Source organism: Cervus canadensis, chromosome 25 (genome assembly GCF_019320065.1).
Source record: "Cervus canadensis isolate Bull #8, Minnesota chromosome 25, ASM1932006v1, whole genome shotgun sequence".
Lineage (NCBI taxonomy): Eukaryota > Metazoa > Chordata > Mammalia > Artiodactyla > Cervidae > Cervus > Cervus canadensis.
Window position 1 is genome coordinate 19,221,289 of NC_057410.1, and position 71,668 is coordinate 19,292,956.

The window sequence follows — 71,668 nt, forward strand, 5'->3', positions numbered from 1 at the left end:
CCATCCTAGAGGAAATCAGTCCTGGATGTTCATTGGAAGGACTGATGTTGAAGCTGAAACTCCAATACTTTGGCCACCTGGTGTGAAGAACTGACTCATTGGAAAAGACCCTGATGCTGGGAAAGATTGAAGATGGGAAGAGAAGGAGACAACAGAGGATGAGATGGCTGGATGGCATCACCAACTCAATGGACATGAGTTTGGGTAGGCTCCGGGAGTTGGTGATGGACAGGGAGGTCTGGTGTGCTGCAGTTCATAGGGTCATAAAGAGTCAGGCACGACTGACCAACTGAACTGAACTGAAAGTGCTGCACCCAATATACCAGCAAATTTAGAAAACTCTGAAGTGGCCACATGCTACCAAGGCAATGCTCAAAATTCTTCAAGATAGGCTTCAACAGTACATGAATTGAGAGCTCCCAGATATACAAGTTGGATTTAGAAGAGGCAGAGGAACCAGAGACCAAATTGCCAACATTCATTGGATCATAGAAAAAGCAAGGGTCTTTGAGAAAAAAATCTACTTCTGCTTCATTAACTATGCTAAAGTCATTTACTGTGTGGATTACAAAAACTGTGGAAAATACTTAGAGATGGTAATACTAAACCACCTTACCTGCAGTTCAAGAAGCAACACTTAGAAATGGACGTGGAACAATGAACTGATTCAAAATTGGGAAAGGAGTACCTCAAGGCTGTATATTGTCACCCTGCTTATTTAGCTTATATGCAGAGTACATCATGTGAAATCTCTGGGTAGATGAAGCTCAAGCTGGAATCAGTATACTGGGACAAGTATCAATAACCTCAGATACGCAGATGATACCATCCTAATGAGAGAAAGTGAAGAGGAACTAAAGAGCCTCTTGATGAAGGTGAAAGCAGAAAGGGAAAAAGCTGGCTTAAAACTCAACATTCAGAAAATTAAATAATGGCACTGCACCCATCACTTCATGGCAAATAGATGGGGAAACAATTGAAACTGATAGATTTTATTTTCTTGGTCTCCAAAATCACTGTGAACGGTGACTGCAGCCATGAAGCTAAAAGACGCTTGCTTCTTGGAAGAAAAGCTATGTCAAACCTAGACAGCGTATTAAAAAAACAGAGACACCACTTTGCTGACAAAGGTCCTTCTAGTCAAAGCTATGGTTTTTCCAATAGTCATGTACAAGTTTCTCAGGAGACAGATAATCCCATCTCTTTAAAAATTTTTCACAGTTTGTTGTGATCTACACAATCAAAGGCTTCATTATAGTCAATGAAGCAGAAGTAAATGTTTTTCTGGAACTCCTTGCTTTATCCATGATCCAAAAGATGTTGGCACTTTGATCTCTGGTTCCTCTGCCTCTTCAAAACCCAACTCATACATCTGGAAGATATTGGTTCACATATTGCTAAAGCTTAGCTTGAAGAATTTGGACCATAACCTTGCTAGCATGTGAAATGAGGGCAATTGTTCAGTAGTTTGAACATTCTCTGCATTGTCCTCCTTTGGGATTGGAATGAAAACTGACCTTTTCCAGTCCTGTGGCTGCTGCTAAGTTTTCCAAATTTGCTGACGTATTGAGTGCCACACTTTAACAGCATCATCTTTTAGAACTTTAAATAGGTTTAGCTGGAATTCCATCACCTCCACTAGCTTTGTTTATAATAATGCTTCCTAAGGCCCACTGACTTCACACTCCAGGTTATCTGGCTCTAAGCGAATGAACACACCATCATGATTATCTGGGTAGTGAAGATCTTTTTTGTACAGTTCTGTGTATTCTTACTGCCTGTACTTAACCTCTTCTGTTTCTGTTAGGTCTTTAATATTTCTGTCCTTTATTATGCCCATCCTTGTATGAAATATTTTTTTTCATATCTACAATTTTCTTGGGGAGATTTCTCATCTTCCCATTATACTATTTTCCTCTATTTCATTGCATTGTGTTTTTAAGAAGGCCTTCTTCTCTCTACTTGCTATTCTCTGGAACTCTGCATTGAATTGGGCATATCTTTGCCTTTCCCCCTTGCCTTTTGCTTCTCTTCTTTCCTCAACTATTTGTAAAGTCTTCTGAGACAACCATTTTGCCTTCTTGTGTTTCTTTTTCTTTGGGATGGTTTTGGTCACTGCCTCATGGACAAATTTACCAACCTCCAACCAGAGATATTCAGGCATTCTGTCTACCAGATATTTTTTCATTGTTTCCCCATCTATTTTCCATGAAGTGATGGGAATGGATGCCATGATCTTAGTTTTTTGAATGTTTAATAGTAAGCCAGCTTTTTTACTCTCCTCTTTCACTTTCATCAAGAGGCCTGTATGAAGCAGGCCTCTCTGCTTTCTGCCATAAGTATGGTATCATTTACATATCTGAGGTTATTGATATTTCTTCCAGTAATCTTGATTCCAACTTGTCCTTCCTCCAGCCCAGCGTTTCTCATGACATACTCTGCATATAAGTTAAATAAGCAGGGTGACAGTATACAGCCTCGACGTACTCCTTTCTCAATTTGGAACCAGTCCATTGTTCTGAGAGAGCTAATCCTTCAGTTCAATTCAGTTCAATTGACTGCCCAGTCATATCATTGCGACCCCATGGACTGCAGCACGCCAGGCCTCCTAGCCCATCACCATCTCCCGGAACTTACTCAAACTCATGTCCATTGCAGAGAAGGCAATGGCACCCCACTCCAGGACTCTTGCCTGGAAAATCCCATGCACGTAGGAGCCTGGGAGGCTGCAGTTCATGGGGTCGCAAAGAGTCAGACATGACTGAGCGACTTCACTTTCACTTTTCACTTTCATGCATTGGAGAAGGAAATGGCAACCCACTCCAGTGTTCTTGCCTGGAGAATCCCAGGGACGGCGGAGCCTGGTGGGCTGCCGTCCACACAGAGTTGGACACAACTGAAGCGACTTAGCAGCAGCAGCAGCAGCAGCATGTCCATTGAGTTGGTGATGCCATCCAACCATCTCATCCTCTGTCGTCCCCTTCTCCTCCCATCTTCAATCTTTCCCAGCATCAGGGTTTTTTCTAATGAGTCAGTTCTTTGCAACAGGTGGCCAAAGTATTGGAGTTTCAACTTCAGCATCAGTCCTTCCAATGAGTATTCAAGACTGATTTCCTTTAGGATGGACTGGCTGGATCTCCTTGCAGTCCAAGGGACTCTCAAGAGTCTTCTCCAACACCACAGTTCAAAAGCATCAGTTCTTCAGTGATGAGCTTTCTTTATAATCCAACTCTCACGCACAAACATAACTACTGGAAAAACCATCGTTTTGACTAGACAGGCCTTTTTTGGCAAACTAATGCCTCTGCTTTTGAATATGCTGTCTAGGCTGGTCATAACTTTTCCTCCAAGAAGCAAGCATCTTATAATTTCATGGCTGCAATCACCATCTGCAGTGATTTTGGAGCCCCCCAAAATAAAGTCTGTCACTGTTTCCACTGTTTCCCCATCTATTTGCAATAAAGTGATGGGACCACATGCCATGATCTTAGTTTTCTGAATGTTGAGTTTTAAGCCAACTTTTTCACTCTCCTCTTTCACTTTCATCAAGAGGTACTTTCGTTGTTCTTTGCTTTCTGCCATTAGAGTGATGTCATCTGCATGTCTGAGGTTATTGATATTTCTCCCGGCAATCTTGATTCCAGCTTGTGCTTCATCCAGCCTGGCATTTCTCATGATATACTCTGCCAATAAGTTAAATAAGCAGGGTGACAATATACAGCCTTGATGTACACCTTTCCCAATTTGGAACCAGTCTGTTGTTCCATGTCCAGTTCTAACTGTTGCTTCTTGACCTGCACACAGATTTCTCAAGATGCAGGTTAGGTGGTCTGGTATTCCCATATCTTGAAGAATTTTCCACAGTTTTTTGTGATCCACACAGACAAAGGCTTTGGCAGAGTCAATAAAGCAGAAGCAGATGTTTTACTGGAACTCTCTTGCTTTTTTAAAGATCCAACGGATATTGGCAATTTGATCTCTGGTCCTTCTGCTTTTTCTAAATCCAGCTTGAACATCTGGAAGTTCATGGTTCATGTACTGTTGAAGCCTGGCTTGGAGAATTTTGAGCATTACTTTACTAGCATGTGAGATGAATGCAATTGTACAGTAGTTTGAGCATTTTTTGGCATTGCCTTTCTTAGGGACTGGAATGAAAACTGACCTTTTCCAGCCCTGTGGCTACTGCTGAGTTTTCCAAATTTGCTGGCATATTGAGTGTAGCACTTTCACAGCATCATCTTTTAGGATTTGAAATATCTCAACTGGAATTCCATCACCTCCATCAGCTTAGGTAGGTTGATATTGGCCCTTGAGAAGGAGAAAGGGGCTCTCAAAGAGGAGAAAAGGTCAAGCTTTTTTCCTACATTGCTTTGTCTTAGTCAATATAACAATGTATCTTGCTTGAGGACATGTTTCTCCTTAACAGGAACCTTCTGGCTAATCTTGTCATTTTAAGAGGACATGGACATATGTTGTGAGAGCCAGTCTGGTAAGACCTTTTATTTAGTTCTAATCTTGCTAATTTAAGATGTATGTTGTGGGAGTGGTCTGGTAAAAGCATATAAGGTCTTGATAAGTGTAGTGAGTGGGGGCATTCTTTGCCCCACTTCTGATGTCTATTTCAGAAGTTTTCTCTGTCCCTTTTTCACTTTAATAAAACTCTGGTACACCAAACTCTTGAGTTATCAAGCCTGGTCCCTGGTCCCAAAGCTAACTCTTGTTCTTCAGAGATCATGAATCCAACATCATTCACCCTAAGCTATGAGTTCCATGTCTGGTTTTAACTGTTGCTTCTTGACCTGCATATAGACTTTTCAGGAGGCAGGTAAGGTACTCTGGTAATCCTATCTCTTTAAGAATTTTCCACAGTTTGTTGTAATTCACAGGGAAACAATGGAAACAGTGACAGACTTCATTTTCCTGGGCTCCAAAATCACTGCAGATGGTGACTGCAGCCATGAAATTAAAAGATGCCTGTTCCTTGGAAGAAAAGCTAGCTATGACAAACCTAGACAACATATTAAAGCAGAGACATTACTTTGCTGACAAAGGTTCCTTTAGTCAAAACTATGGTTTTTTCCAGTGGTCATGTATGGATGTGAGAGTTGGACCATAAGGAAAGCTGAGTGCCAAAGAATTGATGCTTTGAACTGTGGTGTTGGAGAAGACTCTTGAGAGTCCCTTGGACTGCAAGAAGATCCAACCAGTCAATTGTAAAGGATATCCATCCTGAATATTCATAGGAAGGAATGATGCTGAAGCCGTAGCTCCAATACTTTGGCCACCTGATGTAAAGACCTGACTCCTTAGAGAACACCCTAATGCTAGGAAAGGTTGAAGGCAGGAGGGGAAGTGGATGACAGAGGATGAGATGGTTGGATGGCATCACTGACTCAATGGACATGAGTTTGAGCAAGCTTGGAAGTTGGTGATGGACAGAGAAACCTAGCGTGCTGCAGTCCATTTGATCATAAATAATCGGACTTGACTGTGGACTGAACTGAATTGAACTACCGGATCTAGCCCCTTGAATACCTCTGTTGTGTAATCATAAGGGATTTGATTGAGCTCATAACTGCATGGCCTAGTGGTTTTCCACACTTTCTTCAATATAATCTTGGATTTTGTAATAAGAAGCTCATGATCTGAGCCATAGCCAACTCCATGTCTTGATTTTCACTGACTGTATAGAGTTTCTCCACTTTGGCTTCAAGGAACATGATCAGATTTCTGTATTGACCATCTGGTGGTATCCAAGTATACAGTCATTTCTTGGGTTGTTGGAAAAGGGTGTTTACTATGACTCACAAGTTCTCTTGAAAAAATTTTGTTAGCCTTTGCCCTGATTCATGTTGTACTTCAAGGGCAAACTTGCCTGTTTTTCCAGGTATCTCTTGACTTCCTCTTTTTGCATTTCATTCTCTTATGATGTAAAGGGGGTGGTAGAGGGTGAGATGGTTAGCTAGCATCACTGACTCAATAGACATGAATCTGAGCAACTTCAGGAAATGTTGGAGGACAGATAAGGTTGGTGTGCTATATGGTCTGTGGAGTTGCAAAGAGTTGGACACAACTTAGGGACTGAGCAACAACATGTTGAAAAGGACATTTTTTTTGGTATTAGTTCTAAAAGATGTTGTATGTCTTCGTAGAACTGGTCAACTTCAGCTTCTTCAACTTCAGTGGCTGCAGCATTGTCTTGGATTACTGAGATGTTGAGTGGTTTGCCTTAAAAACAAACTGAGATCATTCTATCATTTTTGAGATTGCACCCAACTACTGCATCTCTGACTCTTTTGTTGGCATGAGGGATATTCCATTTCTTCTAAGGGATTCTTGCTCATAGTTGTAGATATAATAGTCATTTGAATTAAATTCACCCAGCCCCATTCATTTTAGTTTATTGATTTCTAAGATGTTGATGTTCACTCTTGCTATCTCCTATTTGACCATGTCCAATTTACCTTGATTCATGGACCTAACATTCCAGGATCCTATGCAATATTGTTTTTTACATCATCAGACTTTACTTTCATACCAGACAGATCCATAACTGAACATTGTTTTTGCTTTGGTCCAGCTGCTTCATTCTTTCTGGACATGAAAATCACTCAGTCTTGTCTGAGTCTTTGCAACCCCATGGGCTATACAGTCCATAGAATTCTCCAGGCCAGAATACTGGAGTGGGTGGCTGTTCCCTTCTTTAGGGTATCTTCCCAACCCAGGGATCAAACCCAGGTCTCCCACATTGCAGGCAGATTCTTTAGCAACTGAGTCACCAGGGAAGCTATTAGTAATTATCCTCCACTCTTCCCCAGTAGCATATTAGACACTTTTGGACTTCAGGGTCTCAACTCTGACACCATATCTTTTTACCTTTCCGTACTGTTCATGGGTTCTTCAGATAAGAATACTAGAGTGGGTTGTCACTCTCTTCTCAAGTGGACCATATTTTGCCAGAACTCTTCACTACAACCAGTCCATCTTGGGTGGCCCTACACAGCATGGCTCATAGTTTCACTGAGTTATACCAGACCCTTTGCCAGGAGAAGGCTGTGATCCAAGAAGGGGTTCATGTAATCGAGTACATAAAGATCTAAGAACAGCATATAATTACTGCATCTTGCCTCAAATTTAAATTAAGTTTAATAGTGTATAAGTTTTTTCCTACAAAGAGTGATAATTTCCAAATATTTTGTGCATATTTTAAAAAATCCAACTTTGTTCCATATTTATCCTTCAAACCCAGCAGCATACAGGTTTTCAAATTATTGCTGGGTTCTGTTTTAACACAGAACAAGTTTGGACATTTCTTTTGGATAAATTTGTACTTTGAAATAGTTCTTTCCCTGAAGATAGACTTTTGAGACATCTCTCTTCTAGCTTTCCCCCTATCCTTTTTCTCCTTAAGTGGGGTGGGCTTTATAATTGCTCCGTTGTGGAGTCATATTCATGAGGAACTATCTGTACCATAAATGGTTTCCTCCGGTAACCTCTTTTCTAACAGAAACCTGGGAGTTTCTACAAACTGGATCACATTTTTCATTTTTTTAAAAAAACTGATTATTGTCTCCTGAGAAACATATGTGAGGGTCAGGAAGAACAGTTAGAATTGGACATGGAACAACTGACTGGTTCAAACTTGGGAAAGGAGTACAATAAGACTGTATATTGTCACCCTGCTTATTTAACTTATGTACAGAAAACAACATGAAAAATGTCAGGCTGGATGAATCACAGACTGAAATCAATATTTCCAGGAGAAATATCAACAACCTCAGATATGTAAATGATACCACTCTAATGGCAGAAAGCAAAGAGGAGCTAAATCACCTCTTGATGAAGGTCAAGGAAGAGAGTGAAAATGCTGGCTTGAAACTCACCATTCAAAAAATAATGACCATAACATCCAGTTCCATGACTTCATGGCAAGTAGAAGGGGAAAAAAGTAGAAGTGGCAGATTTTATTTTCTTGGGCTCCACAATCACTGTGGATGGTGACTGCAGCCATGAAACTGAAAGATGCTTGTTCCTTAGAAGGAAAGCTATGAAAAACATAGACAGCATATTAAAAGGCAGAGACATCACTTTGCTGACAAAGGTCTGTATAGTCAAAGCTATCACTTTTTCCAGTAGTCAAGAATATGCATGTGCAAGTTAAACCATAAAGAAGAGTGAGTGCTAAAGTTTGATGCTTTATAATTGTGGTACTGGAGAAGACTCTTGGACAGCAAGGAGATCAAACCAGTCAATCCTAAAGAAATCAGTCCTGAATATTCATTGGAAGGATTGGTGCTGAAGTTCCAGTACTTTGCCCATCTGAGGCAAAGAGCTGGCTCACTGGAAAAGACCCTGATGCTGAGAAAGATTGAAGGCATAAGGAGAAGGGGGTGGCAGAGGATGAGATGCTTAGATAGCATCACTGACTCAATGGACATGATTTGAGCAAACTCTGGGAAGGGGAGCCTGGCATGCTGCAGTTCATGGGGTTCCAGAGTCGGACATGACTTAGTAACTGAACAACAACAAAAACGTTCAAAATTCCTCACACAAGCATTACTTGGAATTTAGGCAACTAAAATCTAAATTCCACCTAAAAAAATGGAAATGATTAGCATTTTGATGATAAAGTCTTCAAATTTCAGAACTTATTCAAACACACCATTAAAGATGAAAAATATTTTCTAACATTCATTATGAGTTTTGTCTTAGTGAGTAGTAACTGAAGAAATTCAACGTTTCTTGAGCTATTTGAGATGTACAGTTTATAAGGATGCTCTTGCTGCTTTGTGTGTGACACATCATCACTACCAGGGAAAGAATGAATTCCAGACCAATTCTAGGTTGGAACCAATGTAACTAGATTTGAGCTCCCCAAGGAACAAATTTTCAGTGCCAAGTAGAGTATTAGTTCATGCACTGTTCTTTCCTCCCATCAGAAAACTTCTTAGGAAAAAAAGTAAATGTTTTGGGGATGAGGGGATTTTGCTTTTTGTTTTTTCTGCAGCAGTTTATAGAATTTACTCAAGAGCCACCACTAGGCATCAAATCTAGGCTTCACCTTGTAAGTTCCACATTTTCTGGACACAACCAGCAACTTGTTTCTTCCCCTCCCTTCTTTTCTCCCTCACACCAGTCAAATATGCACGCCAACATGTATCTGTACATTTTTTCCCCTTTAAATCAAAGGGAGTTTCTCTCTATTCAAAGGCCATTTCATTTCCACGTGAGGGAGGTCCCACTGTCTTTAACTTCTCAAGGTCCTCATTTCATTTCAGATCTCTACTCATGTGTCTTTAACCTCTTTCTCTCTCTAGAGATTCTTTCCCATGAACATTTAAATTAGAATTAGTGTTTCTCGTATTTATTTTTTTAAAAAATCCGTCCTGGTCCTACATTATTCTCATACTATCCCTACTCCTCTTCATATTGAAAAAAAAGTTGTCATTTTTTCATTCACTCAAAAAAGTTTGTATTGATTGTCTGCTTGTTGTTGTTGCTCAGTTGAGTCTGACTCTTTGAGAACCCATGGACTGTAGCACACCAGTCCTTCACCAGTCCTTCCCTGTCCTTCACTATCTCCTGGAATTAGCTCAGACTCATGTCCATGGCATTGATGATACTATCTAACCATCTCATCCTCTGTCAACCCCTTCTCCTTCTGCCCTCAATCTTTCCCAGTATCGAGGTCTTTTCCAGTTAGTTGGCTCTTTGCATCAGGTGGCCAAATATTGGAGCTTCAAATTCAGCATCGGCCCTTCCAATGAATATTCAGGGTTGATTTCCTTTAGGATTAATTGGCTGGGTCTCCTTGCTGTCCAAGGGGCTCTCAAGAGTTTTCTCTAGCACCACAATTTGAAAACATTGATTTTTCGGTGCTCAGTCTTTATTATAGTCTTTATTATAGTCCAATTGTCACATCCATATATGACTACTACTTTGTATTATGTATTATATGTATTATGTATTATATGTATATATATTATATGTATATGTATTATATGACTACTACTTTGTATTATGTATTGTCTACTATGTGCCAGACACTATTCAAGGCAAGACAGAAAGACTCAAACAAAAACATGGAGAAAACCTGGAAAGGAAGTAAAATATTCTAGAAATTTTAGAAATTGTAATGGTAAAAATGCTTACTAAAGAGATAGAGAATTGGAAGTTGTATTGATATTTTCACACTTCCCTTGAATTTCTTTCATATTAAAAATATTTTTCTCTCAGTTTCCATTTTTAATATTTGAAAGTCAGATATGTTTTGCTTTTTTCCAATGCCTTTAATTCAGTGACTTATTTTCCTTTGTTTTGTGATTTTTAAGTGTGAACCATTTATTTTCTTTAGAACTTTTTAAACTTTAGAAACAGTTTTCCTCTAATTTGCTTCTGCAAGTGGCTTTAAGCCAAATCAACATGACTTTAAAGTGAATTGTAATCCTAAGCTTTCACACACCATGCAGGTAGTATTGATTCAAGTTATAAACTCCTTTGAAGGCTGCCTTCTGACTATGAATTCTCAAGGAGGCTTTTTATTATCCTCTTTATAGCATTTAGGCCTAAAAATGTCATTTTCCTCAGTATCTCTTTTGCACAATTGGTTTATTTCTGATGCTCTGCTGTCCTTCTAGGCCCTAGATTTGTGTGGAGGTCTCTAGTTAGAATCTTAACACTGGAAGGGCCTTAATCCTTATCATTTCTTCTCTTCCTTTCCAACTATTAGTATAGAAGTTTAAGATTTCTTGAGCTTAGTTGAAACCCTTAGGGCAAAAGCATTTTTGGTATTTAATTATCTTATGGAGGTTTTACTTTATTTTTGGCTTCTGAAGATTACTCTGCATTCTAATTTGACCAAATATTTAAAGTAAAACATTTTTAAGAATTTTTTTACCTAGAAGATTTTCCCACTGGGACATTTACTCAGAGAGCTTATTCTGTCATTTGCTAAAATCTTAAGGTATTATTTTGATTCTTTCTTTCCTGAGTTAGTCATACATTTTAAAGGTCAATCCATGTTCATATACCTCTCCTAAATGTCTTCTGATGGAATATTTTCTACAGTGGTGCTGGAAGATCTGGAAATTTATATGGGAAAACAATGAATGTCTAATGTTATCTTTCAGTATACACAAAAATTAATTGAAAATTGGCTATATTTCTAGATATAAAATATATTAATATAAAGTTTCAAGAAGAAAATACAGGATATTATCTTTGTTACTTGGGATAAGTAAAGATTTCTTAGGTCACATAAATCATACCATAAAATTGAAAAAAAATATGATAGGTTTAATAAGAATTAATAACTTCTGCTTTTGCATGATGAAAGGAAACTATAAGCAAGGTGAAAAGACAGCCTTCAGAATGGGAGAAAATTATAGCAAATGAAAAACTGACAAAGAATTAATCTCAAAAATATACAAGCAGCTCCTGCAGCTCAATTCCAGAAAAATAAACGACCCAATCAAAAAATGGGCCAAAGAACTAAACAGACATTTCTCCAAAGAAGACACACAGATGGCTAACAGGCACATGAAAAGATGCTCAACATCGCTCATTATAGGAGAAATGCAAATCAAAACCACAATTAGGTACTGTCTCATGCTGGTCAGAATGGCTGCTATCAAAAAGTCTACAAACAATAAATGCTGGAGAGGGTGTGGAGAAAAGAGAACCCTCTTACACTAATGGTGGGAATGCAAACTAGTACAGCCACTACGGAGAACAGTGTGGAGATTCCTTTAAAAACTGGAAATAAAACTGCCATCAATTCAGTCAGTTCAGTCACTCAGTCGTGTCCAACTCTTTGCGACCCCATGAATTGCAGCATGCCAGGCCTCCCTGTCCATCATCAGCTCTTAGAGTTTACCCAAACTCATGTCCATCGAGTCAATGATGCCATCCAGCCATCTCATCCTCTGTTGTCCCCTTCTCCTCCTGCCCCCAATCCCTCCCAGTATCAGGGTCTTTTCCAATGAGTCAACTCTTTGCATGACTGCCATGTGACCCAGCAATCCCACTCCTGGCATGCACACAGAGGAAACAGGTCTGAAAGAGACACGTGCACCCCAATGTTCATCGCAGCACTGTTTACAATAGCCAGGACATGGAAGCAACCTAGATGCCCATGGGCAGATGAATGAATAAGAAAGCTGTGTTACGTATACACAATGGAATATTACTCAGTTATTAAAAAGATTGCATTTGAATCAGTTCTAATGAGGTGGATGAAACTGGAGCCTATTATACAGAGTGAAGTAAATCAGAAAGAAAAACACAAATACAGTATACTAATGCATATATATGGAATTTAGAAAGATGGTAACGATGACCCTATATGTGAGACAGTAAAAGAAACACAGATGTAAAGAACAGACTTATGGACTCTGTGGGAGAAGGCGAGGGTCGGATGATTTGAGAGAATAGCATTGAAACATGTATATTACCATATGTGAAACAGATCACCAGTCCAGGTTCGATGCATGAGACAGGGTGCTCAGGGCTGGTGCACTGGGATGACCCAGAGGGATGTGATGGGGAGGGAGGTGGGAGAGGGGATCAGGATGGGGAACACATGTATACCCATGGTTGATTCATGTGAATGTATGGCAGAAAACACCACAGTATTGTAATTAGTCTCCAATTAAAATAAATTAATTAAGTAAAAAAAAAAAACTAACTCCCTTGCTCAAATCTTTGTAATATTATCCCTCTTCTTCACATAAAGTCTAACATCTCTGCCATGCCCTGAAATCCAACTCTTTGAAACCCCATGGGCTATACAGTCCATGGAATTCCCCAGGCCAGAATACTGGAGTGGGTAGCCATTTCCTTCTCCAGGGGATCTTCTCAACCCAGGGATCAAACCCAGGTCTCACACATTGCAGGCTGATTCTTTACCAGCTGAGCCACCAGGGAAGCCCAAGAATACTGGAGTGGGTAGTCTATCTCTTCTCCAGCAGATCTTCCCAACCCAGGAACTGGACTAGGGTTTCCTGCATTGCATGTGGATTCTTTACCAATTGATCTACCAGGGAAGCCCATTAGGGAGGTAGGCAGCAGCCAAATTATGCAGAGACTTCAGGGCATGTCAGAGGTGTTAGATTTTATGTGAAGAAGAGGGGTGATATCATATAAACTTTGTTTATTTTATAGAAATTGTCAACATTCTGGGTCCTTTTGCAAATATGGTGACTTATGCACCTGCTTTGTTGGAGATTATTTAAACACTGCCCTTGTCTTGGGCTGTATCAAGTAGTATGAAACACAACTCAGCCCAGTAATCATGGGTAGAATACCTACTATGAGCCATAGCAATATGAACTTGCTTGAATAGCAGCAACAACAAGAGGAACAGCAACAAATGATCAAGGAAAATCTTGCCTGTTTAGATATCTAAATATTTTACAGAACTGTGTCAGCTAAATAACCTTAAAAATTCCCTCTGGCTTCTATAGCACTCTTGCAGAGGCCATATCTAACTTCTACTATTGAAGCACACAATATTGATAAAGCTTCAAAGTTTATAAAGACAAGCACTTCTGTTTGCATTCATTCAATAAAAATGTTAATGAAACAGTTTTGCCAGATTATCACACTATTTTTGCAAAAATTCATTACATTTAATTCAGATACCAAACTCTGCTAAAGACTTACCTATCAAGTTAAAATATACAACTTTATGGGGCTTCTTTGGTGGCTCAGTCAGTAAAGAATCACCTGCAATGCATGAGATCACCTGCAGCACTTGTAATTCCTTACCTATCTCAGGTATTAAAGTAGTTAAGATAACTGGTTTTTGCAACCTGATCAAAAAACAGGAAAGAATAGGGTAAAGTAAAAATACTTAACTAGCAAGCTGGTGGTGCAAAGTGTCTTCCCCTTTACTCTGTTTTTTGAAGCAAAGCAAATAATTTCCAGTGGTGTCATCCTCATCATCTGATCACTTAGGGACAAAAAAAACTTCATTTTTTGCCTTGTTATGAAAGGCGTGCATGCATGCTAAGTTGCTTCAGTCATGTCCAACTCTGCATCTCTATGGACTGTAGACTCTCTGGCTTCTCTGTCCATGGGATTCTCCAGGCAAGAATACTGGAGTGGGTTGCCGTGCCCTCCTCCAGGGGATCTTCCCTACCCAGGTATCGAATTCGTGTCTCTCATATCTCCTGCATAGCAGGCTGGTTCTTGACCATTAGCGCCACCTATAAAGCCCTTGTTATGAAAGGCATAACCTCTTAAATGAGTAAAGTTAAAAATGATTAATAGAAACATACATTCACTGTTGAACTGTCTTAAGAGGGTATGTGCTTGTCTGTCTGTCTATATGTATGTTTAATTTTTCTTCTAACCTCCACTATCAAATATTATTCACCATGAGAAAGAAACAATAATGTCTTCATATTGACCTTTGGCACTCTGTCTTGAATCACCAAAGAGTCTGTAAAAAGGCTCTTTTTATTGTCTGGATGGATGACACATGGTCTGAATGGAGGGAGAGCAGGTGTGCACGTGTTATTTTCACGGGCACTTTATCCTTCAGTGGGAAAGTATTTTATCTGTTCTTGTGTCATTGGTGCAAACCCATAAAATTTAAGAGTGGGGGTCCTACACGTTCATGAAAAGTAATTGAAGCCAAGCAATTAAATCTGGAATGATGACCATGGCCTGGATCTCAAAATGATATGCTATAGGCTTTGAGGTCCTCACAAATTTAGTAGTCATTAATATCAAAGATAGGTTTATGTTGACAACTTCCTCCCCTGCAATGACAACAAACTAGTTAAGGCCTCAATGAAAACAACAAAATAACCCTGAAAACAAGGGCATTAAAGCATATGACAGGAAGAACTACTGTGTATTTCTAAGCAATATTCAAAGAAAAGCTCTGCCAGGAAATTTTCAGAAATGAATAACTTGTTTTGCTTAATCTCAGACCACCTACTGAAACAATGCAGGTTTTTTTTATTGCTAATTGTAGAATTAATGTAGTCTTGCTCATTTTTATTCCTCTTTTAATGAGGAATCCAAGATTTTCAGAAACCAGAAGAAATGGCTAATGACACAATAATTTCCAAATATAACTTGATAATTACTGTTCATTCAAATGGATTTATGTTTTATCAGATACACTAAATTATTCAACTTCAAAATTTATATTTCTTGTTTGTGACACAGGAAGGCTAAGCTGAAGTATATAAATCCCTTCCTCTTTGAAGAATTGTTTACTGTGAAGCAAAATGGAACTTGAAGAGAAATGTTAACATTGAGTACATCAGTAGAGCTGGGCAGAAAATTTAAAAAGTCTACCTAGAAAACTAGAGAATAAACCAAATACATTTTGTTGTGATTTCATTTTTATGATATAACTTTTGAGAAAAATCCTTTTGTAGAAAAAGTTGGTATGCCCACCAAGGTCCTAAGGCAACTATCAGGAATTGATTCAGACCTGTTAAAGCAATAAAAACAATTTATTTAAATAATTTTGAGACATGCTGATAATCATATGGAAGGCTAGAGAACTGGGCCCCAAAATCAGACTGCTGGGTCGCTAAAACCCCAGGCAAATCCCTCTATACCACCAGCCAGTGGGGTAACAGAGCTGTACCACTGAGAGTTGGATGTCCAGCTTGTCTAACTTGTATAGCTGATGCCACACATGGATATCATCCTTGTAACTCAGGACATTCTTATCACTTCATCTCTAGAAATTGAAGGCTACTACTAGCATCTGTGGGCTTCCCTAGTAGCTCAGCTTGGCAAAGAATCCGCCGGCAATGCAGGAGACCCCGGTTCAATTCCTGGGCCTGGAAGATCCCCTGGAGAAGGAATAGGCTACGCCCTCCAGTATTCTTGGGCTTCCCTGGTGGCTCAGCAGGTAGAGAATCCGCATGCAATGTGGGAGACCTGGGTTCAGTCGCTGGTTTGGGAGGATGCCCTGAAGAGGGCATGGCAACCCACTTTAGTATTCTTGTCTGGAGAATCCCCATAGACAGAGGAGCCTGGCGGGCTGCAGTCCATGGGGTTGCAAAGAGTAGGACACGACTAAGCACAGCATAGCTCTAACATCTGTGCATCCAAAGGAATTTATTTGCCACTCTCTCTGCACAGGAGTCTGGGAAAGTGCATATGTAGCAATTTTAGATTCTAGAGTAGGAGACAATTAACTTCTCTCTCCTCATTAAAAGCCAGCAAATATCCACCTCAGTCCATACTAGTACAATATTAAGATCATCCTTTTTTCATACTTCAAATTTTAAAAATTATGCCTTTCTAACAAAATGTGACTACTGCTCATACAAATCACTCTCACTCTGTCAACAAATGGAGTACTTCAGTTTGTCATTAGGGGATGCACTCAAATCCACATTCAGAATTTGAGAGTATATCTATTCCCATAAAGATGCTGATCCAATCATATCAACTAACTAATAACTATCCCATAATGTATTTAACAATTAAATGTACATATAAACTTATGTACACACTCACATGGATATATACATACACCTGCGTGTATATGTATGTTTGTAAACATATGTACAGGTGTGTGTATATGTATGTGTGTGTTTATGCATATATATATTTATACACATAAAAGGTGACTACAATTATCATTTCGATAGTTTGTCATGGGTATCAGCTGAATACTTGACTTCCCTTTTCTACTTTATATCTTAGGTTCCTTTATCCTTTATATATATTTCAGTTGGTTAGGGATCTAACCATCTTATAGCAGTCTTTAACTTTTACTACCAGACACGGCAGCAAAAAGAAGTGGCCCCAGAAGTTACCTGTGTTTCATCCATAGTCCTTTTAGCACTCAATGAATAGCAGCAATTTCATCTCTCCCCAATAGTAAGGATAAATTAAATCTGCTTTTGTCTATTCAGTGATGTGAAATGGTGTGAAAATTTCCAAATAATAAAGTGGCAGTTTTATTTTCCAATTCAATAGAGCCATTAGGTTATGTCACTTGGTGGGAAAATTAAACAAAAGACCCAAGAATCTTGGGAATAGAAAGCAAAAACAAACATTTTGTGAGTAGATTGTTTGATATGATATGAGAAGTCCCCACATAAATATTTTAGTTCTGACTGCTGTGTTACTGTTAAAGAAGAAACAGAACCATTGGTTTAGAACATATACCCTTTCCTGCAAGGACAGCATCTCAATCTCGTAGAGCATTATACCCAGATGGTGAGATAAATGAGTCTTTTCAAAGCACTCAAGCATTCTGTAAGGCCAGCTGCTTATGGGAAATGGAGTCTTCATAAGGACAGTGAATTTACGGGCAATAGCTCAGGGTCTGGAATCTTTCATTGTAAAGCAAGGAGAACGTATTTGGTCTGGGACATGATGATGGCATACAAAGCATTAATAAGTCCACTGATCATGGTTCTGCAAGAACTATGGTAGACAGGAAGAGAAATTCATTTAGAATAAATACCTTTTAATGGGAACAAATTGGAATAGGTACTTCCATCCATGAAGAAAGCATTCCATTACTGTCAACCAGCCACCAGGTAACTTGACATAATGGAAATTCATGGCAGGTTACTGCCACTTGCAAAATGAGAAGTCATTGATGGCAGTAGCTGAGTCAACATTAGTGAAACCAAGTTCTTTCTCTTTAACCCATGCCAGTCATTTATCCTTGAGAATATGACTCTTTTCATCAAGTTTCTCTGCTTCTAAAAGGTGTAATAATGGATTTATTTGCATTTAAGGACAACGTATAGTACATAAAATATAATACTTTGCTTTTGAGCAGAAAGTAATAATTTTTGATTGGGTCCAGGGCAAGAGGAGTTCTATATAGTCCAGACTGCAATGAGTGAACTTCTGCTACCATAAACCCACCAGCGATGACTGAGAAGTGAGACTCAACAACTTCAACTGAATTTGTCAACAAGTGTGAGCTTTCTGGTGGGCATTTGCATGGGACATATTCTAAGATGATTCTAAGGGTTTTATCTCCATATGTCTTCTGAAAAATTCATGAGTCACAGGCGTAAGATTTTTTTTTTATGTATCCTCAATTTATACACCATCGTGTCTCCTTCCACCATAAAATAAAAATTAGATACTTCAGTTGATTTTTATTCTGGTGAAATATCACTTCTCCATTATTTGCTATGATCATAATTTAATTGGGCTCTAATATATCCACAGACCATTTCCAGATTGGTGCCAGAATATCACAAAAATATATTTGCAAAATAAGTCAAAATGAATTATTGCTTCTTAGTGATCTCATCTGCAGATGAGATTTAATATCCATGATATTAAAAGATGCTTGCTCATTGGAAGAAAAGCTATGACCAACCTAGGCAGCGTGTTAAAAAGCAGAGACATTACTTTGCCAACAAAAGTCTGTCTAGTCAAAGCTATGATTTTTCCAGTAGTCATGTATGGAAGTGAGAGTTGGACTATAAAGAAAACTGAGCGCTAAAGAATTGATGCATTTGAACTGTGATGTTGAAGAAGATTCTTGAGAGTCCTTTGAACTGCAAGGAGATCCAACCAGTCCATCCTAAAGAAAATCAGTCTTGAATATTCATTGGAAGGACTGATGTTGAAGCTGAAGCTCCAATACTTTGGCCACCTTATGCAAAGAACCAACTCACTGGAAAAGACCCTGATGCTGGGAAAGATTGAAGGTGGGAGGAGAAGGGGACAACAGAGGATGAAGATGGTTGGATGGCATCACTGACTCGATGGACATGAGTTTGAGTAAGCTCTGGGAGTTTGTGATGGACTACAAAGCCTGGCGTGCTGCACTCCATGGGGTCACAAAGAGTCGGACACGACTGAGTGACTGAACTGAACTGAATTGAGTGATCTCATCATAGAGAATGCCCCTTGAGACCATAAAATGTGTTCAACACATACTGGCAAAGCAGATATGAAAAGACAAGAAGTTTAAGCAACTGGTTCATGCATGTATTTGGTTCTACAGAATCAGTTCAAAGCCAATCCCATTTTATTTTACTTCTACTTGTTGATGAAGTACTGTTTGGAATGTTTAACTTTGTGTCTATGTAGATTATAGAGCCTCTAATTGTGATGAGCATCTAAATTATAGAGCATTGAGTACTCTAGATGTGCTCTAGATGTAATCCGAAGTGTTTTGGATTACATGATTTAGTTAATATTCCATGTATGCCAGGTTAAAGTTTTTCCGAAGTAGATACTTGCCAAAGAATGTGAGGCTGTGCTCTGAAATCCCAGGATGCTCCACTGTGAATTATGCTAGAAACACTCTGAGAACCACTGAAATCACTGTGTCAGGAGAGTAGCAGAATTGCATTCATTGTTGTCTGATTGAACTGGAGCACTCTTTCTTTCTATGGACCCAGGCAAAACTGGCCTTTAAGGCTAAAAGTAAAAATATTATATTTTACCTCAATGTAATACAACTTGCCTCCAAAATGCAAAGAAGCTCATGGATTGCCATATCTTTTAACAGCATAGGGCACAAGAGCAACTTCTTAACTTTAAAAGGGATATCTTTACATATTTCATAAAGACTAGGAGTTGGCAAACTACAGCCTATAGGTCAAATTTAGCATGCCAACTATTATTTTTAAGAGCCTGCCAGAAATGCTTGAAGGGATAGCACTGTAAGCCATGGGTACTTATACAATCTTTTGGGTCATGCATTTTTACCTATTCTACCATTCTCTGTCTTTTGATTACAGAGTTTAATTCATTTACATTTAAAGCAACTACTGATAGGAAGAAATTCTATTCACATTTCCTTTTGTGTATGACTGCCTTCCTTTTTGTCAGCACCTCTATGATCAGAAGCACCAATCAGAGCACAAATTCGCAATATTTGGAGGACAGGGTCCTTTTGCCCTAATTGGATCCCATAAGCTGTGTGCAAGTTATTCCAGAAACATATGCACAGCTGATTGCCATGTGACCTGGCGGGGGTGGTTGTGGTGAAGGGTAGCTGCTACTGTGCTAAGAACTAAAATTGACTGAAATTAATCACAATTTACCATCTAAGTCTTTTCCTGGAAGCTGCAAACCTTCAACAAACTACAGTTCTGAAATAGTTATATCTGACAGATTCTGCCAGTGCAATTTTTTTTCCATGTAGAGAGACAGATTTCTGGTGCATCATACTTCATCTTCAGCTAGTATCCGTCTTGAATCAAGGTTTTAGTCGACAGACTAAGTAAATTAGAACTACTTTTACCTGTTTAAAATAGTGCATGGAATCTCTGATAAGTTCCCACATCTATTAATTCACCCTAAGTTTAATGTGTATTCCTCATTTCTCTAGCATCCTTTTAAGCCATTTTCACAAATATGCCCCAGATATTTACTGATGTAAATTAGCAAGCTTTAAAAGTCTCCTTCAGCTTAATTTTAAGAAGTCATGATAAAAAGACATTCTACAATCTCAAGGAGATTATATCTGATGTAATTCCTTGTTATTATTTCAATCCACATAAATAAAATTCATACCTAAATATTGCAAACTGTTAGCCTAAAATTGTGGTTTTTAAATGGGAAAGCTTTTGAGTCCCAAGAGGCATTGAATAAAGCCTGGAGATATTCTTGGTTGTCACAATTGGAGGGTGCTAATAATATCTAGTGGAGAGAAACCAGGGATGCAGCTTAACATTCTAAAATGCAAAGGACAGCTCTTCTACCCCCAACAATATAGAATTACCAAGCCACAAAGTCTACTCTTCTGAGGTTGAGAAACCTTGATTTTAAAATTGTGAATGGCTGTCTTCACTCCCCTTATCAAGAATATTTTACTAATTGCTTTTTAATTATTATATAAAGTGTGTCTGAGGGAGTCTGATTTCTCTGATTCTTAATGACAAAAACACAAATGAAATTTTAGAATTTTATATAATTCTACACTTTATGTAGTCCTTCAGGAACTTCCTCTCTTTAGATTCTATTGGATAGGATGGGTTTTCAAATAATCTATTCCACTATAACAATGTGCTTTGACTTCAAGACAGATACATATATCTTAAACTCATAAGGGCAGATCACTAAATAGCCTAACAATTAGTCTTCTGTTGAAGCAAAATTTCTCTTAAAAAGTTATTAGGTTGGTGCAAACATAATTCCTATCTTGGACTGTGGATTTTAAATCATTATAACTAGGCTCAAACACCTCTTTATTAATCAAAATAGGAACCATTACAGTCAAGACAGTTTTGCCAATGAGAAATAACTTTGTTTGTACCTGTAGTGTAAAAATGCATGCTTTGGGATTCAAAGAACTCTGAATATCCTGCTGGTTGTGGAAGCATTTTGTCTGCAAAAAGTTGTCGAGATGCTTAAAGAAGTGGTAGTTGGTTGGCGAGAGGTCAGGTGAATATGATGGATGAGACAAAACCTCATTGCCCAATTCCTTCAACTTTTGAAGCATTAGTTGTATAACTTGTGGTGGGGTGTTGTCATGGAGAAGAATTGAGCCCTTTTTGTTGGCCAATGTTGTCTGCAGGCACTGCAGTTTATGGTGCATCTCATGGATATCCTGAGCATCCTTCTCGCGTGTAATGGCTTCTCCAGGATTCAGAAAGCTGTAGTGGATCAGACCGACCGCAGACCAGCAAATAGTGACCATGTCCTTTTTTTTTTGGTGCAGATTTGGCTTTGGGAAGTGCTTTGGAGCTTCTACTCAGTTCAACCACTGAGCTGGTCATTGCCAGTTGTATAAAAATCTACTTTTAATCACACTTCACAATCTGATTGAGAAATGGTTCATTGTTGTTGCATAGAATAAGAGAACAGCACTTAAAAATGATGATTTTTTTTGTTTTGTTTTAGGTCAGCTCATGAGGCACCAAAGTATTGAGTTTTTCACCCTTCCAATTTGCTTCAGACCCTAAATGACTGTAGAATGGTTGATGCTGAGTTCTTCAATTTCTCCTGTGGTTGTAAGAGAATCAGCTTTAATGATCCTCTCAATTGGTCATTGTCAATTTCTGATGGCTGACCGCTGAAGAACTCATGCTTTTGAACTGTGGTGTTGGAGAAGACTCTTGAGAGTCCCTTGGACTGCAAGGAGATCCAACCAGTCCATCCTAAAGGAGATCAGTCCTGAGTGTTCATTGGAAGGACTGATGTTGAAGCTGAGACTCCAATACTTTGGATACCTAATGCGAAGAGCTGACTCATTTGAAAAGACCCTGATGCTGAGAAAGATTGAAGATGGGAAGAGAAGGGGACAACAGAGGATGAGATGGTTGGATGGCATCACCGACTGAATGGAGATGAGTTTGAGTAGACTCCGAGAGTTGGTGATGGACAGGGAGGCCTGATGTGCTGTGGTCCGTAGGGTCACGAAGAGTCGGACACGACTGAGTGACTGAACTGAACTGAACTGATAGCTGACCACTGTGTTCCTCATCTTCAAGGCTCTTGTTTCCTTTTCAAAACTTCTTGAACCTCCATTGCACTGTACACTGTTAGCAGTTCCTGGGCCAAAGGTGTTGTTGGTGTTGTGAAGTGTCTCCACTGCTTTACGATCCATTTTGAACTCGAATAAGAAAATTCCTTGAATTTGCTTTTTATATAACATCATTTCCCTAGTCTGAAATAAATACAAAATAAGCTGGACCCTGACCAGCCTCCCCCGACACAGGCCACCAGATGGGCTCCTGAGACCCACCCCCTGGCAAAAGGCTGCCTGAATGTAGCTCATTCTGCTGGGGGTGGAGAGCAGGAGGGTGTACACTAGACTTTAGACTGGCAAATAGAGGCCTGGGGTGGGGAGTCAGTGTGCCTCAGTTTCCTCCCCAACAACTGAATTTTTATAATATCTGAAAACTGAGGGGACTTCCTTGGTGGCTCAGACAGTAAAGAATCTGCCTGCAATACAGGAAATGTGGGTTCAATCCCTGGATCAGGAAGAGCTCCTGGAGAAGGAAATGGCAACCCACTCCAGTACTCTTGCCTGGAGAATCCCTTGGACAGAGGAGCCTGGTGGGTTACAGTCCATGGGGTCACAGAGTCTGACACAACTGAACGACTGACAAACACACAAACAGCAAGTAATGTCATGAGAAAAAAATATATAAAGCAAGAAATGCACATTAAAATGATGTATAACATAACCACATTTATTTAAGAATGCATTCCATTATCAAAAAGCAAAGTTCAACAGTGCAAAACCACAATTACTTTTGCACCAACCTAATAAAAGCATCCACCTAACATTACTTTGAAAGCTTAGGATTTTACATTCTTTATTTTCTAACAATCATATAAAATACTTTATATAGTTTATATAATTGTGTAAAGTATATAAATTTATATAATTTATATGATGTAAGTGTGCTATTTTACCCACTTAAATGAAAAAAATAAATCCTTGCTACTATTATTCCATCTTCTTACAGGTGTTTATTAACACTTTAATTATCTAAAATTCATTATCATCTCTGTCTTCAGATTCTCTGACTTTCTCACTCATAACCTGTTTAATATTTTTGTGGGGATGCACAAATCAGATGTATAAGTTCATCAGACTTTTGGATTTAAGTTACATATTTCAAACCCTATTGTAAACCAGGCTTCAAGTCCTCATATTCTTCACAAAATCTTTTAAATCTTATAATAAAAAAGAAAATATTATTTCAACTTAGAGAATTTCAAAATTAACTTCTAGGCAAATCCTCATTAAGAGATTTATTTCCTCAAACAAATAAAGACAGAGGTTAAAATAAAAATATGATGTTCTCTGAGAAAGTTTAGTGGTGAAAATGTATCAATGGATTAATGCTTGCTCCAGGGGAAGGTGTAATTCACATTCTGAGAGGAGCAGCTGTCCCATGATAAATGTACTAAGGGTTACACTTCTGGTTTTTGATACCAGACATAACACGTGACTGACAGCTAGCAAGAGTTGATCAGATTTATTTTTGTTTTCGTTAATATTTGTTTCTTACTATAACCCTAGGATGAGGCTAGTTATATTAGACTGAAGAGTCTGATCATTATTCTCTTCACATAGCAGTGATATTTTGGGTGGTATTAATTTTGTTGTCAAAGATACAGCTGTTGTGGAAAATATTTTGAATTTTTAGTCCCATCTGGTGTGCTGAAGGAAGAAGTAATGCTCTGAGCATTGGCATCAATCCACTTTCTAAGTGGGTAATACTAGTGCTTTGAAAAAGTGTCTGTCAAAATGGGAGATGAAAGAGTCATTAATCTGAACTGTTTTCATCTTTGTATTGCACTACAAATACTGCAGTATACCAAGTAAAATAAACATAATGCATGTGTGCATGTTAAAAATCCTTCAGAGTAGTTTATCAGTACGTGTAATGTTGGCATTACTAACAGTTTATGTCCAGGAATGTAAATGTCAAAATAAAGTAATAAAATTTGAAATGGCAACCATCAGTAAGGGGAGGAAGATGTGTCCGATTGGACTAAAATTGTTTAGGGAGGCAATAAATTGGTACTCAGAGTTAAATTTGCTTTCCCCTCCATCACTTGCTGTCATCAAATATTTTCTGCAAATGCCCATTGAACTTACCTTTCTTCCAAAAAAATAGGTGTTGACTGAGTTAGTATGAACTAAAACCATGCAGTTATTTATGACATAATTTATTTTGCTTCAAAGAGTTGAGATCTTTTTTACAATGATTGTTTCAATACCCAAAGTTCCCCAGAGATCAAAATAAGCATAAATAAGATAGGTAGCTAATTTGCCTGGGATATAAGTCTACGTAGAGTACTAAAACTTCATTGGGGCATAATACATAAAATAAAATAAAGACAATGTGTATGCCAGAAATCCTTACAAGTGGTAGAAGAAACCCTAGATAAGACAGTTTGAATGTAGGGTAAGGAATATTCTTAAGGAACTTATTTAAATAATAGATTACTATTAAAGTTAATTTTAAAACAAGTGTATTGGATTTTGCTTTTGCTTTGAAATAAGATTTGGGTACCAAGGTTGAATTTTTAGAGAGAACAGTTTAAATGAAGATGGTGAACTTCTGTTCCTTCACCACACAACATTCATGCTCTTCTCCAAATATTGTAAAAACATGCCTAGAATGTATCTTTTTTGAAAAAGCACAAAATGATTCGCTTCCCAGGATTCTTACAGGTTTCATAATAACTCCTGCAAATCCTTATATGACAAGGAGTACATGTGTGGTCTAAAGCACTTTGGCATTTCAGAGAAGTCAGACTTCTTTAGAGTTGGCCAAATGGGCTGAATTAAGGGAAAAGTATACTGGAAAAAATAAGCATTTTAGCTAAACCTTAAGTAAAAAAGAGGGTTTCAATCATTGATTTTAATTAGATGTACAGGCAGAAGGAAAATGTGAATTTTCAAACAAAAGAAAATTCAGAGTGTTTGTAAAGCAGCAGGTGGTCTAAGGTTGTTGAGCTATGAAGATCTTGTAGAGGAATAATGGGACATCAGATTGTAAGATTTGAATGTAAACAGGATGTGGAAGAGCTTAAATGGTGAGTTTGAATATTTATTGGGAAACTTCCAAATTTTTTTTGAGACAGTACACAGCAACATGGCCACAGGCAGAAGGACAGATGCTGGTAGGGGATAATGAGAGGACAGAAGTGGGTAACACATTCTAGGTGGCTACTATAGTAATTTAAGGTTGCAGATGGTTAAGAGTTGATGGCAATGTGAATGGAAATAAACGAAAATGGAAAGACAGAGACAAATATAACCAAATTTTGGAAATAGAGACAGTAAGACTGAGCAATGGAGAATATGTTAGAATCCTAGCTAGATGAGTGAAATCAAAGAATGATGGAACATCTGCCACATGAATTGGGATATAATGAGGAAATAAAGGTGTCATGAAAAAAATGTGGAGGTGAAGATGTGATGAGTAGAGCTTGGTGCATATTAAGCTGATTTTAGTATTATTTAATGTTGTTCCCTTCCTTGTAGCATATCTTGAAAGAGGAACACTTCAATGAAATAATATAATAACTTATTGACTATTTATAATTCATCAGTTATAAGTAAGATGTTTCACAAATGCATCCCTCTTAAACCAAAATAATGCTGGAATATAAGTGTTCACTCATCCTCATTTTAAGATGATAAAACTAAAATTCTGATAGGTTAAATTATCTCATCAAAGTGACATAACTAATAAGGAGGAAATGTGGAATTTGAATATATGTCTGTCTGATTATTAAACAGAAGAATAAAAATACATGGAAATAAGATGGTTTTGGAAGAGTAACAGAGGAACATTTGAATTTAGAAGGAGGATTTTATCTCTCTAAGATATTAATAGAAAAGAACATAAGAGAGAAGTGAGATTTTTAGACAAGTGCTCGGGCCTTGTGCACTGGGAAGACCCAGAGGGATCGGGTAGAGAGGGAGGTGGGAGGGGGGATCGGGATGGGGAATACATGTAAATCCATGGCTGATTCATATCAATGTATGACAAAAACCACTACAATATTGTAAAGTAATTACCCTCCAACTAATAAAAATAAATGGAAAAAAAAAAAAAGAGAGAGAAGTGAGAGACTGAGCAATTCTATACAGTATAGCTGGCATGTGACATAGTCGTCTGGTTGATGGCTACTAACTGGTTAAAGTTGTAATTGTAGGGCACACTTGATTTCAGAAACATTAAATCCTGAAATAGTAAACATTTTAGAATTGAAACTATATTGTATAAAACTATGTTTTATGAAACTGCATTATATGAATTTGTCTATCATTTTGACTGATCCTGTCTATCTCTAGCAGGAAGCTTCCTTCTATTCCTCGTTTCATAGACTTTTTTGCCCCTATTTTTGTTGTTTTTAAGTAGCAAGAGATGCTGGATTAAATTAAATAAATTTCTTACAGCTAAGCATGTGTTTTTTATTTTCATCTTCTACGTCTCTGGTTCTGCCACGCACTTACAGTCAAATCAGTCTTCAAGGCTTCCCCATTTTGTCAATACCTCCTCCTGGATTACCTCCTAAAACCCTCTATTTGTCCCTGTCTCCAGCGCTACCATCTTTCCCAATCTTGAATACATTCCTGCTGTTTCACAAATGATTCTCTGAACTGTAGCCCTTGTGACTATTTAAAAGTATAAACCTCTCTCCTGTTTAAAACTCTCCAATAGATTCTCGCTGTGCTTTAGATAAAGACCAAATTTTTTAAATGACTTGGACTAAAGTCTGTGTGAGCTGGGCTCTGCCCATATTTTCAGAGCCAGATATAGACAGCTGATATCTCAAAGAGTCATGCTGCTTTGAGGCTGTCTTTCCTATTTAGGATCATGAAGACGGGAATATTCATGGGCTTCAAAACCAATGCAATTACTGTCTTTTTACCCTGGATTTTTGACATGTTCTTTCCTCTTTACTTCTTAGGGGTGACACCAGTTTTGGTCTTTAAACTGTACATTCATGGACGTTTCAACTAGAAGTCAAGGGAAAGAGTTAGCACTGGAAATTGGAGACTTGAACCAGCATTTCTGACTTGTGATATTAAACTAGAAATCCTTATTGTTGTTTCAAAGGTCTGTTGCAGGTTTTTGTCTTTGGTGAGCATATATGAAGCAGAAGTCAAAGAAAAGTTGAGGTAATGGTTCCAGGGGAGTTAACTTTCTTCTCTCACCACACTTCTATTTTGGGAATTTATTTGAGTGTCAGATTCAAGGTACACAGAGTGTAGAAAATCATATTTCAGAAACAAGCCAGCATAAAGGTTTTTCTCAGCTAAGATCTAATTGTATTTCTATATACATCAGACATTAGAGCTCAGTTGTATAAATGAGGGTGTTGTATTAATACATTCATTTTACTGTATCTTATTATACAACTTACCTCTAACTTGAACTCAAAACACAAAAGCATCTCATTTATTACATGGAAATATTTACAGTTGTACAACCCAAGACATTTATACTTTTCCATGTTCAAACTATTTTCTGAGGCTTAAAAATCTTCATAACATAAACTATGTTAGGGGAACATAATTGAAAAACCAAAAGTAAGGCAGCAGAATAGGACTAGAACAGCTGGACTAAAATTTAAACATTTTTGAAGAGAAACACAACACTGAATTGAATTTGCCAGGAGTTAAGAAAAACACTGAAATAATTAATTAGACAACAGTCTCTCAAGAAAGCCACCACCTTCATGCTGTCCAGGTTGGGCAGGGCTTTTCCTTGCAATACCCCTTCCGGTAACATGCAATTTCCCAAGCTCCCTCCTTCTCTTCCGAAATATATGTTCTGTGCTCCCTTCATTCTAGACAACTGCCAACTAATCTTTTAAACTAAATACAAATATTTTAACTGGATCTGAAAGGTGACTGCTATTTCCCCCATTAGGGCTGAACTGTTACAACTCAAAGAAGTTACATTAATGGTGTTATTGTGCCAGAGGGTGACTGGGATTAAATAGCAACTCACTCCAGTACTATTGTCTGGAAAATCCCATGGACAGAGGAGCCTGGTAGGCTACAGTCCATGGGGTCGCAAAGAGTCGGACACAACTGAGCAACTTCACTTCACTTCAAGCAACTGCTTTAGACCAGCTATGGAAAGTCGCCTTTGTTCAAAACCTCTATTGTATACTTGGTATGTGCCTTTGGGTAAGTGCATGTGTTGGAGGCAGAGAGCAATGCTCCAGAGTATTAGCCAGCTAATACGTTGTCCTACCCAGGCCTAGAAGAATCTCCTACTTACTACTAATTTTGCATGATTTAGGGGGAACTATGGAAATTTCCCCTCCCACTGGCTCTAAACATACTGATGCCAACCCACCCTTCTTCCCTGACTTGTTTGTAACTAAACCTTGAATTCTAGAACTGAAGTTTTGTTAAATATGTCTTTTTTGCAATGAGAATTCAAATCCAAAATTTAAATTTGTAAACACCTGGGAAGATAGCACATTAGATTACCAACAACAGAGTAGAACTTCAGGAAAATTAGGTAATGGTAAAGAGGGTTGGAATATGCAAGGTTTGTCTCTGTTTTCATCGCTGGAGTATTTCTCCTCAGCCTAAGTTTTGAGGTCAATAGATCCTTGGAGTTATCATAGATCCTTAGAGAACAAAGAAAGGGTGTGCGTGGTATATGTCCATGTGTGTGTGTGCCTGCCTGTGTGTGTGTGTGGTATGTGTGCACAAGGAGGAAGAGGGTGAAAGGGACAGCCTGCACATATTTGCATTTTGCTATCTACCGAATGACTTTGCCTCTTAATACCAGAGAAACAAGAGCAATCTCTAGAAAGTCCATACAGAAGATCTTGTAACACTGTCTTAAGAAGCCTCAGCCAGAGGCCAGAGACAGAATAATAAACATGAGTTTAAGTGCAGTTAGCTTCATGCAGGATCATCAGTTTAGCAGGGACAAAACATGAAACAGACCTACGGTTCAAACACACCACTGAATACCTAGACTTTTTCCTGAAATGAGTTTCTTGGATATAAATAGCATAGTAATACAAATATGCATACTTTTTACTACCACCATTTTAACTGTTTCTGGACTCGACTTGGCAATAAATCTGAAAATGCAATGCACTTGGTTAAGGAGAATTACTTTTTTGAAGTTTAATGAGCATGATGGCTAATGGGGACCATCCTTTAAAATTCCACGTAGGAACAAAATAATATTGAAAAAGAATTTTTTTAATTAATGATACCACTATCTTTTTAAATTTCACACATAGATAAATTCTTTATCAGTTACTTGTACTAAAAAAAGACAGCCAACAGCTAATAATTTGATAACTATTCTTAACCAGGTTAAACTGGTCTTGTTTAACAAACACATCATTAGTTTAATCATGATAATGGATAGCTGCAATGGTCTTTTTAATATTTACTAAGAAATTTAGATAATTATTAGATGGTGTAAAGAGATAATTTTAAAAGTTTCAACTTTACCACACAGAAAAATATTGTTAGTATTTTGATGTATTTCGTTCTAGAATTTTTCTTGTACTTGAGTGTACAGTTGATATTCTGATTATAGCTGTTACTTTGTTTTTGATTTGCAATCATCCTAATTTTAACAAATAATTTTTTTGGTTTATGAGACAGTTGGAAAATTTAATCACTAAAAAATATTTGATTATATTTAGTAACAATTGTTCATTTTTAACATAATAACATTATTGAAATTATGTATCAGAAATAAAAAGTGAAAGGTAGCCACTGAATGGTGTGATTCCTTTAAAATAAACCAGAGTGAGATGGAATGATAAAGAGTAGGAGTTAATTGTAATTGAAGATGAATGTTGGGTACATGGAGGTTTATGACAGTATTCGTCAATGAAAAATTCAATATATTTAAGTAAGTTTTAGTCTATGATTTGTGATATTATATGTTTTATATACATATTTATTTATAAGCACCTTATTTAACTTCACTAACTATATAACTTAAGATCTCTATACTTATTAATTTTTAAGCCAGTTTAACTTGTTAAAAGCAGAAGTGGGTGTATAATGTCACACAAATCAGTGTGTTTGGTTAATTTTTTTCTAAGGCTTTTTTGGCTTTATCCTGAAATTAGTTTATTTGTTCTATTAATATTAATATATGTTACTGTTCTTTCTTCATTTGTATGTATACATTTTATTGATGCCTCTCTAATCCTGCTTAAGATTTTTACCTTCCATTTTAACTTCTACATCTTTTTTGTTTGTTTGCCCTTGCTTGATAATTCTTGAGCATCCATTGTTGTTCTGATTATTATTTAACATCCTCTGACATTTTGACTTTAGAGTATCTTTTTAGGAAGCATATAGCTGTTTTTTGTAAAAACGAACATGCCTGGTGGCTCATATGGTAAAGACTCCACCTGCAATGCAGGAGACCTGGGTTCAGTCCCTGGGTTGGGAAGATCCCCTGGAGAAGGAAAAGGCAACCTACCCCAGTATTCTTGCCTGGAGAATCCCATGGACAGAGGAGTGTGGTGGGCTCCAGCTGTAGGGCCAAAAAGAGTTAGATATGACTGAGTGACTATCACTTTCACAAAATTTATTTTGTCTAAAATTCCAATTGTAGTTCTCATCTTGAATTTTATTTATTTATTTTTCTCATTGGTAAACATGTGTGGATGCATGCACACTCATACATAAGTGTGTGCACACACACAACATAGGGACCATACAACATATGGACCATTTATATTTCCTCTCAAATTCAGCAGAAACTTGGTAGTTATATAAGATGCTTTTAGTTCTACCATTAGTAAAATTTAAGTACTATACAAACATTCTACCATTAATAAAATTTACATACTATACAAACACTTTACTCCTATTTTTAATATTTGAAAGCCAGAAATGAAAAAGTTAATTCTACCCTATATAAGATGAGAAACCCAACATATTGCCACTTTACTGTCTACACCTTCCCCATTACTATTATTTGTAGTTGCAATATAAGCTTTGCTTTCAAAATATTAAATTGTTTACACAAGATAGCTTCTCTTTTAGGTTGTCTGACTTATAATTCTCCTCTGTAGAATTCACAATAACAAACATATCTCGATAACATCTTTTATTGGTTTGAATGTTCATTTGTAATTTTACATTATGGAACATATGCGGTTTTTAAAACTTTTATTGGCGTATAGTTGCTTTACAATGTTGTGTTAGTCTCCGTTGTATAGCAAGGTGAATCAGTTATATGCTTTCATATATTCCCTCCTTTTTAGATTTCCTTCCCATTTAGGTCCCCACAGAGCAGTGAGAAGAGTTCCCTGTGCTATACAGTAGGTTCTTATTAGTTATTTCTTTTCTATATAGTAGTACATATAAAACATTACAGTATGTATATTGTAAAACATAAAACACAGAATTCCAATCTCACCTTATGTTGTTGATTTCTAAATCTATAGTACTAGAAGAATTTATTTTCTTCAAATTATCCTGAGAGAAACTATAAGGGAAAGGAACACTTCCCTTCTCCGTCTACAAGGCCAAACTACAGATACCAATGCCATTCAAAGATATTACAGCCAAGAAAGCTACAAGCCAATACACTCCGTGAACTTAACTGCAGAATTCTTAAGGAAATGTGGCAAATAGAATCCAGAAACTAGTTTTAATACTACTAAGTAGGGTTCATACTAGGGATAGTTTTATAAGCAGATGAACAATCAATGCAATTTAATATTTTAACAAACTAAAGAAGAAAAAATATTATCTTCTAAGTAAACACATAAAAACCTTTTGACAAAATTTAGCACTCATTCATGATACAAAATCTTAGGAAACAGAAATACAAGGAACTTCCTAAAATTGATAAAAGCCATCTAACATAAATCCACAGCATTGTACTTACTGGCTTCTTTCTATAATAAGGAACAGATAAAGGAAGTTGACTCTTATCCTTTTCATCCAATACTGTACTGGAAGTCCTAGATGGATTGGGAAAGCAGAAGGAAAATTATTTTTGTTCGAAACAGTACAATCCTAATTTCTACAATGCAATTTGCAGAAATGTGAATAGGCCTAGAAACTGTCATACAGAATGAAGTAAGTCAGAAAGAGAAAGACAAATATTGTATTGCTTTTGTTATATGCAGAATTGCTTATATACAGAGTCTAGAAAACTGGTGGAGATGAACTCATTTGCAAAGCAGAAACAGAGATTCAAATGTACAGAACAAACCTATGGGTGGCAAGAGGGAAAGGGGTGAGGGGACACACTCTTAAAGGGAATAGACCCAGCTCATACCTGAACCACATGGCTGCTGGTTCGATCACTTGAGGTCCATCCTGCCCCGGTAGGGTAGTGATGGCCACTGAGGAGAGGACAAGTTCAAGCTAAAACCTCACTTCAGCCCTAACCCATGCTTCTCCAGGCCAACCTCCTACCAAGGTGATAGATGGCAGAAGAGTCTGAGGAAAAATATGGCTCGTGTCCATGTCAAATCCAGCTCTGCCACCAAAGCCACTGGGCACATCTCCATGGAGGTGGAGATGTGCCCAGTGTAAGGATGCTCCCACATAAGGACAAATCTTCAAGACTACCATAGGAAATTGTATCATCTAATTTCAAAAAGAACAGAAAGTTAAGCAAAATGAGAAGACAAGAATTTGTCTCAACTGAAAGAACAAGAAAACCTCTGGAAAAAACAACTAACAAAACAAAAGTAAACTACCAGAGGAAGAATTCAAAATGTAATAAAAATGCTAAGTGAATTAAAGGAAACAATAAATAAATACAGGGAGAATTTTAACAAGGAACTAGAAAATATATACATATATATATAAAAGATAAGGTCAGAACTGAAGAATACAAAAACTGAAATGAAAAACACTATAAAAGACTTAATAGCAGACTAGGTGGTACTCAATAAAGGACAGAAATGAAATGAACCTAACATAAGCAGAAGACATTAAGAAGAGGTGGCAAGACTACACAGAAGAACTGTACAGAAAAGATCTTCACGACCCAGATAATCACAGTGGTGTGATCACTCACCAAGAGCCAGACATCCTGGAAAGTGAAGTCAAGTGGGCCTTAGGAAGCATCACTACGAACAAAGCTAGTGGAGGTGATGAAATACCGGTTGAGCTATTTCAAATCCTAAAAGATGATGATGTGAAAGTACTGCACTCAATATGCCAGCAAATTTGGAAAACTCAGCAGTGGCCACAGGATTGGAAAAGGTCAGTTTTCATTCCAATCCCTAAGAAAGGCAATGCCAAAGAATGCTTGAACTACTGCACAATTGCACTCATCTCACATGCTAATAAAGTAATGCTCAAAATTCTCCAAGTCAAACTTCAACAATTCATAAACCATGAACTACCACATGTTCAAGCTGGTTTTAGAAAGGCAGAGGAGCCAGAGATCAAATTGCCAACATCTGCTGGATCATCAAAAAAGCAAGAGAGTTCCAGAAAAACATCTATTTCTGCTTTATTGACTATGCCAAAGCCTTTGACTATGTGGATCAACAAAAACTGTGGAAAATCCTTCAAGAGATGTGGATATCAGGCCATCTGACCTGCCTCTTGAGAAATCTGTGTGGAGGTCAGGAAGCAACAATTAGAACTAGACATGGAACAACAGACTGGTTCCAAATAGGAAAAGGAGTATGTCAAGGCTGTATATTGTCACCCTGCTTATTTAACTTATATGCAGAGTACATCATGAGAAATGCTGGGCTGGTTAAAGCACAAGCTGGAATCAAGATTGCTGGGAGAAATATCAATAACCTTAGATATGCAGAGGACACCAGTCTTATGGCAGAGAGAGAAGGAGAACTAAAGAGCCTCTTGATGAAAGTGAAAGAGGAGAGTGAAAAAGTTGGCTTAAAACTCAACATTCTGAAAACTAAGATCATGGCATCTGGTCCCATCACTACATGGCAAATAGATGGAGAAACAGTGGAAACAGTGACAGACTTTATTTTGGGGGGCTCCAAAATCACTGCAGATGGTGATTGCAGCAATGAAATTAAAAGACACTTACTCCTTGGAAGGAAAGTTATGACCAACCTAGACAGAAATTAAAAAGCAGAGACATTACTTTGCAAACAAAGGTCCATTTAGTCAAAGCTATGGTTTTTCCAGTAGACATGTGTGGATGTGAGAGTTGGACTATAAAGAAAGCTGAGTGCCGAAGAATTGATGCTTTTGAACTGTGGTGTTGGAGAAGACTTTTGAGTCCCTTGGATTGCAAAGAGATCCAACCATTCCATCCTAAAGGAGATCAGTCCTGAGTGGTCATTGGAAGGAGTGATGTTGAAGCTGAAACTCCAATACTTTGGCCACCGGATGGGAAGAACTGACTCATTGGAAAAGACCCTGATGCTGGGAAAGATTGAAGGTGGGAGAAGGGGACAACAGAGGATGAGGTGGTTGGATGGCATTACTGACTCAATGGACATAAGTTTTGGTAAACTCTGGGAGTTGGTGATGGACAGGGAGGCCTGGCATGCTGCAGTCTGTGGGGTTGCAAAGAGCTGGATATGACTGAGCGTCTGAACTGAAGTGAACTGAGGTGATACAGAATTTATAAGTGATCTGGAAGATAAAATATGAAAGTTGCCCAATTGAATCTGGAAAAAAGAAAAGAATTTTATAAAATGAGAACAGTTTCGGGGATCTGTGGGAAATTAAGCCTATCAACATTCACATTACAGGAGTTTCAGGAGAAGAATAGAGAGAAAAGAGGGTTGAAACTGTATTTGATAAAATTATGGCCGAAAACTTCCCAAACCTGAAGAAGGAAACATATTTCTAAATATAGGAAGGACAGAGGGTCCCAAATAAGGTGAAACAAAACATACCCTCACCAAAATGATAAAGTTCAGAGGAAATTCTAAAGGCAGCAAGAGTAGAACAAAGAGTCTTATCCAAGGAAACGACTGCAAGGATAATAGCTGATTTTTCTGCACAAACTTTGTGGGCCAGAAGGGAGTGGCATGATATATTCGAAGTGCTGAAAGGGAAAAAGATGCAACCTAGGGTACTCTACTGGGACAGAATTAATAGGAGAGTGAAAATGGGAATAAGACACAAGATGGTTGCTTCACTTTCAGATATGGACATCTGTTTGCTTTGGGTTTTTGAAGGCAGCAGTTAGCTATTATGATAATGTTTTGTTCAGTTGACATTACCACTGAGTTCCCTTCCTAGGAGAGAATGCTGTGAGCATCAGTGGTGATGTCTCAGACCCCTCCTCCAGGCTCCCAGTTTCCTGAGTTGTGGTCTTAAAACTCTTCTTTGATCCCCTGTTCCCAATTCTCTCCTTCACCTCCCTCCCTGCTCAGGTCTTTCATTTACAGACCATTTACTGTTGCATCTGGCAATGTTTTTTACCCTGAGAAAAATCTAAGTGCTTTTCTTTTTATGAATAATTTTCATACATTAACTGCTTCTTCTCTGATGATGAAGTTTCTAGAAATGTCAAACATATTGACTACTGTGAGCTCTTCATCTTCCTTCCGTCTCATGGAAATGAGATTTCCAGCAAACTGCAGGCTCCCCTGCATGTTCTCTGCTCTCACAAAACTTTTCTTAAGTAGATGAGTGATGATTCAGCAATTCTCATGGACAGTAAGACTCCAATATTTTTAAAAATCCACATTTATCCATAAGACTTTTTCACCTTTCTCACAAATGTGATATAGAAAGACACTTTTGAGACTATCATTCTTTATTTCTCCAAGTGTAATTATGAGTCATATAAATAAAGTTTATTTGTATGTTTCTGAATGGTAACTAAGGTTAAATACACACACATATCCAATATAAATAGCTTCGTAAAATTAATTACAAGTACAATCACAATCCTTTTATTTTTTAGTTTCTTTGGTCCTTAAATGCCACATTAGCAGAAAGTCCAGCATTGTACCCACTTTTTAACTGTTTAGAAACTCTAGAAACTATTACAAAAGGCTCACTTGATTTTACTCACAAGAGAACACTATACTGATAAAACCACCATTTCATTGTTCCTGACTGCCATATGCTGTTTAATTCTCTTAGGCATCCTGACAGATAGTACTTGTCCATTGCTGTGAGGGATGATTCGATTTTCTTGTAAATTGGTAAAAAGTGCTCCACAATGAGCTTCCAAGATGCAGCTTTAAGCACTCATTTCTTTTGGCTCAACTTTCTAGCAGCTATCACTCATGGTAGCTTTTGAACTGTGGTGTTGGAGAAGACTCTTGAGAGCTCCTTGGACTGCAAGAAAATCAAACCAGTCAATCCTAAAGGAAATCAGTTCTGAATATTTAGAAGCTGAAACTCCACTATTTTGGCCAAAGAACTGACTCATCGGAAAAGATTCTGATGTTTGGAAAGATTGAGAGCAGGAGGAGAAGGGGATGACAGAGTGTGAGATGGTTAGATGGCATCACTAACTCAATGGACATGAATTTGAGTAATCTCCCAGAGTTGGTGATGGACAGGGAAGCCTGGCATGCTGCAGTCTATGGGGTTACAAAGAGTCAGACACGACTGAGCAACTGAACTGAACTGAACCACTGATGGGGAGTACAGTCCTCATATTGCTTTTCTTTCTGGCAACCACATGCATTCCACTGGGGCATTCCTCATACCCAGAACTATGAGAACTCCCCTTCAAAGGGATACTGCCTTCAGTAACACCCAAGTGATTTCCTGTCCCAGTCTGTACCTTGATGTCATTGCCAATTTTTCTCTTTGAGAAAGAAAACCGTCAGTGATTGTATAATGTAATCTAGGATAAGATAAGGAATCATTCTGGGAAGTTATTAGGCTAATTTTGAGCACTGCAATCCGTCACCAAATGTCCAGATTTTAATAACAATTTTTAAAATATGAGAATAAGATGTTATATTTTGCTGCCATGGCTCCACTTGAAAACCTCAATTTAATGGGTAGCACTGGAGGAGCATTGCTGGGGAGACAAAAGGTGTTCTGGTCACTAGTACTAATAGAATTAGTAAATCAGAATGGACATGTGTAGGCAGTCTTGAGCTCATGTACCAACCTAGAAGAGAAGATACTATTTAGCAAGATGAGAAAGTATTGGGCAACATGCTTATGGGAATTTCAGTAGAGTCTCCAGGAAAACACCAATAGCAATATGTGCCCTACACTGAGGAGGGCTTAGTAACCCACTCCAGTATTCTTGCCTGGAAAGTCAGTCCCATAAACAAAGGAGCCTGGTGGGCTACAGTTTGTGGGATTGCAAAAGAGTTGGACATGATTGAAGAGACTGAGCATATACACCCAATGTCACATTTAATTCTTCTTTTAAAGCTTGTTGGTGGAGTTTTATTTTCCTTTTTCAATTGAAGTATAGTTGATTTACAACACTGTGTTAATTTTAAGTGTATAGCAAAGTGATTCAATTATACATATATATTTTTCAGATTATTTCCCATTATAGTTTATTCAAGGATATTGATACTGCACTAAACAGTAAATCCTTGTTGCTTATCCATTTTATACAAACCATTTTAAGTTCTTTTAATTTTCTCCTTTCTTCTAAGAAGCAGTAAATAAAAGGCATTTGACAATTGTTTTGTTTTAAAGTTACAGTGACCTTGTTCGACATCAAGTTTGACAGTATGGGCTTGTATATCAGGTTCTACAAGTTCAGTTTTGTTCCTTTCAAATGTGAATAATTCAAAGAAACTTCTCAAAGGAAAGCTCAAAGTGAGGCCAACTTCCCAACGTACCAAGAAATATTATTCAGAGAAAACAAACTGTAACATTTGGTATAACTTACTTTGCCCAACTTCTTGAACCATATTCGTTTTATTAGTATTAAAAATCTTAGTTGTGTCATTTCTGCAGCTGATAGTGGTTTGGTCCAAACCAGAGTCTGTGGCAGCTGCAAAAATAAGGAAGCATCTTGTCTGTTGCCACGAGAGGATTAGAGTGTAACTCATAGCAAGTCTGCTCTATGCAGACTCCCACAGGTTTATCATGTAAGAATCAAAGTCACATGTCTCTACATGAGCCATGTTAGCTGAAAAACTTCCAGCCTAACAAGCTGAGAAATGTAACCACAAAAACCATGAGGCCTTCTACATTTAAAGGACAAATGAGTGAGGTATTCTTTTCTTAAAGGCCTTTTCTGCTACAGAAGCCTGTCCCATTCCTGCAGCTCTTAACTGACTCCTCAACCCTCATCAAAGATTCCCAAGGAGACAATGGTTGGGGAGATACTTCTAACAATACAGACCTCTCCTTCAAGACCAGTGCATTCTGCTCTTCTTCAGCTTCTACTGCCAATTCAAAGCCCCAGACTAGTGTTTTCTTAAATGGTTTTGAACCCATAATCAAAGCAAGAAATTCATGTTCATCCAGATCCTGTATATACATATGTAAAACTAAAGCAAAAGCTTCATGAAAAATATTTATCCTTACTGCATATAATAGGCTCTGATAATCTCTATTTTATTCTGTTTAATTTTGGCACAGTTGCTGCAGACCACCAAGTTGACTTTGTTACACACATGTCATGACCCTCAGTTTATAAAGCACTGCCAAAGTTCAGTACTTCTCACAACCAGCTGTTCAGAAAAATCACCCAGAGAGTCTTCAAAAATAGTACATCAGGGCTAGGGAAGGGCAAATGGAGAGTGATGACACTAAAGGAAGGCAGACCATTTCTGCTAATTATTTGCTGTGTGACCTTGGATAAGTTACTTAACCTCTCTGAGTTTCAGTGTCCTCACCTGTCAAATGATAATAATAGGGCCTTTCATACAGAGCTATTGTGTCATGAAATGACATAATACAGCAAGCCACTGCATGCTCAGTCATGTCTGACTCTGCGACCCCATGGACTGTAGTCCTCGCCAGACTCCTCTGTCCATGAAATTTTCCAGGCAAGAGTACTGGAGTGGGTTGTCATTTCCTATTTCAGGGGCTCTTCCCAACTCAGGGATCGAATCCAGGTCTCCTGTGTCTCCTGCATTGGCAGGTGGATTCTTTACCATCTGCGCCACTTGGGAAGCCCATAATACAGCAAAACACATTTAAGTATGAAATGTGGTAAGCATGGTAAGAAGGTATTAATATTATTCTTAACAATCTTGCAACTACACTATTTCTCTGGTTGGGTTGCATTACTTATATCTAACGGGAATTTTTCACAATATGTTGTCATCTACCTGAAATACTGTGCCATTACTTGCATCCGAAGTGGGTTAGAACTCAGTCACCTCATTAATACCTTGCCTGGCTACTACATTGGAGATGCCTAAATAAGTAGTAATGAGATGACCGAATCCTAACCTGCCTTTGACCCCCACAAAGGTATTAATGAGGTGACCAGGTTTTAACCTGCTCTTGACTTCATGTATATGGTTTTCAAAGCAGGTGAGAACCTGTTTTTAAAAGGTTATTAAAACATCAAATCATGAACCTCATTTGGTTTTTTAAAGACATGAATGAGAGATATAAAGGGAAGAAATATACAGAGCTAATTAGAATGCCTCAAATCTTAATCTTTTATGTGGTCTTACACCAATTTTCCTGAAGAACTACAGTAGATTGCAATTCACATTATTTAAGTAAATATTTGGTTTTTTCCAGAAAATTATTTTCAATTTAACACAAAGGTCCTAAATGGAATCAAGTAGTGAGTATTTATTGAAAAGCTAACACTGACCACACTAAATGAAGTACTATGAGGATACTAGGAAAATGTGAAAGGTAATCTCTTCCCTTAAAGTGCTCACAATGTGGTTGAGAAAAACTGTTTTTAGAGATAGTACAGTTGACCCTTGAACAACATGAATCTGAACTGTGATGATCCACTATAGGCAATTTTTTTCAATAGTAAATGCTACAATACTACAAAATCTGTGGTCGGTTGAAACTGTAAATGTGGAACCTCAGATACGAAGAGTAAAGTTATATATCGATTTTAGGATCTGTGCTTAATCCCAGTGTTGTCCAGGGAACAATGATCTATTAGCAGAAATTTGAGGCAAGTAAGACCAATCATTAGGAGATGATTGCCACTGAAAAGATAGTTTGTTTCAGAGGGGGCAGGCAAGGTCATGGGGGGCCACACAGGAAGAATCAGTGAGGAGGTGGGGAGAGAGGAAACTGGGTGAAAGACTTCATTGTGGTTCCTACAGGAAGGAACAGGTAGGCTTAAATTAGCTAGTTTGAACCATCTTAGAATAATTAAGACACAGGAGCCATCACTAGTTGTCTGGCACTTGGCCCAGGATTAATTAGAGCAGGTGAGTGGTGACCCAAGTGTGAAGGAAGTGATTGGGCTGTGAACCCTAGATCGGTTGGTTTGTGTGTGAAAAGTACTCTTGTGAGTGAGTTCTTTACCATCAGTAGGAGTTGGCTAAACCTGGGAGAGGCACTCGCTCCAGGCTCAGCAAGGCCCCACATGTCAAAGCATCAGAATGTCAGAGCATCAGAATATAGAAAATTAAAGACATGCTTAATGCAGAAATAACTCAAAACTTGGTAAATGTTAACAGCATAGTGTACCATTAATAAGTGTGTAGTATACCAAAAGAATTGAAGAATTGAGAGAAAATGATTCTCAGCCTTGGCGATATTTTGGAATCTCCAGGAAATTACAAAAGTACTGCTCTTGAGACCCATCCTGGATTGTGACTTTAATCTGTCTATGGTGCACCTGGGCATCAGGAATTTTAAGGTGCAACCTAGGTTAAAAAGCAATGATTTAGAGTGGAAGTGAAGAGGACAGGTGGGGACAAGTATATTTGGACCTTTAATATCCCCAAACTGGTCAGTTTATGCCTCACATTCTGCAGTAGAGAGAAAGGAAAAAAGGAGAATAAAATAATAATATTGTAGAGAATAATGGATCTAATAATAATCTAACATGTATTTAGTAACTGCTACGTGTCATGTTCATTTTAGGTACTTTGACACATTATCTAATTTTCTCCCTAGAACCATAAAAGAGTAGTATTAAATTTCTTAACTTTATTGGAACTGAAATTCTGAAATGGTAAATGATATGCCTTCAAGCCTCAGCTAATGTGTTGATAAAATAAGTGTATCTTCTCTTCCAAATTATAATCTCGTTATTTTTTAAAGAGGAAGTTATTTTCTCTCCAAGTATACAATATTTTCCCTATCTAATAACCCAAACATAAAATGTTTTCTTTATATCCAACTTTAAATACATCTTGCTTTGACTAAATACAAATTTATTTTATTTCAAAGAAATCTTGAACGCTGATATAGTTTATATGTATAATCTTTTTTTGTCTAGCATTTTAATTTCTGTTAGGCTTCTGTATCATCCCCATCTCATCTGGTTATGGCTAGACTGAGAATGAAGGTAGCGAAGTGCATAAGACTGGGGGTTATCCAACCTTGGCCCTCCAAAATTTCATCTATACTGATTGATCTAAAAGGGATGGTCACATGATCTAAGCTGAACCAATCAGAGTACTTCCACTGAGACTGCAACTGGAGAAGCTAAAGAGAGTGTGTGTTTATTTCTTGTGGATTGTAGGCTGTAAGCAAAGAGACCTGAACTTCCTTGAGATCTTGACTAAGGTATGAGAGAATGAGATCAGAATGAAAAGAGATGAAAAACAAGTAGATGTTTAGATAGATCCAAGAGATAGATAAGCTTCTATTATTATTTGAGCTTCTGGATTTAATCAGGCTTAAATGCAAACATCTCCACCCATGGACTTAATATTTGTATGAACCAAAAGATTTCCCTTTTACTTAAGACTTTTTGAATTTCTGTCAATTGCAACTGTCAATTACACAATCAGATGTCTCAAAAAAAAAAAAAAAAACCCACAAATTAATTAGGACAAAGACCTATCCAATTTAATGAATGTATACTCTAGAAAAGTTTAAACTAGGATATGTTTATCTTCTTATGTGGACAACTATTGCCTTGAAGTGTGCAGGTTCTTCAGATAAAATGTAAAATAAGACTATACTACACATTCAAAATTAATGATATATTACTCTGGAATGGTGCTTTACAGACAAAGTCTAAGGTTCCCAATGACAAATTAGTCAATCAGTCAAAATCAATTACTAATCATCTGCTGTGTGTCAAAAAATGTGAAGTGTACTAGGAAGTTCCAAATGTGTACAGAGATGCTCCCAAGATACAGAGAACATGTTACTTACTACTTTCAAGAAGCTCACTAGTTGTGGGGAAAATATGGACCCAAATTAACCATTGCTCTAAGGTAAGGAATACATGGTAAGTTGCCAAATGAACAGTATGAAAATACTTTAAGGATTGTTTTGTTGCTCAGTCACCAAGTCGTGGCTGACTGTAACCCCATGGACAGCAGCATGCCAGACCTTCCTGTCCCTCACCAGTTCGTGTCCATTGCATTGGTGATGCAGTCCAACTATCTCATCCTCTCTCACTCTGTTCTCCTTCTACCCTCAATCTTTCCCATCATCAGAGTCTTTTCCAATGAGTTGGCTCTTCGCATCAGGTAGCCAAAGTATTGGAGCTTCAGCATCAGTCCTTCCAGTGAGTATTCAGGGTTACATATGTTCAAAGGAATGAGCAATCATTGTTAGATGGAACTGATTAGGAACACTTTTCTTGGTTTTATTAGAGGATGTGTAACCTGACCTGTGCCTTGAAGAATGGAAAGATTTAACAGAGGGATTACTTTTGCCTACAAAGAGAAAATCCCACATAACATACTTGTCTAGTACTAGACCAAAGGAAGTAGAATTCAATGCAGCAGAAAACCATCTGTTTATCTCTACTCCCTAAGTATTATTACTTGTTTATTATTTGAAATGAAAAAAAATAGATGTAGTAAAAACATAAGTCACATACTGAGCTTCCTTGGTGGCTCAGATGGTAAAGAATCCGCCTGCAGTTCAGGAGACCTGGGTTTGATCCCCGGGTCATGAAGATCCCCTGGAGAAGGGAATGACTACCCACTCCAGTATTCTTCCCTGGAGAATCCCATGGACAGAGGAGCCTGGTGGGCTACAGTCCATGGGGTTACAAAGAGTCAGACACAACTGACTAACACATACTAAAGTGAAAGTGAAAGTTGCTCAGTCGTGTCTGACTCTTTGCAACCCATGGAATTCTCCAGGCCAGAATACTGCAGTGGGTAACCTTTCCCTTCTCCAGGGGATCTTCCCAACCCAGGATCGAACCCAGGTCTCCCGCATTGCGGGCAGATTCTTTACCAGTTGAGCCACAAGGGAAGCCCAAGAATACTGGAGTAGGTAGCCTATCCCTTCTCCAGCAGATCTTCCTGACCCAGGAATCAAACCAGAGTCTCCTGCATTGCAGGCGGCTTCTTTACCAACTGAACTATCAGGGACACACACTGAGGCACATACTAATCCAGACGGTCATGATTCTTGCCCCAAAGGGATTTTATTCTATTTAAAATGTTCATAAACTTAACAAATCATTGTTTTGATTAATACCTATAGGACAGAGCACCCACCTCTGATTAAGAAAAGTGAGAATAATATTCTTAGGCAAAGTATCATCTGAACTAAACTTTAGCAAAGGCCGAGTAGAAGTTAGCAAATATTCTGAAATGAGAAAAAGCATACATGGTGAATCAAAAGGTCAAAGTGATTATAGTGAGGTATGTGAAAGAGCAAAAAGGGCAACAAATGAGTTTAAACTCTGTAGAGGGGAAAAAAAAAAAGGCTATCGAGCAGCTATTCTCCAAGAGTGTAAGCCTGTGGTGCTCTCTGAGGCATTTTCAGAGTCTATGAAATCACCTAATTTTTGCAAAAATGCTGGTAAATTATCCCCCTTTAGAAGCTCATTTTCTCGAGTATACACTGGGGCTTTCCACCATACATTTGGAAGATCTACATAAAAGAATTAACCAATATATTCCAAGCAATAAATTATGATATAACAAAACAGATGCATAAAAAATACATTCAAGGTATAGACAGACTACCGTAACAGATTACAAGAAAGCTCATGAACATGGTTTCAGATTCTCTATGACAGTTAATCTTTAAGAAACCAGCACTTTTTGAAGTTTGAGGTAGTATAAAAGAAGGATATTCACAATGATCTAAAAAAGCCACTAAAATACTGCTCCCTTTTCCATCTGTCTGATACTAGATTTCCTGCATATTCTGCAGTGAAAATCACAGATCACAATAGATTTAATAAAGACTCGGATAAGATAATTCCAGTTTATTAAGCCAGAACTTTAGAACATGTTAAAACATGTCAAACAATTGTACTCTCATAACTACAGCTGGCCTTTGAAAAACGTGGAGGTTAATCCTTCATATAATTTATAGTCACTCCGTATCTATAATTCATCTGCATTCATGCATTCAACCAACCAACCATAGACTGTGTAGTACTATAGTATTTACTGTTAAAAAATATTGGTACACAAACAGACCTGTGCAGTTCAAATCCTCATTGTTAGGGGTCAGCTGTAATTTTGGGGGCAATGTAGTTATTCTGCATAAGAAAATATTTACTACTGATAAATTAAAAAATGTTTTATTTTTGGCTATAGAGTGATATAACCACATAAGCTGTTTAGGGTTCTTAATAATTTTTAAGAGTGTAAAAGGGATCTGAGACCAAAAGTTTGAGAATGGTGATCACAGAATCTGTCATGAGGATTCTGTTTATATCTCTTTGAGAACTCTTTTCTTGATCCTGTGTGTTTGATGAATGTTCAGTAAGCTTTCTCAATAAATATTGAGTCACTTCACTTTCATTCAGTCACTGTTTTGAACTGCCCATTGTTGTAAGCCTGAATGAATAAATGGATCTTGCTCTCACATCACTACTGCCTCTTTTGTCCTGAATCCTCATTTCCCATTGATGTGTCAGAAGTAATGGCTGCTATTACAACCATTGAAGAGAAGCGTGTAAGGATCGATGAGCAACAAGATCAAATTCACAAATGTGTCTACCTCTCTGCAAAGCACTCTGTCTTGATTAAAAAAAAAATAACTTGAAATTGACTAGGGAGGCAGTGTTGTTTCCCTGTAGATTCCAGTACATTATAAAAGGCAAGACTTAAAAACACACAAACATTAGAATATTTGAAGGCAGCAAAAGTTATGACTTGTTCTCCAACTCTGAACCAAATACTTGTGGAAAAGATTTTAATGACTAATCCCTTATCTTTAGAAGAAGAAAAAAATCTGATTTCTTTCTTTGCTTTGAAGTTTCTGAATATTTCTGGCTGTTTGCCCCACATTTTGATCTTTGGATAAAGATGCTGTCCCCAGGCTCCTTGCCTTCTGAGGTCCACTAGGAAAACCTCTCTGAAAAATTTTACACATATTATGTTTAATACTTGATGGCCAAAAGATTTCAGGAAAAATCTAAACATACACTCAGATGCAAAACTCTATGATGCTCTGCAGGAACATGGTCTGGACACAGAATAGAGTGGTGCTGGGGGCAAGAAGTGACAGCTTCAGCCAGAACTCAGAGCAGGCTCTGCCTCTCACCTCTCCTCTGTCCTGAGGCATCGCTCTTCTTCCAGGTTCCAGCCTCCCTTCGGTGGGCTGGTTCACAGCAGACATTAGGTTGCTCCTTGGAAAGGGAGCAGGACTTTCCTTGGAACTGAGCTAAGACCATTCCACTGTTTTCAGCTTTAAATTTTGGCAATTTCAATTTCATGTTATCAGCCAGGGAACACATTTTCAAATCAAAATCTAGCATCTGCCTAATTTTAATTTGAAAGAAGTCTTTCTCATTTTGGGCAGGGGGGAAGTTAACATTGTTTTTAAATGTTTGCATGTTTCAAATTGAATTAAAACCAAACTCAGTAGAAAAAGATTTTTGTGTTTATTTGTTCCTATTTGAATTTGCTAGTCAAAGTCCCTTTAAAATGATGTATAGAAACCTTCCAAAAATTATCTTTTTCTGCTTGCTTTTATTTATAAAAATATGTTTGTATCAATGTTATGTATTATTTTTACATATTTCAACCCTTTTAAAATTGTGTTAAGGATTAAGTCAACCCTTTAACAACTGAAAAAAAATTATGTCCAATTATATACGAAATACATGAGTGCCCTCTCTTGTCCATTTCTAAGTAAAGCAGTTTTTGTAATCAAAGGATTTTCTCCAGTTAGTGTCAGGAAACCAAATCAGCCAGCTCTAATAATATGTTATTTGCCTTCTTTCTTTGAAAATTTGATATATAAATATATGATATATTCCATTAAGAGAGGAACTTAATAGAGGATAATGAATTTTATAGTGAACACCTTTTTTGCAAGTTAAAATGATAACCTTTCTAACACTGATACCAGTTTTCATACAAATATACATATATATATATGTTTTAACCTCAGACGGTACATTGAATGCAAGTAAACCTAACATTCAAAATGAGTTTTATTTTCATTTTGACTGAAAGGATTACATTATAAGCAAGCTCTAATTTCCCAGGAAGTTAAATCTATAAATAATAATGTTCTTGATTTCACTTTTATTAAATAACTGAAGGGAAAGCAACACAAATATATCTATTGTTTGGAGCCAATAATTCCTCATATTACTGCTCAGTGATGGAGCTGAAGAGTCACACTATGGTGCTATGAATTGTAAAGAACATTTACTTACCATTTCTACAGCCCTACAATTTTCCTCAAGGGGTATTGAACCAGACAAAATGTACATAAGTCTTTGTGCTTGATCTGAAAGACAAAATTGGAGTAGAGATTTCAGAATAGAAAGACCTTATATGAAAAGAAATTTAATGTTACACTCAATGAGACTAATGAGGAATGCTCTGGTAGGTGTCAGGAGCCTTAGTCCATTTCAATTTCCATTCCTTGAAAGTTCTGAGTAAGTAAGAAAGTGCTGGGAACTGTATAGTTGCCTCCTGGAATCTCAAATGAGACAGTCTTTACCATATATCCATCGCATTCTGTGTAAAACATTTCCTGGAAGCAGGACAGGAAGTTAGATTATGAGAGGGATTTTTGTAAGAGCAGCACAGGTTTCTAAATCGAAGAATCTAGACCCTCAGCTCTCATTACCCACCCCACCAGGGTTTTGCACTCTTGTCAAATGTACTGATTGCCACATGAGGTACTGTACTGTTACCACCTCTGCAAATCTTGTGGCAGAAATACTACAAGGATCAAGGTGGTCCACACTGAGTCCAGGAAGAGAAGCCCTCCACAGGTTCTTTGCAGAGTCTAGGATCACATGCTCAAGAATGATCTAATATCCATTTCCTTCTCCATATGCTGTAAATGATGCTGTCTGATTACCTTCCACATCCTATTTTGATAGGGATAGAGTAGGAAAAATAGTTTAGAATTCCCACCGGGGGATTATAAACAGAAAGGGAATTTTAAGAGACTTTGGGAGACTGTTGTCAGCTGATGACCACTCAAGAAAAGACTCTAGTAAGCAAGCAACAATCACATATGTACTTAAAGTACAAGACAACAGATAAGTGGTTTGAAAATTATTACATGAAGTAAGGGAGTCCTTAAAGAGAATTTTTTCTGCATGTAGCCAAGACAGAAATATAGGTGAAAAGGGAAAGAAACTAAGTGCAAGTGGATATTATACTGAAATCTGAGATGAATTACCATATTTTAGTATATGTTATCATCCTTCTGCTAAATACATATGATTTAAAACTTACCGTGATAGTCCCAGTTAGACCATATGGGGTCAAAGGAGGAATTAATGATTCAAGTCTTGACGTTTATACAAGACTGAGGAAGAAGGTGATCTTCTCCCCTCCCAAATCTTCCTTTGTTTATAAAAATGTGTCTCTGTCTTTCTTGGGCCTGTACTCCCTTTCTTGCCCCTTTGTATCTCTCACAAGCATCCCATGATAATAAACTCACTCTTTGCCCACCACTTTGCCTTACACTGAATTCTTTCTGTGATGAGACAAAGAAAGCTGGGCTTCAGGAATTCCTGGGACTGAGTGAGTGGTTTCAATTAAAAGATAAGGGTTTGAGTCCCCTCCTAGGTCAGGGACTGTGGGTTCAAGTCTCAATATGAGGTGTGGCTCGGTTTGAGTACCATCTAGGTAGGAGCGTGGTTCAGTTTCACTAAAGAAGGTCTGCTAAGTATTGTAAACATTAGATGACTGGTCACCAGAATTGAATCTGATACTGTGCCTTTATCAGGAAAATCCATTCAGTAATTAGGAATATCTTCACAACTTCTCCAGAAAGTGGAGCCTGTTACCATTGCTATTTTACCTTCAGTGGTTAAATAAGTTCACCCATAATGGCCAAATTTACTAGACGGAGCTGGAATTTGAACCCAGAAGCCCAGCTCTGGGGTCTATGTTATACCTTATGATAGCCCTTTTCACCACACAAAAATCTTACCTATTTTCAAGGCTCTGTTAAATTACATCCTTTCCAATCCTTCTTGATTCTCTTAAATGATCATAATTTCTCTCTTCTGAACGTCCATAACACTATCTTTAATCTTTGTCTAGTGTCAACTTCTAGCTGCTGATTTTATTATTTATCTATTTATGTTTTTTTCTCTCTCCAAACAAACTGTAAGGTCATCAGAGTCATATTCATATATAATTCATTTTTATAGGAAAGAACACTTACAAACTTGATGGTAATTCATGAAAAAGTTAGCATTTTATTTAAAGTTGATGGATTTATAAGCTCTCAGTAATGTATTCACTTATTCTCCCAATATTTATTGAGCTCCAAATGATATGGCAGACCTATCACTAACAGCTACAATGATAAATGAATAAGCCAAATTGCAGACAAATTTTTATGAGGTGACTAATGGATTAAATGAGATAATATTCTAATCACAAGTCTTCAATTAACACATGACCTCATTATTCAGTTCAGTTCAGTTCAGTCGCTCAGTCATGTCTGACTCTTTGCAACCCCATGAATCGCAGCACACCAGGCCACCCTGTCCATCACCAACTCCCGGAGTTTGCTCAAACTCATGTCCATCGAGTCAGTGATGCCATCTAGCCATCTCATCTCATCCTCTGTCGTCCCGTTCTCCTCCTGCACCCAATCCCAATCCCTCCCAGCATCAGGGAACCTAGACAGCATATTAAAAAGCAGAGGCATTACTTTGCCAACAAAGGTCCATCTAGTCAAGGCTATAGTTTTCCCAGCAGTCATGTATGGATGTGAGAGTTGAACTGTGAAGAAAGCTGAGCACCAAAGAATTGATGCTTTTGAACTATGGTGTTGGAGAAGACTCTTGAGAGTCCCTTGGACTGCAAGGAGATCCAACCAGTCCATCCTAAAGGAGATCTGTCCTGGGTGTTCATTGGAAGGACTGATGCTGAAGTTGAAACTCCAATACTTTGGCCACCTCATGCGAAGAGTTGACTCATTGGAAAAGACCTCATTATTAACCGTCAGTTATTCATGGAAAAGTAACTTGCTGATCAACTTTACACCATTATTGACAGAATAATTCAGAGGCTGTCCACTGTATGTGAGGAGGTTTCTGGGGAACATTTTGGTATAAAAGTTAGTTTAGGAAGGTGAAAAATTCAGGAGATGGATGATGGTGAGACTTGCACAACAATGTGAATGTACTAAGTACCACTGAACTGTACAGATGGCTAAAATAGTATGTTTTATATTATATGACTTTTACCTCAATAAAAGAATTTAAATTTTAATAAAAAGTAGGCATTTTAGACAGAAAAAGGTTGCAAATCATTTTTACAAAAGCAAGGAGCCAATAGTTCCAAAGAATATGAAATTTTCTAATGTAAAAATATGGGTAGCCACTTGAAATGAGTTTCAGATAATATTTTAAAAAAAAAAGAGCACTAGCAGAAAGAGTACAGAGACATGGAGTTTTTAGTAAGAAAACATAAACCAGGATCTAGTTCTGTGTCATTCATCAAATATCCTCTCTATGTGATCAACTTGCCTGAAAAAGGTGAAACTTATTTAACATCATTACTTTCTGGGTTAAATTTTTTCCTGAAAATCTCTCTTTAAAGTGTTGTCCAGACCTGACTTTGTTCACCAGATAAAATTAAACCAAATAGCCTTAAGTTGTTTTGATCACTGATGAATGAGATTTGGAAATGGGGAGTCTAGAGTCTATGAGAAATTGCAGTCACATTGAGGTGATTGAGACTGCGTGTGGTACATCACTTTGATTTCTTCTACTTGGCCCATCTCAATAGATAACTTCTAGCCAATTCAAGTTTGCAAAACAAATAAAATAATCTGACAGCTTGTAAGTGTGGGAAAGGATGCTGGCTCATTTCCCTAAGGACTTATCTAATAGAAAGACCATATATTATATGAAAAAATATATAATTCAACATTTCTCTGCCAGAAAAGGCAGCCAAAATTTTTATATTGTTCCAGAAAGAAAAAGATCTTTCTGCAATTTCCATTTACTCCTTCCTTACCCAGACTTGACTCTTTTGGAGATAGAAATGGTATTGCAACAGTTTCAGGAAGTGAGCTTTAAAGCACAAAGAAGTTTCACTGCACAAAAAACCCAGCCTCCCTCCTCTTTCTCAGTTGAAACCTGTTGTGGTCTTTAGGTTCTCTGCTCTCAGTTTTGGCTTCCTGGTTACCTACATCATCTATTTCTCTGTCTTGTCTGACCCTTCACCACAACACTGGTATTCATTGTAATAACATGTGGGCCAGAATGAGCTCACACTGATTACCACAGAGTGTGTAATTCGATAGGAATTTTATTATAATTGAGCAATCGTTCTTATATACCTATATGAAAAATTTATCTGGAAAGCGAATTACAGCAGAGTGTTTCCCCAAGGCTCTTAATAACCTTATCTATTTTTAGGAGTTCTCTCTCCATATTCCTGCTCTAGACTAATTAGCTCAATAGACTTGACAAGAAAAAGAATGAAAGAGGCAGAGCTGTTTAAGTTATTTTTAGTCCAAAGCTGTGTTTATTATTAGTACCATGTCCCTATTGTGCCATTCTAGAGCATCCAAAATAATCTGAATGGAGTGGATAGAAAACTAAATTGAACACCAATCATCTACTAAATACTTGTTTTGCTTTCTTTCTACCCTACTCCCACCCTCTTTACATATTCAGGTATAGAGTAAGCATATGGTTTCTCCGGTTCAGTAGCTTACTGTGGATTGTTTTCTCATTTGTTTTGTCCTGGATAGGTGGCAGAAAAGGATGGCTATTCAGATAGGTCTCAGGGTGGAGAGCAAAAAAGGGAATTCATTTTTATTTGTTCCTTTAGAGATAATAAACTGTTCTTTACACAGGTACTCTTATTCAGTACTCATAACTAAGCCAGAAGTTGCTTAAGTTGCCTTTATAAATAAGTAACTGAGTCTTCAAGAGGATAACATATCTCAATATACTGTTAGTTTTTACCATTTAAATATTACAATTCCAAGCAGAGATTTATGCAATAGAAACTGTTTCTTTTTTCCCTCTACCCTCTCCTCAAATCACCCCCCTAAACACACATACACAAATGTACAAATTTAGACAATTATATACCTGTACCACCAGGCTCAGGAAAGCCTATCGTTCTAAAATGGGAATACAGTTAAGCATTTCAGTTGGTGACACTTAATAGATAGTGTGGCCATCAATGTGATGAACTAATACATCCTAAATGTATATCTTCACCCCCTAAGGCAAATTGTTCTTCCAGTTGTTTCTCACAGTTCCACTTAGTCATCCCTACCCCCTCATACTACCCATGCTAGAATCAGTTATCATAGTCATGTTTGATGATTTTCATATGGATTCTAATAACAAGTCATTTAGAGCAGACCTGCCCTTGGGGAAATGACTTAGGTAACTCCCTCCACACAGTATTAGCCCAGTTGACAACCGTGCAAAACATTTGCTTTCTTTCCTTTACTCATTTTGTTTCACTGGAAATCCAATGAATTCTTTCTTTCCTAATTAGTTTTCTGCTCAGGAGCTTATCAACTTTGTCTCTTGCAAACTAAATAGATCAAACAACTCTAGATCTTAGGAAACAATAAAGTTAAATCATTTGGGGGAGAGGTTAAAAATAACTCAAATCGAATCTCTATTGGGCTTTGGGGAAAACAAAAATATGTTAATGTTTCTTTCAAATTGGCTGGCTGGGTTCATTTTTTGTCTCTAGCATGACAGTAAAATGCTTTTTTCTTTTTTTTATCAACAGCATGTCAGTGTTTAGATAAAACAGGGCAATCCTAGTCAGGCTTTTCCACTCCTGCATGAAGACAAGCAAAACCGTATGTTTTGTCAGTATGGATTTTTCTCCACCAAGCTCGTCCCCAGCTTGGTTCTACATAAATGTTATTAAACTCCACATTAAACAGCCTGCGTGTGTGGGTACAGAGCCCAGAAGCGCCTGACAGCTAATGAATAAACATATACTTTATTTCTAGAAAGGCTTTTTTAAGGGTATGATGGTGCCTGAATACTTTTGGTGAGAAGACCCATTTATTTTGTTTAAAAAACACATACACTCACATGGAAATGCAAGTAAACCCTGCAAGTATCACTCCAGTTGTTGACTTTATAAAGAGGTAAATCTCTGACGATTTTGCCTGAAGGATGTCAAGAAGACTCAGCCCCATTCAATTCATAGAAAATGCTCCTGTTGCATTTCCAGCTCCAAGCCCACCCTCAGGAGTCTGGTGTCATTTACCCATTTCAGGCATTCTGCAGAGCACTTATCTCTTTTTCAAAACATGAGGACTTGTGAATATTGAGTTCAAAGGGCTTTCCAAAGCACAGCCAGTTTAGCCCTTATTTGGAGAGAGAAATAAGGTTTAAAAAATTCTAACAAGGACAGCAGGTATACCCAATATAGAGTTTGGAATTAAATTTTCATTCCTTCATTGTGTGTGTGTATGCAGGTGCGCGTGACTATGTGTTTATCATTATTGTGTATCTGTGGACTCACATTATTTTACTGCTGTATGAAACATACACATGCCTAGATTAAAGAGTTTACCTTCTTGTAGCATCATTATGAAATGAAGGATTATTTATTACTTTTTGTCTCATTATTAATGAGCTTATTATCCATCTTGCCATAATTTCTTTCTGAGATACAAGGTCATTGATAACTAAGGATATTAGCACAGAAAGTTACCTACACTACATGTATAGCATGAACTTTATTCATTCAAACAGTGTATATAGAACTACTGAAACTAGAAGAGTAAGTGTGTATAAATTTCCACATATTCATATATATATATATGGGCTTTTCAGAAAAAAAGCCTACTCCTAACCACACCCCACCGTAATGCCCCCTGGTTTACCAAAGCAGGAGGAACCACTCTGGTAACTACTCCTTTTATGGATGGCTGAAACTTGTATCACCCACCGAACACAATAAAACATTTGAGAGCTATTCCCCATAACAAAGTGGACATGTTCAAAAGGAAGTCCAGGGCAGTGATAATTGTTGACTGCTTCGTGGACAATATCCTGGGCTCATCTTTGCATCATCGCCTTGGCACTGGACCTGTGACTAACAACCAGTCAGCCTGGAACTGTGAGCCTCCTGATGAACTCTGTGCTTTAGAACAAAGCCATCATTCTAAGGAGCAGTTTAGTGTGTTAAAATGAACTGAAAGAAGGCAGAAAGTAAAGGCAGAGAGATACAGGCGCTCTGCTGGAAAGTGAGGTCATTAAAAATAATGAGCAGTCTTTCACTTCCTTCTTTTTATTAACTTTCTGCAAAGGACAACCTGACACTTTATTTTTCAGCACAGTCTCCACTTTTACTAATATCCGTTAGCAGATGGCTAAAAATTTTTCTACAACATGCCCCATAATACTTAGAACCACCCTGGAGAACATTCAGTGTCTTTTCCTTTCCCCTTTTCACTTTCTACATTTTAAAATTGACTTTTCTAATAACTGCCTCTAAACTAAACAAAAATGTACCACCCATCCTCACCTCTAAAATATCTAAAGATAGCACTTTAGGGGAGAGTTAAAAGCAGAAAGCAAGAACAAAAAAAAAAAGACTTGAAATGCTCATCCTAAAGGAAAATTCATTCTGAATTTCTCCCTCCAATTGCCTCTGCAGTGCTAATTCATGCCCAGGAATCTTTTGGAATAGTTTCCACAATTATGGTGCAATATTGCATTCAGAATTCTGATAGGAGAAGAGAAGACTGAACTAACTGGATGAATGGTCAAAAGCCAGAATTTTAGTCTTGAAGAGATTTCTATTATGAATTATGACATTTACTGCTCTAAGTTGGTACTGTGTTCCCTTGGAAACCTGCTGCCTTAGTGCCAAATAACGGAATTGAACCCTGATCTTTTCTACTTGTAGTTAGTAACTTAAGCCAAGCTTTTGATCAAAGGGAAGGAAGCACAAAGCTAAGAGCTTAGGAAATTACTGGCTTGACCAGAAGTCATTGTGACCTGTTGGAGCCAAGTGACCCAGGCTTATATTAATCAGAGAACAAGAGAGGTAGTATTTGAGTTCCTATTATATATCAGGTACTTGTCAGGTACTTTATTTATACTATTGCATTTAGTCCTCATGCAAACCCCATTTTTATCCATGAGTGATATGTTGAAACTTAGGGTCCATCTTTTCATTATTTCATTCAACAAATGTTTCTTGCCCAATAACAATGTTCCAGGCACTGTGTTAGATGCTGGGGATACAATGAGAAACTGGATAGACATGGTGCTTGCCTTCAACAGAACTTTTGTTTAGTGAAGATGACAGGTGCTGCATAAGTATTTATAAGCCTGATGAGCATTAGAGAAGAGGCAACAGGGGCATGAGCATGTATATAAAATAGAGAGATCATTTACTCAACCATTCAACACATGATTATTGGGCTTTCACAAGACACACTAACTTTGAAATCTATTGCAAACTTCTGGCTTGAGAAACCAAGTAGTGCTCTTATGGAGATGTACTGTGTTCTAGATCACGGACATGTTCTATATCCTGTACATGTGGCTATTGAACTCCATGTAATTAAAGGACTGAATTTTAAATTTTCATTTAATTTAAATTAATTTAAAGTTTAGTTTTTAATAGTTTTAAACATTTTTTCCTTTTTTAGTTGAAGTTTAATTTACAACATTGTGTCAGTTTCAAGTACACAGTGAGTATGCAGTGATTCAGCAATACATACACACGCGTGCATGCACACACACACACACATATGTATACACATATTCTTTTTCAGATTCTTTTCCTTTGTAGGTTATTATAGAATACTGTAAAATTCCCTGTGCTATACAGTGCGTGTGCTAAATAATTTCTTTGGTCATGTCCAATTCTTTGCAACTATAGACTGTAGCCCACCAGGCTCCTCTGTCCATGGGATTTCCCAGGTATGAACACTGGAGTGGGTTACCATGCTCTCCTCCAGGGGATCGTCCCACCCCAGGGATCAAGCCTATGTCTCTTACATCTCCTGCATTGGCAGGCGTGTTCTTTACCACTAGCACTACCTGGGTCCTTGTTTACCTATTTTAGATATAGTGGTGTGTATATGTTAATCCCGAACTCCTCCTGGTTTATCCCTCCCCACCCCCAGCCCTGCTATCCCCTTCAGTTACTATAATTTTATTTTCTCTGTGGGTCTATTTCTACTTTGTAAAAAAAGCACATTCATATCATTTTATTTTTAGATTCCACATATAAGTGATATCATCCGGCACTTGTTTTTCTCTGACTTACTTCACTTTGTATGGTCATCTCTAGGTCCATCCATGTTGCTGCAAATGGCATTATTTCATCTTTTCTTGTGGCTGAGTAATATTCCATTGTATATGTATATGGTCGTGGTGGTTTAGTCACTAAGTCATGTCCAGCTCTTTGCAACATTGTGGACCATAGCCTGCCAGGCTCCTCAGTCCATGGGATTCTCCAGGCAAGAGAATTGGAGTGGGCCCCCATGTCCTCCTCCAGGGGATCTTCCCAACCCAGGGATCGAACCCAGGTCTTTCACATTATAGAGTCTTTACCACTGAGCCACCAGGGAAGCTAGAAAATGGCAACCCACTCCAGTATTCTTACCTGGAAAATTACAGAGAGTCATACATGAGTTAATGGCTAGATTGGACATGACCAAGCGTGCGTGCACACACACACACACACACACACACACACACAGAGTTAGTAGCTACCATATTTGACAGTATAATTCTAGACGATGCCCAGGTGCCTGGAAGGATTTTAAACTTGCCTCCTCTGTCATTGCATTTGGGGATATTTGAGTATCAGTTAGACTTCCCAGGTGGCACTAGTGGTAAAAAATCTGCCTGCCAATGCAGGAGACATAAGAGACATGGGTTCGATCCCTCTGTTGGGAAGATCCCTTGCAGGAGGGCATGGCAAACCACTCCAGTATCCTTGCCTTGAGAATCCCTCGGACAGAGGAGCTGGTGGTCTATGATCTATAGGTATGCAAAGACTTGGACACGGCTGAAGCGATTTAGCATGCACATATGGGTATTGACCAGTCTAGGAAGCTTAAAGGAATTTGTTTCTGCTGGAGTCATATTCAGACTCTTCTAATATATAAGATCATGGCATCTGGTCCCATCACTTCATGGCAAATAGACGGGGAAACAATGGAAACAGTGGCTGATTTTATTTTTCTGGGCTCCAAAATCACTGCAGATGGTGATTGCAGCCATGAAATTAAAAGTTGCTTGCTCCTTGGAAGGAAATTTATGGCCAATCTAGACAGCATATTAAAAAGCAGAGACATTACTTTGCCAACAAAGGTCCATCTAATCGAGGCTATGGTTTTTCCAGTAGTCATGTATGGATGTGAGAGTTGGACTATAAAGAAAGTTGACTGCTGAAAAATTGATGCTTGTGAACTGTGGTGTTGGAGAAGACTCTTGAGAGTCCCTTGGGCTGCAAGGAGATCCAACCAATCTATCCTAAAGGAGATCAGTCCTGGGTGTTCACTGGAAGGACTGATGTTGAAGCTGAAACTCCAATACTTTGGCCACCTGATGTGAAGAGCTGACTCATTGGAAAAGACCCTGATGCTGGGAAAGACTGAGGGCAGGAGGAGAAGGGTACGACAGAGGATGAGATGGTTGGATAGCGTCACCGACACAATGGACATGAGTTTGGGTGAACTCTGGGAGTTGGTGATGGACAGGGAGGCCTGGCGTGCTGCAGTTCATGGGGTCGCAGAGTCGGACACAACCGAGGGACTGAACTGAACTGAACTGAATATATAGGAGCCTTATTTATATTTGTAGGGTGGCTCCAAAGAAGACATAAGGTAGCTCTAAGAAACCAAGTCCCGTCTAGACTCCAATTAGATCCAATTCCCAAACAGATCAGCTGCTGCTGCTGCTAAGTCGCTTCAGTCGTGTCCGATTCTGTGAGACCCCATAGACGGCAGCCCACCAGGCTCCGCCGTCCCTGGGATTCTCTAGGCAAGAACGCTGGAGTGGGTTGCCATTTCCTTCTCCAATGCGTGAAAGTGAAAAGTGAAAGTGAAGTCACTCAGTCCTGTCTGACTTTTTGAGACCCAGTGGACTGCAGCCTACCAGGCTCCTCTGTCCATGGGATTTTCCAGCCTAGAGTACTAGAGTGGGTTGCCATTGCCTTCTCTGCTAAACAGATCAGAATTAGATATTAAATTGAAAAATTCTACTGGGGTTAGTCAATCTGGAATAATCCAGCATTAATTAGGACATTTCAGTGAAGAACAGAATCCCATATTTCCCTGCAATCCCTCAAAAATGATGGGTTCCAAGCGTTGCTAACATCATGGTTAGAGATGACAAGAGCAGATTTGCCTCTGATTATCTCAGTTACCTATAAAGGAAGATTATTTAAGTTTCCTCTCCAATAGGGTCTGAGCACTGCTGTAGGAAATAACACTGCCATGCACATACATACACCTTTTTGGTGTTGGTGACTATCAGACTTGGTGACCATATGTGCTTGACATAGTTGTTTTAAGCATTCTAATCAGGGAATAAAGTAAGAGAAAGGATGATTTAAGCCTAAATAAAAATGGAACTGAAGTTGCTTTACATTCTCTTGCCAAAGCACCTAATTTATCACTACTTTTAAATACAAAAATGTTATCAAGCAATAAATAAAATTAGTCTTGTCAGATATTTCATTATTCCATGATAAAATTTATTACACTGCATAAGCTCCCATATTTGCTAGGTCTCTTGGCCTCAGAGACATATCCTTTTAGCTCAAGACTATTTTTTAATAACATACAGTATGAAATACTTCATATTTCCTCTTGGATGGGATGACTTGATTGCTTTCCTTTGTCTCTGCTTTGGATCTACTGGATGCTACTTCCATAGGCAGCCACTTGACCTCACATCCCCTAACTCTGAGATGATGCTTAATGCCTCTGATGTTACTGCACCTTATTACTCACTCAGGCCAATACTGACAGACTGCTGCCTCCAGGCCTGCCATGGGATCCAGCAAACACATCAGGAAGCAACAGGAATTAGAGTTATAATTACCTCTTGATTTATTCTCAAGGAAAGGAATCAGAACATTAAAAATATGATGCATATTGTGTTTTAGTATGCTTGCCAGCTGCTAATTATCTTTTCAAAAATTGATCTTATGCAAGCACTGTTCAAAAGAAAATTGGCTTGGGGTGTGACTGACATCAGATAATTTCATGAAAAATAAAGTTCCCATTTAATGAAAGCCAATAATATTCTAAGATATATATTACATACATTCACTGTTACATTCAGTTTTCACAACCAGTGAGATAGAAAAAAAATTCCTATTTTTCAAGTGAAGATACACAACCTCTATGAATCTCAACAACTGGCCCAAGTTCACTCAGTTTGGAAATCACAAACTCATCTAACTCCTGCAGTCTGTGTTATTCTCATTCTGTCATTCTGTTTTCCTGTGAATTAGGTCCTTGGGAGGAGAAAGAGAAAAAGAGAAATGAGAATTGGACAGAGAGGGGGAGGTGTACAGGGAAGAACGCCAAGTTGTCTTATTTTATCAGGTTAGTAAAAGTGATAAAATGTCTGTCTTTCAATATATATCCTTTACCTTTGCCTCATATAATACTAGGCACAAATGAGGTATTTCTTAAGTGAAATAAATGTTCAAAAATCTGTTCTCAAAATATTCATTTGAAATATATTTTTCAGTGTGCATTATGTGCAAGCATTCTATTAAGTACTGGAACACTGGGGAAAACAAGAAAGAAAAGGCTTAAAGTCTGGTGGACAAGATAAAGAGACTAAGAACAGCAACGAGCAGCATAAATTCCAGACGATGCTGAGGACTATCAGGTGAGTAGAGCAGAGTGATGTGATCTCATGCTGTGAGTGAGAGTGAGGAGCTGGGGCACTAATAATTTAGATGGAGTTCTCAGGAAGTGCTTACTTTAGACCAAAACTTGATGATTCCAATAAGGAATTATCAAGATCTTGAGAAAAGTGTCACACAAATGAAACATCATATTGCATGGAGAGTGAGAAAAGGGAGGAATCAAAGATTTTTCCTGGAGTTTGTTTTCAGCAACTGAGTAGGACATCAACACTTTACTGAGACTGGAAAATTCAAAGGAAGCAAATGGTGTGGAAAAAAATCAAGAGATCAATTTAATTTCCAAAAGGCATTTCTATAATATTTACTTTTGAGCTTTTCTTTTTTGAACCAGGTAAACTCTTAAGAAACCTGTATGCAGGTCAGGAAGCAACAGTTAGAACTGGACATGGAACAATAGACTGGTTCCAAATAGGAAAAGGAGTATGTCAAGGCTGTATATTGTCACCTGCTTATTTAACTTGTATGCAGAGTACATCATGAGAAACGCTGGGCTGGAAGACGCACAAGCTGGAATCAAGATTGCCAGGAGAAATGTCAATAACCTCAGAAATGCAGATGACACCACCCTTATGGCAGAAAGCAAAGGAGAACTAAAGAGCCTCTTGATGAAAGTGAAAGAAGAGAGTGAAAAAGTTGGCTTAAAGCTCAACATTCAGAAAACTAAGATCATGGCATCTGGTCCCACCACTTCGTGGCAAATAGATGGGGAAACAGTGGAAACAGTTGCTGACTTTATTTTTTCTGAGCTCCAAAATCACTTCAGATGGTGATTGCAACAATGAAATTAAAAGACACTTACTCCTTGGAAGGAAAGTTATGACCAACCTAGACAGCGTATTAAAAAGCAGAGACATTACTTTGCCAACAAAGGTCCATCTAATCAAGGCTATGGTTTTTCCAGTGGTCAAGTATGGATGTGAGATTTGGACTATAAAGAAAGCTGAGTGCCGAAGAATTGATGCTTGTGAACTGTGGTGTTGGAGAAGACTCTTGAGAGCCCCTTGGACTGCAAAGAGATCCAACCAGGCCATCCTAAAGGAGATCAGTCCTGGGTGTTCATTGGAAGGACTGATATTGAAGCTGAAACTCCAATACTTAGGCCACCTGATGTGAAGAGCTGACTCATTGGAAAAGACCCTGATGCTGAGAAAGATTGAAGGTGGGAGAAGAAGTGGACAATAGAGGATTAGATGGTTGGATGGCATCACCGACTCGATCGACATGGGTTTGGGTGGACTCCGGGAGTTGGTGATGGACAGGGAGCCCTGGCGTGCTGTGGTTCATGGGGTCACAAAGAGTCGGACAAGACTGAGTGACTGAACTGAACTGAACTGAAACTTGAAATAAAACATCTTAAATCTGGTGACTTTATATGAAGATTTTATACACTTAGTGAATCCAACAAATATTTCCATTTTGAAGCAAAAACTACAGGAAATGTTTATAATAATTTTTAAAAATTGGCTGTATTTAATAAAAAGCCATTCCAACAGGTGTGAGATGATATTTCATTGTGGTTTTGATTTGCATTTCCCTGAGGATTAGTGATGTTGAGCATCTTTTCATGTGTTTGTTGGTCCCCTCTAGGTCTTCTTTGGAGAAATGCCCGTTTAGATCCTCTGCCCATTTTAATTGGAGGATAATTGCTTTCCAATATTGTGCTGGATTCTGCCATACATCAACATGACGCAGTCACAGATATCCATATGTCCCCTCCGTCTTGAACCTCCTTTCTATCTCCTATCCCCTCTGCCCACTTTTAACCATCAGCTTGTTTTTTGTTGTTATTAAGTTATAAGAGTTCTCTATATTTTTTCAATATTAACCCCTCAGTGAGGTTGTAGAGGAAAGGAAACTTTCCTATGTGGCGGTGGAAATGTAAGAAAGTTCAACCACTATGAAAACAATATGGAGGTTCCTTTAAAAATTAAAAATAGGACCATCTAATTCAACGGTTTCACTTCTGGGTATCTGAAGAAAACAGAAATACTCATTCAAAAAGATATATGCACCCCAATGTTTTTTGCAGCCCTATTTATAATTGGAAAGATATGGAAACATCCATTGATGGATGAATAGATAAAGAAGACATTAGATACACACACACACACACACAACACAATGAAATACTACTCAGCCATAAAAAAGAAGGAAATTTTACCATCAGCAACAGCAAGTTTGGACCCTGAGGGTTTTATGCTAAATTGAAATAAGTCAATCAGAGAAAAGCTAGTACTGTATGATTTCACTTATATATGGAATCTGGAAAACAAAGCAAATGCATAAAACTAAACTAAACTCAGGTACAGAGAACAGATAAGTGAGTATCAGAGGGTAGGAGTGGTATAGGAATGGGTAAAAAGGGTGAATGGGTCAGTTCTATAATGAAAAATAGTAACCATACATTGGTTACAATATACAACAAAATTGGCTCTGTTTTACAGATTTTAATAAAGGAAAACAAATCTTTGGGATATGTCATTTCTACTTTTTCAGACTCCCTAAAGAATTTTTAACTACTCAATTGTATTCCTGAACATATTTTGAAAAGAAAGCTTGTGTTAAGTCAAAATTCAATATTCTGTTTGATCTACTGAAGAGTGTATAGAACGTCACAACAAAAGCCTTATTTTCTCATGCTCTTCTGTTTCTTGGACTTGAAGAAGATTAATAAAAATCTATTATTTTAAAAAAGTCAGTTTTGGAAGGAAAAATACCCTAATTATTTGTTACAATGCAATAATTGCTACAAAGGTGGCAAGAAGAAAGAGAATCATCTATTCTGTGTGGGAAAAGGAGTCAGATTGCTTAACCCAGTCTTGAAAGATAAAGCATTGCTTTAGCTGGCAATTGTTAGGGTTGTGAGAAGGACAAGCTGAGCTAGCAGAGACATAAAAGCCTGACTCTTTCAGAGAACATAATTTGCCACACGACTGGACACTTTAACATTCTACAGGTATACGCACCTTAAAAGAAAAAAAAAGTCACTTGTAAAACCTTGAGATCTGATCTTTCTTGATCTTTCGTTCAGCTTTTATCAAAGTATCTTTGCTCTTCTAGTTTTAGGACTACTTTAAAGATATAATATCAGAGATGATAGAATCTTAAAAGTAGATTGACTTTTCAAGTCGTTCTATGTTACCTTAAAACTATTCCAAAGAAATTATTTGATGTTTTAAACATAATTATCTACATATTTGAAGAGATATTTGTCAGAGTACTGACATTTGGCTGAAATTTTTATTCTTTAATTTTATATGTTAATATTATGTATTACTATTCTCTGTAAATATATCATTTTAATATAAACTCCTGGTGATTATAACTTTTCATGTACTTAGAGATGCCTATAAGTAAAAAGCACATTCAGACACAAACTTAATTTGAATGTAATGTGTATCTTAGCTAGTTTTTTGACCTAACAATTTAATCTCCATAAGTTACTGGGAATATTGACTTTATTTAAAGATAATTATAAATTCCAAATAATTTAAAATATGAAGGCTATATAACTCGGTCCATTTCTGCTGACTATTAATTATGTGATTAAAAATATGTATTTGTTAATAACAGTGGCCTAGATAATTTCTAATTTCTCATCTATACTTAGATTTAGCTGATAGCCATTGTTTATACAGTTTGATGATTTCTCCTTGTTATTCTAATTGTGAGAGCAGGAGAGTATGCAAATTACTGGGAAAATCTCCTACTGATAAGCTATGCAAATGAAACTTCATGTGAGTGGATATATTCTTTTGCGCTATTAATCAGTTAATTAAATGCTCCTAAAATGCAAGCATGTCAGGCTGGCCCCAGCTTTCAGGTCTCCAAAGAATCTCTTATGTTGTCAATAATGTAGCCAAGATAACAAATGTATATGCTCTGCGTTTAGGTTTAAAGGGCTGGAGGCTTTTAGTTATCTATGCAAAGACCCCAACCTATCTATCATACTATTTATAATAATATCATTAAAATCCCAGAGCAATACCTGGGGTAGTTGAACTGCTCAGCAGGCAATATCATAATATATGAGCTTTCCAGGCAACAGTTCTAAGGAAGAAAATCTGTTCAAAGAGAAAAGAGGGGAGAATTTCAAGTATTGTTTGTTTTCTTTTTCAACTTGGCTTTTCTACATTCCTTTTTCTAAGATGCCATTTGTACATACAAATCACTCGGTTTATTTTTAAAACCCACACATGGAGGTATTGTTTTGTTGTGGTTCGTCCTAGTCAGTAGAGGCCCTAAGCCTCCCATTGTGAGAGGAAATGAAGGGTCTTAGGCTGGGTCTTTAAGAAGCCTCTGTATACACGTGGCTCCTTTTATCTGAGGTTTGTAACTGCTGAGATTCAACCTCAAACTGATTTCCAAAAGTAGCCTACTGAGAAAATCCTCAGTCTCTAACTCAAGATACATTAAAGAGGCTGGTCACAAAAATGAAGCAAAGTTTGTACTTACATTAGGAAGCAAAAGAACAAAGTCACTTTCCTGGTTCATCTAAAGCTCCTTCAGATGTAGCAGTATGCTGAAGTCACCTTACTACGAGGGGAGCCAAAGCACTTTGATAAAGCACAACAAAACATCAAGATGGATGAGTTCCCAAGACATCTAAATGAGATTTTTTTTTTCTTTCAGCTGCATACACCTGGAGAATGTTAAAATGTCCTGTCATGTGGCAGATATGTTCTTTCCATAGAGCACTTACTTGTATGCCAGGGTTGGCCCAGAGTGCCCTCCCCCGGCCCTAACATTTGCTTGTTAAGGAGATGCATTTTCTTCTAGGACTGGAATAAGAGTCTCCTCAAATGCAATTCCCTTCTCCAAAAGGGTAGAGGACTGTCTTCCTTCTTTCTGCCTTTGTAGCAATTATTACAGTACTGTGTTACTTATTAGTAACCTGACCTACAGATTAGATTGGACGAAGTTCCACGAGGGCAGAGGCATTCTTGCCAGGTTTGTACCCCTTGGACACAGCATGTGGTAGAACTCAATAGGTATCTGATGAATTGAGGCAGCAAGATCTGATGATCGGAACCATGTGTTCAAATTTAGGTTCAGAAAACTGGATCATCTGAGTGCTGGTTCTGATGTCTTCTGATGATAATACACTTTCTGGCACTTACTACCATCTAGCACATTTGTTTACCTGGAATGGGAAATTTAACCACTTCAAAATTGCAGGTGTTTCTCAGAGAAACGGGAGAGGAAACTAATAATAACTAACTAATAACTAACTAATACTAACTAATAACTAACTAATCTTTTCAAGTAGTATTATCAGACAAAAGAGAGCAATGTCATATTTTTTAATAAACTCATAATCAGTTCTTCACTGTCATTTTCAGAATATTTTGCAAAGCTAACAAATTTCTCTTCCCTCCTTGATTCATTTTTAAGCACTGTGTCTGCAAATCACCTAGGGAAAAAAGTCTCGGTTTATTTGTGAGAGGTTGATTACAATAAACTGGAAAATTCTGAAAGAGATGGGAATACCAGACTACCTGACCTGCCTCTTGAGAAACCTGTATGCAGGTCAGGAAGCAACAGTTAGAACTGGACACGGAACAACAGACTGGTTCCAAATAGGAAAAGGAATACGTCAAGGTTGTATATTGTCACCCTGCTTATTTAACTTCTATGCAGAGTACATCATGAGAAACGCTGGGCTGGAAGAAGCACAAGCTGGAATCAAGATTGCCGGGAGAAATATCAATAACCTCAGATATGCAGATGACACCACCATTATGGCAGAAAGTGAAGAACTAAAGAGCCTCTTGGTGAAAGTGAAAGAAGAGAGTGAAAAAGTTGGCTTAAAGCTCAACATTCAGAAAACTAAGATCATGGCATCTGGGCCCATCACTTCATGGAAAATAGATGGGGAAACAGTGGCTGACTTTTTTTTGGGGGGGGGGGGTTGCTCCAAAATCACTGCAGATGGTGACTGCAGCCATGAAATAAAAAGTCACTTACTCCTTGGAAGAAAAGTTATGACCAACCTAGACAGCATATTAAAAAGCAGAGACATTACTTTGCCAACAAAGGTCCATCTAGTCAAGGCCATGGTCTTTTCAGTAGTCATGTATGGATGTCAGAGTTGGACTATAAAGAAAGCTGAGGGCCGAAGAATTGATGCTTTTTGAACAGTGGTATTGGAGAAGACTCTTGAGAGTCCCTTGGACTGCAAGGAGATCCAACCAGTCCATCCTAAAGCAGATCAGTCCTGGGTGTTCACTGGAAGGACTGATGTTGAAGCTGAAACTCCAATGCTTTGGCCACCTGATGCGAAGAACTGACTCATTTGAAAAGACCCTGATGATTGGAAAGATTGAAGGTGGGAGGAGAAGGGGACGACAGAGGATGAGATGGTTGGATGGCATCACCAACTCAATGGACATGGGTTTGGGTGGACTCTGGGAGTTGGTGATGGACAGGGAGGCCTGGTGTGCTGCAGTCCATGGGATCACAAAGAGTCGGACAAGACTTAGCAACTGAACTGAACTGAACTGATTGCATCTCTGTTGTAGAAATCTATTTTACAAACATTTGTGAGATATCACTGCCCTTGTAAATGGTCTAAGGCCTTTAATTAAATGCTGTTAAAGATAGTTAACAACTGGAAATAAAAATTTACCATAGAAACCAATTAACAAAGCCAAAAAAATATATGTCCCTCTTATCCCCCAAATAAACTAAGAGAAAATACAGAATTGCTTATCAAATAATAGAAGTTGTAGTGCCAGTAACTATTCGAGCCAATTTTAAACCATTTCTTGAATTTTAGGAAGGACTGGTGTTCTGTTTGTTTGATGCTATTGTCATCAGTTAAAGGATGTCCCTATCTGAACTATAATTAGACACAGAAACCCTGATTTTTTTCCCCATTCAGTGGAAAGTGTTAGGTACAAGCTGGTTCTTTGCGGTTGCCAGCTAGAAGCAGGACAAGTGATGTCGAGATCCAAATAGCCTGCACCTTGACCCCCACCAGCATTACCGTCATCACTCTGTCTGCCCTGCCGTGTGTCTGACTACCCTCATCTATGCTGGGCCAGTCCAGAGCACGAGCTGAGTGCCACAGATGCTTCTGTCAGCTTCTATCTCAGAGCACACGGCAGCTGCCGAGGGTCACCCTCCCCAGCAGGCACCGCTGTGCCTCTTATTAGGTGGCACATGGACTCAAGATCTTTAATCACTCACCATCTGGTACAGAAACCCTGTATTTCAATATTTCAATGGCTAGTATAATTGTAGTGCTGCTTACCAGCTGAATATCAGCCTTGCCTAGAAAGTTCTAGTCTTTATAGGTTGCTAAATGATGGAAGTCTAAGTCTAATTCCCTTAAATTAGCCACGTCATCCTCTAGAGCCTGCATCATAATTTCTAGAAACTTGGCTTTGACACCCAGGAACATGAAGTGAGAAAGCAAAATAGACTACCTCTTATACTGTTCAATTAAATGAATCAAAGAAAAATGGGCACTTAGTACAAATCAAGCACTGTGTATTTTATCTCATTCAATCTTTATATCAAATCTGTTTTGAAAAATTTTTATTATAATATTACAAGTGAGAAAGCTGAAGTACAGAGAAGTTAAACAAATTCCTCAAGGACTAGTATTCTGGGGAGAAGATTAGACAGAATTCACATCTTCATCTCGTGGTCATCAGAGTCTGTACTTTTAACCACCATTTATACTGTCTTTCTGTTAAGTAAATGACTGATATATTTTCTCTAAATGATCGGCCTGCTGTTGAAAGCATAGAACTTTGATTTGAATTCTGGTTTCCTTACTTGCTAGTTGAACCCTTAGCAAAATTATTTTATCACTTGTAAGCATCAGTGTTCTCACCTATAAACTGAAACAGTAAAATCTTCCTCAAAACAATTATGAGAATTCAATAATATAATAAAAATAAAATGATCAGTATTGTACCTGAATATAATAAGTCTTTCCATCCATTATCTATTCCTAAGTGTAGCCCCTGGGCTTATCTGTCCATGGATTTTTTATTTTTTTCCCAAAAAGAATACTGGAGTAGGTTGCCAGTTTCTCCTCCAGGGGATCTTTCTGACCCAGGGATCAAACCCATGTTTCCTGCATCTCCTGTATTGCAGGCAGATTCTTTTCCCTTGAGCCACAAGGGGAAGCCCTTCAATAAGTCTTTAGTTCCTCTCCTTCTCACCAGGAGGACAATGATCATGGTTGGCTTGTTGTTATGACAATAATCATACTCACTAGCTGCTACAAATGTAGCCCTCAGAATGTGGCCAGAGCACCACTCTCTTTCTCTTACTTACATTATTTCATGCAATCTCAGCTACCTTCTTTATGGATGAGATTATATTATTTTATCCCCATTTTACAGGTGAGGAAGCAGGAGCAAGATATTTAGATGACTTGCTTCAGGTTACCCACAGAGAGCAAGTGTGGAGCCTGGATTTTCATCCAGACAGCCTGACTCCAAAGTTTGAGCTCTCAGCCACTACATTCATTCTTAGGATTTACTAAGGTTTCAGTAAACATTTGTAGAAGAAACATATAATTCCTGAAATTCCACAATTATTATTTCTTTTGTTAGCTTTAAGACTTCTGATTCCTAAGTAATATGAAATCTAATGGTAGACTGTTATAATTTTTTACTTGAACTTTTATGAATTTGTTTATTGGTCCTGTAATGATAGCAAATTTTGATAAGAACGAGAAAATATGATGAAGTAAGAGACCCAGTTAATAATCTATATTAAAGTTGAGACTCAAAATTTGGTTCCAAATTTTCAGTAAATGGATAAAGTAAAACACAAAGCAGAAAATAATTCAATTGCAATACATCTTCTGGTCTGGATTGTCTCAAGAATGCACCAAATATAAACAATAAAATTTTAGGTATATATTAAAAAAAGAAAATCTTTGGTAAATGCTTTTGAATACTTCTACTTTGTCCTTCAATTTATTAAGAGTTTAAAATTGATTCCTGTATCATGTACAAGTAGGCCATCTGGAAACTTAGACACAAACATTAATAAACTTAGTTCATGCTAAAAATAAATACCCAAATTGTTTAATATGATTACTTGATCTCTATTATTTCTTTTGAGGATTTACACAAAATGTGTAAGTCCAAAACAAACTTCTAAGTATCTTCAGTGATTTTAAAGAGATAAAACTTCCCTGGTTAGATTTATTTTCTCTTCTTTACTGATGTTATCAGTGAAATAATTCCATGCAGTGAATTTTCTAATGTATTTTCTCACATTTACTGTGTGGCAAAACCCTGAACCTGACAAATGGGAAATAGGTTTAACTACATTATCCTTAATGTGGGTAAGAATTCCTTTTATTTCTGAGAGGTTCCTAACTGACTAGTCATGTAATTAGTAATGTGTGAAGATAAAAGTCATTTAAAGGTCATCAATAGCAACCCTGTGGTATTAACCTCTACATGTACAACCAAGTATCAGACTACATGGAAAAGAGAAAGATCTGAAGACCACTGAGCCTCTTGACATACTAATAACTTGAAAGTTGGCACATACCAATTTTTAAAGCAAAAGTTCTTTATGAGAGATATAGTGTAGGTCTGATTTTGAACTCTTGGATAAAGAATAACCATCTCTCACTTGCTTGAAAATTAACAGGACGCCAGTTACAACCTATCTTGAGCTTGAAATGCTCTCAAGAGGAAAATTCAATCATTTAAAAAGACAATAAACCATATGTGTTTTAGATTATAAATTCTAAAACTAGTCTTGGGATAAGTCTTGCCACTATCTTTATTGAATCTCCTCTTAAATGTCCTCATCTTTAAAGGGTTGCTGTAAAGAGTTAATGAAGTAACACATGTAAATTGCTAACACAGTGCCTGAACACATCCTTAACTCTTCCTTTGCCAGCCATTTGACCTTGGGAAACTCACCTACTTTGCTGTGCCTCAATTTTAGTTCTTACATAAAATAAGAAATATAGTACAAACTTTGAAGGTTTGCTATGAGAATTAGGAAACACGTGCAAAAATTTCTGACATTTAGAAGGTACTTTACAATTCCAAAGCAATTTTCATATTTGTGCATTCTGAATATGCTCTCTGATGCTTTTGAATTCTTTTTCTTGCTCTTAAACCCTCTGAGATATGGTCAATATTATAATGATTCATGTTTTGTCCCAGCAAAGAAAATCTTTGTTGTCGTTTCTACTTAACATAATTCTGAATCACTTGGCTGAGCAGCAGAAGATAACATAATATTATAAATCAACTATGCTTCAATAAAATAAAGTTTAAAAAAAATAGTGTCCAGAGAGAATAGAGTCCAGAGAGAAAAGTAGGTCTATAAGAAATCCAATGTGATTGTCAGTTTTCTGACTATCATATCATCCCACTGATGAGAACTTATGTGTTTGTCCTGGTAAGCCTATTCCAGATCAAATCAGACTCAAACTTTCTTTAGCCATTCATATTTTCTAGTATCTTTCAATGCTCCTATCCCCAGATGTACACACACACACACACACACACACACACACACACACACACAAACACACAAAATCTGAGATGGGTTTATCATCTAGTACTGCATATTCCAGCAATATATCATTAACATAAACACACTGGCAGGAATTGTAAGACTTCTAAGTCTGTGTTCTTTTGGCAAAATGTTCTATGGAGTGGCATAAGAGCCAGAAGCCTGAACCAACACAAGAGAGGATGGGATGGAGGAGGGAAAGGCTCGAAGGTGATGTCCATACTCTGCTGGCCCGCTTCAGGCCAGTACCCCAGGCTGGCCTCCAGCATGACTCCATCCAAAGCCTCCTCAGAAGACTTGGCTGATGTTACTTCCTGCCCCATCAGATTTGGCTCAACCACTTGAACAGGCCAAAGCCTGCTAAAGAGTCTGTTACTAGATTCAACGTTCAGGAATAGGGAGGAAGGGAGAGGAAATAAGGCAGGAGCTGAAACCTGTTAAAACACCATTATCTCCCCGTAAATGTCATCTTTTGTCAACAGAGCTCACATTGAAGACTTGTGAAAGGTTTGAAATTCTAAAAGGAGTTTTCTGTGCTGGACACTCCTCCATATTCAATGTAAGACTCAGAATAATGTTAAGTTTCTAACAATAAGAACCTGAAGAACATCAAAACCTCACCCAAAAAGAGAGTCAAAATAACTTAACAGGTCAGAACAATCATCATCAAAAAGTCTACAAACAATAAACGACTGAGAGGGTGTGGGGAAAAGGGATTGCCTTTACCTGTTGGTGGGAATGCAAACTGATACAGCCACCATGGAGAACAGCATGGAGATCACTTTTAAAAACTAGGAATAAACCTATCATATGATCCAGCAATTCCATGACTAGAAATATACCCTGAGGAAACCAGAATTGAAAGAGACACAGATACCCCAATCTTCACTGCAGTACTCTTTACAATAGGTAGGATGTGGAAACAGCCCCAATGTCCATCGACAGATGAATGGACAAAGAAGCTGTGGGACATATACACAATGCAATATTTCTCAGCTATAAAAAGGAAGCCATTTGAGTCAGTTCTTATGAGGTGGATAAACCTAGAGCCTATTATACAGAGTGAATTAATTCAGAAAGAGAAAGACAAATATTGTATGTTAAATATCGCATATATATGGAACCTAGAAACAGAGTACTGACGATCCTACTTGCAGAGAAGCAAAAGAGACACAGACATTGTGGACCCACTGGGGGAAGGAGAGGGTGGGATGATATGAAAGAACAGCATTTAAACATATGCACTACCATAGGCAAAATAGATAGCCAGTGGGAGTTCAATATACGATGCAGGGAACCCAAAGTCGGTGCTCTGAGACAACCTAGAGGGATGGGATGGGGTGAGAGGTGGGAGGGGGGCTTAAGTGGGAGGGGACATATGCACACCTAATGCCAATTCATCTTGATGTATGGCAAAACCATCACAGGACTGTAAAGGCATTATTCTCTAATTTTAAAATAA

General features: G+C 37.8%; 1 long non-coding RNA gene across 1 annotated transcript; it reads right to left on the reverse strand.

The window, feature by feature from the left end:
• Positions 1-14,072: 14,072 nt before the first annotated feature.
• LOC122427544 lies at positions 14,073-43,498 on the reverse strand. The gene is made up of 3 exons (XR_006265435.1): positions 43,457-43,498; positions 39,758-39,760; positions 14,073-14,207 (listed from the first exon to the last, which is right to left on the reverse strand). It is a non-coding gene; the product is annotated as an uncharacterized LOC122427544 (long non-coding RNA).
• Positions 43,499-71,668: the final 28,170 nt, after the last annotated feature.